Source organism: Salvelinus namaycush, chromosome 12, assembly GCF_016432855.1.
Source record: "Salvelinus namaycush isolate Seneca chromosome 12, SaNama_1.0, whole genome shotgun sequence".
NCBI classification, from domain to species: domain Eukaryota; kingdom Metazoa; phylum Chordata; class Actinopteri; order Salmoniformes; family Salmonidae; genus Salvelinus; species Salvelinus namaycush.
This window is the reverse complement of record NC_052318.1, coordinates 33452029-33512393: the sequence shown is the minus strand read 5'-3', so window position 1 is coordinate 33512393 and position 60365 is coordinate 33452029. Positions and strand designations below refer to the sequence as shown.

Here is a 60365-nt window from a genome sequence, read left to right as displayed (position 1 = left end):
TTTAACAAGTATCCTGGCTCGTCTGTACAACCATACCGGTATTCAATATAGAAATATATATATTTTTAAACAAAATGGCATAAATGAAAGTCAAATGTCAAGGCATATTTCAGTGGCAAAAATATGTTATATATTTTATCAGTAGTGCTGCCAGGAAATATCCTGGAAATGCCAAAACTGCAAGGGGTAAAGATCCCATTAAGTGAGGTAAGGTAAGTGCATGCATATTTGTTTCAGTTTATATGTATGCTATAGTATGTATGAGAGGGAGAGGAGCACCAGAAGTGCTTGCCCTGTCTCAATAATTCAATAGAAACAACAGAGTAGACGTGTCTTGTGAGATGCTGCCTCACACTTTTGATTAGCACATCAGCATGAGAGCTGGCTGTACCGTTGGATGCAGATACTGCTGCGTTTCAGCAAGGCCAGAAACAGGGTGGCGGCATTGCTTGCCAACATGTTTTTCAGCAGCCAGACAAATGGACAAAAGTAAGCCACAGGTGTGTCCTATCAGGGCCCTTGTTTGGTTACACAGCTCAAAGTAATCACTCGGTTGTGCCTGTTCTTCAGAAGAACACAGCTCTCATATCTGTTTTGGGGAGACAACAGAGAGCATAATAAAGAAGTCCTGAAGTAGTCCTCCATGTAAGCAATTGAATCCACCTAAGGGACTGTATACCAGCCTAAGGCATGGTAATAATGAAATGGCACTGTTATAACTATTCACAGATAGTTTAAGTCGGATCATAAGCTCTCATCCATTTATATGCAGATGATACAGTCTTATACTCAGCTGGCCCCTCCCCGGATGTTGTGTTAAATGCTCTACAATAAAGCTTTCTTACAAGCTTTCTCTGCCCTTAACTCCAAAACAAAGGTTATGTGGTTTGTAAGAAGAATGCCCCTCTCCCCACAGGTATGATTACTACCTCTGAGGATTTAGAGCTGTCCTTCTGTCCTTCTGTGTACTTCTCTCAGCACATATCAAAGCTGCAGGCTAAAGTTAAATCTAGACTTGGTTTCCTCTATCTTAATCGCTCCTCTTTCACTCCAGCTGCCAAACTAACCCTGATTCAGATGACCAACCTACCCATGTTAGATTACGGAGGCGTAATTTATAGATTGGCAGGTAAGGGTGCTCTCGAGCGGCTAGATGTTCCTTATAAGACACATTGAATCACATACAGTATGCAGCTCAAAAGTTGTCATGAGATTAAGTCCAAGGCAGAATGCTGCTTTATTAGCATTGTCAGTGTGTCCAAAAGAGGGCAGCTCAAGGCTATGTTTTCTGTTTTTGTTTTCCTTTGGAGATGTGCAGCAGAAACACTGTTGACATGAGCCTCATCACTCTAAGGCTATTTACTCTGAACGCTCCCCAGCTTCAGATGATAGGATGACCTTGCAGCCTCTAATATGTTGCTTCCTGGCAGAAGGAAGGCACAAATTGTCCTCCACGCCATTTCTCAGTATTTTTTAATAGAGGAGCAATTGTAAGGATGCATTCATTGTTTGGAACAACATAATTTCCCCCTATAATTCATGCAACATCCTCTAATGGAAGAGAATGTGCCACTTCATGGTACAGTTCCATTTGACAGCAAGATGCACTCACAATTTAGCTCTAATTGCAGATGAATACCTACAGTAATGCAGTACAACTACCACTGTGTATGCTATAATAATGAGACGATCTCAGTATATTATAGAAGTTGGAGAGCCATTTTATCCTGTACTAGCATGCTGGTAACTTCAGGGAGCTAAGGTGCTGCAGCACAAATTAATATTAACGGTAATTTGATTCCAACATCCTTGTGTCTTCAGCTGCAGAATATCCCACAGGCAAACTGTCAGTGCTTAGAGAGCGGCGCAAATTAGCCTGGCAATTTTAATTAGCGAGGTTCTGCTTTCTCAAAAAGCCCACCGTCTCCCTCTTCCTTTTGATGAGATATCGACTATGCCCATACTGTAGAAAAATTACAAAAAGGTAAAACTGTGAGTCACAAAAGGAGGAACTGTATGCATGGGAGAGGCAGTAGACTGTGTTGTTACCAGTTTCCGTGTGAATCTAAGAACATTTTGGTGGGGTAATTAGAGTGACCAAGCTTCAAAAGACTCCTGATAAGAGGAAGTACTGTAGCCTATAGCATGGAGAGGAGATAAACTAGGTCTGGTTGTACTGCTGCTCATACCAGCTCACAGGTTTATATGATCACGATTCAGTGTGAAGCCAGTGTTACATTGCTACGTTTTGAACAGGTTATACATGCATGACTATCTAAATAGCTATTTGTGAGGAAGAGGCATAGCTAAAAAACAGATCATAGTCAGTGAAACCAGAAATAACCAAATCATATATATATATATTTTTTCAATACATTTAAAAACGATACATTTGTGTATTGTATAATACTGTAGTGTAGCATGATTTTGTGCCAGATCAAAGTCAAATGTTCAATTCAGTGAACTGATTCAACCCCCTTTGGGGACTGCAGGTTCCTAGATTACCTTCAGGAACTTTAGGTTGGCCGCCCTATACGTTCTCTCAATCAGGGGCCCACAGGGCCAAATTATTATTGTCATGTCAGCCTGAGGTCCATGTGACTTGACTGACAACATGTCTGACAAAACAGAAAGACCATGAGGACCAACCTCATTACAGCTTCTCTACCTACAGTGCTGTATACGGCTACTGCAGACCTGGGTCATATATGCATTTCTTCCATTTCAATTAGCCTTGAATTCTCTACTTATCCATAATTACCACAATGTAATCTGTTTGATTGTTATGACCAAACTACACTGAACAAAAATATAAACACAACATGTAAAGTGTTGTTCCCATGTTTCATGATCTGAAATAAAAGATCCCATAAATGTTCCATATGCAAATATGCATGTTTACATCCCTGTTAGTCAGCATTTTTCCTTTGCCAAGATAATTCATCCAACTGACAGGTGTGGCATATCAAGAAGCTGATTAAACAGTATGATCATTACACAGGGGCACAATGTGCTGGGGACAATAAAAGGCCACTCTAAAATGTGCAGTTTTGCCATGTAACACAATGCCACAGATGTCTCAAGTTTTGAGGGAGCATGCAATTGGAATGCTGAACTGCAGGAATGTCCACCAGAGCTGTTACCAGATAATCTAATGTTAATTTCTCTACCATAAGCCACCTCCAACATCGTTGTAGAGAATTTGGCAGTATGTCCAACCGGCCTCACAACCGCAGACCACGTTGTATGGTGTCATATGGGCGAGCGATTTGCTGATGTCAAAGCTGTGAACAGAGTGCCCCATGGTGGCGATGAGGTTATGGTATGGGCAGGCATAAGTTACGAACAACAAACACAATTGCATTTTATCGATGGCAATTTGAATGCAGAGTTACTGTGACGATATCCTGAGGCCCATTGTCGTGCCATTCATCAGCCACTATCACCTCATGTTTCAGAATGATAATGCATGGCCCCATGATAATGCACGGTCGCAAGGATCTGTACACAATTCCTAGAAGCTGAAAATGTCCCAGTTCTTCAATGGCCTGCATACTTACCAGACATGTCATCATTGAGCATGTTTGGGATGCTCTGGATCAACGTGTACAACAGCGTGTTCCCGTTCCCGCCAATATCCAGCAACTTCGCACAGCCATTGAAAAGAAGTGGGACAACGTTCAACAGCCTGATCAACTCTATGCGAAGGAGAGGTCACCTACCTATGCGAAGGAGAGGTCACCGCGCCTCATGATGCAAATGGTGGTCACAGCAGATACTGACTGGTTTTCTGATCCACACCCCTACCTTTATTTTAAGGTATCTGTGACCAACAGATGCATGTCTGTATTCCCTGTCATGTGAAATCCATAGATTTAACATGACAGGGAATTTATTTATTTATTTCAATTGACTGATTTCCTGACATGAACTGTAACTCAGTAAAATCTTAGAAATTGTTGCATGTTGCATTTATATTTTTGTTCAGTATATTTGAAGATGTTGAGACTTGTTTGAAAATGTAGTACATGTAGCTATCTGTACTATGTTAGAGTTTCCTTCTTATCCATGCAAAAGTTAGATTTCATTTTAAGCCAGTTCAGTACACTGCTGCCATTCCCTAAGGTGGTGCCCCAGACTTACTGTATCTATAAATATGGTTACTGGGCTGCATTCCCCCAGTTGCACAGCTCTTTTATGCATACTGCTGTACCCCTTAACATGGCCTGCCACAGCACTAAGACATCCACCATGTCCAGATCCAGCATGGAGCGCTGCTGGTGGTGAGCACTGCACTGACTGACTGAATCACATCAGCTTTAGCCTCCGCCTCAGATAACAGGCACGGAGGGTTAGCTATGTCCCCAGGTCAGCCTGAACGTCCCTAAACATCCTTGGCCAAGACACTGACATTCTGAACTGTGTTTGCTAGAGATATTATTACAACAAAGGCTTGGAGTTTTTCTCATCAGTTTGTGTGGTAAGTATAACACAACCTAAACAGCCTATTCAAAATACACAGAACAGTGCTGCAAAGATGTGGATGTCTGATGGCAATACTCAATCTGAATGACATTATGTAAACTAGATGACATGCTGAAACAGGAAAGTTGGAAACACATAATCGTCTAGAATGTCATTGTATGCTGTAGCATTAAGATTTCCTTTTACTGGAACTAAGGGGCCCGAACCATGAAAAACAGCCACAGACTATTATTCCTCCTCCACCAAACTTTACAGTTGGCACTACGCATTCTGGCAGGTAGTGTTCCCCTGGCATCCGCCAAACCCAGATTCGTCTGTCGAACTGCCAGATGGTGAAGCGTGATTCATCACACCAGAGAATGCGTTTCCATTGCTCCAGAGTCCAATGGCGGCGAGCTTTACACCGCTCCAGACGCTTGGCATTGCACATGGTGAACTTAGGCCTATGTGCGGCTGCTCGGCCAGCAAAACCCATTTCATGACACTCCCGACGAACAGTTATTGTGCTGATATCGCTTCTAGAGGCAGTTTGGAACTCGGTAGTGAGTGTTGCAACCGAGAACATACCATTTTAAAGCGCTACACACTTCAGCACTCGGCGGTCCCGTTCTGTGAGATTGTGAGCAGTTTTTGCTCCTAGAAATTTTCACTTCACAATAACACCACTTACAGTTGACTGGAGCAGCTCTAGCAAGGCAGGCATTTGACAAACTGACTTGTTGGAAAGGTGGCATCCTATGACGGTGCGATGTTTAAAGTCACTGAGCTCTTCAGTAAGACCATTTTACAGCCAATGGTTGTCTATGGAGATTGAATGGCTGTGTGCTTGATTTTATACACCTGTCAACAGCAGGTGTGGCTAAAATAGTAAAATCCACAAATTTGAAAGGGCGTCCACATACTTTGTACATAGTGTATATGTGCCATATGGTCCAAAGACAACAGACAGTTTTAAGTTTAAGATGTTTTCCTTTTCCATTTCCACTAGATTTTATCATCTTCCTAATCACAAAACAGCACTGAGTACCATAGCAGACACTTTTCCCCCTGGGCCCTTGTCTGTCCCTCCTCTCCAACAGATCAGCAGCTGCTTACAGGGAGGCTGCCCAGCATCGTTAGGTAAGGAAGGTAGGTGACTGAGCCAAGGAGGTCAGCACCTTCCTGCTCGTCTGAATCTCGTATTTTACATATCATTAATTCTGAATTGCTAATAAAAACGTCTGTGAGCTTATTGACAGCTTTTTATCGCCTCAATTATTTCATGTCTTGTTTGGCTTGCAATAACCTATACAATTATTCATAAGTTAGCTACCACTATGTTGCCTTGCTACTGTGCCACAATACTCTTGCCAAGCTGCTGAAGCAACTGAAATTTACTGAAACGTTTCAGGTAGGTTATGCATGTTTGGTTATGAATAGAGGGATCATTTGTTGCCTTCTGCAGGTCTTTCATCAGATCCTTGTTATCACTGTGCTGACATGAAGATTGCACACTTGGCTATGTGTGGAGAAACAGAGATATAAGGCTTTAAGTGCTGGTGGGCGAGTCTCCTCTCTCTGCCTAAGTGCTACATGTTATTTCTGTTTCACAAGGAGGCATTTTATTAAGCCCAATAAAGTAATGGACTGCTATGGGAATTGTCACTTCCTCAGGGAAATGTGCAGTATGAACATGGTACAAGATGTAGTAGAAGCTGACATAAAATATTTATTTGGAAGTACTCACTGAATCAGTTTCTTTCAGTGCAAAAAACAGCACACTCCCCACAGCCAATAGTAATAGCGGTTTTCTGTCACTTTGTTTGTTACTGTGCATGTGTCAGTGTCTCAAGTGTAATAACAAATAAAGCCCACTGAAAGACTCACATGACATCATCTGCAATGTCAGCCATCGTTACTGGACAGCAATGCCCTCTGCTGTTTGAAAATGTTGCTGCAGGTGGAAATGGGAATGAAATAGAAGAGTTGAATCCAGAGTACTTGTGTTTATCTTTTTAACCTTTATTTAACCCTTATTTTACCAGTAAGTTGACTGAGAACTCATTCTCATTTACAGCAACAACATGGGGAATAGTTACGGGGGAGCGGAGGGGGGATGAATGAGCCAATTGGAAGCTGGGAACAAGCCATAAGACTCCTGAACATCTAATCAAATGGCTACCCAAACTATTTGCTTCCCCCCCCCCCCTTTTACACTGCTGCTACTCTCTGTTATCTCTGCATAGTCACTTTAATAACTCTATCTACACGTACATATTACCTAAATTACCTCGACTAACCGATGTCCCAGCACATTGACTCTATACCAGTACCCCCTGTATATAGCCTCGCTATTGTCATTTTACTTCTGCTCTTTAATTATTTGTTACTTTTATTTCTTATTGTTATTTTTTTTAACTGCATTGTTGGTTAAGGCTGGTAAGTAATAATTTCACTGTAAAGGTCTACACCTGTATTTGGCGCATGTGACAAATGTGACACCTAATTTGATTAGGTGGCCATGATGGTATGAGGGCCAGATCAGGAATTTAGCCAGGACACCAGGGTTAACACCCCTACTCTTACGATAAGTACCATGGGATGACAAAAAATGACCAGGGGAAAAAGTGACTCCTACTGGCCCTCTAACACCACTGGTCTCCCATCCAGGGACCGTCCAGGACCAACTCTGCTTAGCTTCAGAGGCAAGCCACCAGTGGGATTACATTTGTTATTATACTATAGATCAGTACATACATAGTTGTGTTAGTATTTGCCATGATCCAAAGTTGTTTATGGGCATTCCACTCAATCAGATGGATTGGTAGTCCTCTAGAGATACAGGCCTAATCAGAATAGACAGTCCTACATTGATTATGTCAGAAATGTTCATCATTATAGTACTAACATGCAGAGAAAAGAGAAGACTATTCATGTCAATCTGTGTACATATACATGACAACACCAATACATAAATTAAAGTAATTACAGTGTCAGTGAGACCCGTAGTTAAACATACACTGTGATAACAATAACCTGATAGAGAGGGAGGACACTGGAATGAAAAATGGAACCCCTAACTGCATAGGATACACGTTATGTCAGGGCTCCTCTTTGCACCAAACCAAACAATGCTTTAGAGCTGCTGGAGTCTGATGAGGACACTGATGAGGACACTGCTGGGCAGAAAATACATTAAATCAGTCTTGTTGCTGCTGTACAGCCTTCTGGGGAGAAAAAATAAATAAATCACCCTGCATTTCCTGCACACTGACAAACTCGCACTGCCTTTACGCTGGCCAAAATAACCTTGCATCTAGCACATCACCTACTTACTGATGGTAAATACTGTAGATAGCTTGGTTATCTTAGCACTTCAACAACAGGGTTTGTTTTGTGCCTCAGACAGATATGCTTGATCGAGCCTCAGACCCAATTAGTGCTGAATAAATGTCATGACACTAATGGTGTTCTGTAAAAGGAAAACAAGAAAAGATGATTGCTAGGGACACAAGCAGGAACTAGGGTTAAACAAATTACATTTATTCAATTTCTCATCATAATCATGAATGCCTACATAAACCTGTGTATTTTTATCTTCTGCATTTCAGGTTGTTTTTCTGGTTGGTCACTACTTTAGCCAGCTGCTGCAGCTTCATAATGGATATAGAATTGAACTTAGAAAGGGACATAGCTACTTTCATAACACTAAATGTAATCACTAAATTGAACATCTCTTCCATTTACAGTAATAACCAGACGATGGCAGCTGCTGATTGGCTGTGAATTTTGAGGTCACTTTAAGTAAGAGCCATCTGAACATCTCACAATCTGCTCCTGATTCTCTGGAATGAGTTCTTTATTGTCATGATGTGTGCTCCATTCCTAATGGAGCACACACACACACCTCATTTTCATGAAATGCTTTTTAGGTTCTAAGTGCTTTCAAAACAGCACTTCAAAAGACACAATTAAAGTTAAAAATATTACATTATGTCGTCACACAAAACAATACACAGCTTTGTCCAAGAAGATGCTGATTCATGTCTTTATAAACACAACCAATAGCAAGACTACAAAACCATCAGCAGAGGTCAATCTCCTTTCTCCAGTACTACAGTTGAGAGCACTTAGGGTCATAACTCAGCCTGTTATTTAGTCTTCTTCAGTGGAAGGCAGCACGCGGTTTTGATCGAGGCTATCCATTCATTTGATTTTCCTGTCATGCTCCTCCTTGCTGTGAGGCCCTGGGAGAAAACACATTGACTTATTGATTAGACTGAGAGCACAGGCCACATGCCCGCCTACCTTATATGAACTCATCAGTCCGTCAGCTTCTCCCCTGGCCGTAGCCTGCCAGCCAAAGGTGAGGAATGGTATCTCTCACTGGTATAAGCTAGAGGACATTACTTTACTATTCAGCGCTAATTAACAGTAAGAAAATTCATGAAATCTTACAAAAGCAAACAAATCAATCCAATGCATTTCATCTTGGCCAATCAAGACCTCAAGTCATGCACCTTCAAAGTGGGAACATTGCTGTTGTGTCAGTGTTATTTTATAAAGAGTCTGAGTTACATAAGTATGTAATGGAATGTCATAAACAAAGATTTGAAACTTGAAAAGTTCCATTTCAAAAGAGAAATGGATTGTTCAAAATTTGCAGTGAAAGCAAAAAAGTTCCCAGTACTTTTTGCAGAAGATCATTTTTGTGAGTTGTCTCTTTTGGCTCTGGACTGTCCCACCCCGTCCCTCGTCCTCTGAGCTGAGGACCACTGAGTCTAACAGGGAACACACAGAACAGTTCAATGGTTATTACTATGCGTCTATAGATATGTTATCTGTAGTCAAATTACAGTTTCATTCTGTTTTATAAATGTGTTATAAATAGTGCCTTCAAAGTATTCACACCCCTTGACTTTTTCCACATTTTGTTGTGTTAAAGCCTGAATTTAAAATGGATTGAGATGTTGTGTCACTGGCCAACACACAATACCCCATAATGTCAAAGTGGATATTTTTTTACAAATTAAAAAAATATATAAAATTGAAATGTCTTGTGTCAATAAGTATTCAACCCCTGTTATGGCAAGCCTAAAAAAGTTCAGGAGTAAAAATGTGCTTGACAAGTCACATAATAAGTTGCACGGACTCACACTCTGTGTGCAACAATAGTCTTTAACATGATTTTTGATAGACTACCTCATCTCTGTACCCCACACATACAATTATCTGGAAGTTCCCTCAGTTGAGCGGTGAATATCAAGCACAGATTCAACCACAAAGACCAGGGAGGTTTTCCAATACCTCGCAAAGAAAGGCCCCTATTGGTAGATACATAAAAAATCAGATATTAAATATCCCTTTGAGCATGGTGAAGTTATTAATTACACTTTGGATGGTGTATCAATACACCCAGTCGCTATAAAGATACAGGCGTACTTCCTAACTCAGTTGCCGGAGAGGAAGGAAACCACTCAGGGGTTTCACCATGATGCCAATGGTGACTTTAAAACAGTTGCAGAGTTTAATGACTGTGATAGGAGAAAACTGAGGATGGATCATCAACATTGTATTTACTCCACAATACTAACCTGAAATGACAGAGTGAAAAGAAAGAAGTCTGTACAGAATAAAATTATTCCAAAACATGCATCCTGTTTGCAATAAGGTACTAAAGTAAAACTGCAAAAAATGTGGCAAAGAAATAAAGTTTATGCCCTGAATACAAAGCGTTATGTTTGGAGCAAATCCAATACATCACTGAGTACCACTCTTCATATTTTCAAGTATGGTGGTGGCTGCATCATGTTATGGGTATGCTTCGGCAAGGACTAGGGAGTTTTTTAGGCTAAAAAGAAACAGAATAGAGCTAAGCACAGGCAAAATCCTAGACGAAAGCCTGGTTCAGTCTGCTTTCCAACAGACACTGGGAGACAAATTCATCTTTCAGAAAGACAATAACATAAAACACAAGGCCAAATATACACTGGAATTGCTTACCAAGACAAAAATGAATGTTCCCGAGTGGCCTAGTTACAGTTTTCACTTAAATCAGCTTGAAATATATGGCAAGAATTGAAAATGGCTGTCTAGCAACGATCGACAACCAACTTGACAGAGCTTGAAGAATTTTTTAAATAATAATCCAGGTGTGCAAAGCTCGTAGAGACTTACCCAGAAAGACTCACAGCTGTAATCGCTGCCAAATGTGATTCTAACATGTATTGACTCAGGGGTGTGAATACTTATGTAAATGAGATATTTCTGTATATTATTTTTAATAAATTTGCAAGAAATGCAAAAAACATTTTAACTTTGTCATTGTATGTAGATGGGTGATAAAACATATTTAATCCATTTTGAATTCAGGCTCTAACACAACAAAATGTGGAATAAGTTCAGGGGTATAAATACTTTGTGAAGGCACACTACTTGTATAACATAATAGAAGAGGGTATTCAAATGAAGAGGCAATGTGAGAATATGGTGTGTAGGTGGAAGTTACCTCCGGTCTGTAGCTTGTCTTTGGCATTCAGAGTGTTGTTCTTCCCTGAGCATCTCTGCTGCTGCTGCTCCTCCAAGGCCACAGAAGTCTGCAGGGCTGTGGTCCGAGCGGCCTTATACTCACTCATCAGACCCTTCTCACGCCTGGGGACAGTCGTCAGTTGTCCGTTTGACAAAACAATAGCAGAACATTTCTTAACATGGTAAACTTGCAATTAGTCTCACGGGGTCATCCTTCCAAATCTCGTCTCGTTGACTCTTTTGCATTTAAATGGCATTCAACCCTAGCATTTGATTGGCTCTGTGTAGAAAATGACGTTCCCCCTCAGGAGAGAAATGTGTTTGTTTTTCATTTTATCTTGTTCTGTCTATCCCTCTTTTCCTACAATGTCAGACAAAAGTTTTAATAGCCTATGCAGCGTTATTTTTTGTTGTGCAATATCATGGGTAAGCTCTAACAATCGTCTTTCAGCTTGAAAATGTGGATTTCCTCTGGTGTGGGCGTTTAATACTGATTGGTGGTGCGTAACAAATGTTTTAATGAGAAGCAGCACCCTCTGCTGTGCTAACATGGCATAGGTAATTGGCACCTCCCTGTGGCAATGGCAGATGCATCCTGTTTCAACAAAAATGGAGGAAAGACATCCTATGAAGGGATGCATTGAGACAATCTCACAGAGGCTGTTCCCTGTTCCTCCTCACCTCCCTGGCCACCCTCTCCAGGTCCAGTTCAGTTGTTCTGTCCTGCAGGCTGTGCTGGAACACACTAGACACCTCCTGCTCCAGAGACGAGATCTGAAACAAACGGACACACAATAGACTCATGGATGTTTCTAAAATATTCCTTATCACAATTCGCCTATGAATAGACTGAACATTATTTTATAGTGGATGGTCATTTGTCTGTTTGAAAAATATATAAACCTCTTAAAGGAACATACTGTACAATTGAGTGAAGTTTGTCCTTTTCTCCCCTCAGTTCAATGTCCTTTGAGCGAAGCTGGACCAACAACATGAAGACCTTCTCTCTCCAGCGGCGCAGAACCCGAGCGCCTTTAGGCCCAGCCTTCAAGAGAGGGTCTGACCTAGTCTGTGGACATGACTAAGCCTTTACTTAACCCTCAGAGCTCTTAGATAGTCATACACATGGGGGAATGGATATTAATAAAATATCTGACAAAAATAAGTGGATTTTACATCAGCTATGGCACTGTTAACAATTGATCACTTACCTTCTCAACCCACTCCTCCTCTTGTAGGGCCAATATGTCGTTCACAGAGTTGAGTCTGACCGTCATAAACTCTGTTGTCACCTGCAGAGCCTCCTTCTCCAGCTTCTATAGAGGAATTCAGATTAGAATACTGGAGACTACTTATTATATAGTAATATGCAAATATGCTCATACCATACATTCATATTAAATCAGCCAAGATACACCTTGTTCTACAGGCAACACTTTATTTGCTAGAGGAACAACCAATTTCTCTGCTCAGTTAAAGCACCAACTGTCCTTTTCCTTGTGTGTTTCCTTAGAGCAGGGGTTACCAAACTTTTTCACTCAAGCCCCCCTTCCAGCATTGGGGAACATCCCACACCCCCTGTGTGTGCCACGTCTATTTCTATGGGCACAAGCACTGTTCACAACAACAACTGTTCACACCCCTCTTGTTGGCAGAGAGAAAATGTTGCAGTTTTAAAGCTAATTCTCTTCCAATTCTACATACATTTTGCCATGTGTCAAATGTGTATTCATGTGATATTTGATTGACTCAAGCATTACTACAAATTCTATGGGCTAAAAGTAACAACATGTGGAAAAAGACAAGGGGTCTGAATACTTTCTTTAAAAAGGTCTAATTGGGATGTTAAATTGATATGCAGCATGTTTGTTTTAATTTCTTTCTGAACAATTGAGCAATCTGAAGAGGTCTTGTTACCTGCGTTTCATGTTTCCTGTTGGATTCATCCAGTTGCTTCTTTAGTTTCTGCATTTCCTACTTGACTTCCTCCCAAGCCTGCAGCCTAGCTGTCTTAGCTTCCCTGGTCAGCCTCTGGGCCTCCTGTCTGCTCCTCTCCACTTCACTCCTCAGCCTCTCCACCTCCCCAGACTCCCTCTCCAGCTGCATACCACAGACAGCAAGCATCATGTAATACAAAGTTAATGGAGTACATAAAGAGGTTTGAATGGAAACCTGGGAGCAGGGAATTGATATTTAAACAATAAATGGGGTGAGCCTCCTGGGTGGCGCAGTGGCCACCAGAGATTCTGGGTTCGAGCCCAGGCTCTATCGCAGCCGGCCGCGACCGGGAGGTCCATGGGGCGATGCACAATTGGCACAGCGTCGTCCGGGTTAGGCCGGCAGGGATATCCTTGTCTCATCGCGCACTAGCCACTCCTGTGGCGGGCCGGGCGCAGTGCACGCTGACACAGTCGCCAGGTGTACGGTGTTTCCTCCGACACATTGGTGTGGCTGGCTTCCGGGTTGGATGTGCGTTGTGTCAAGAAGCAGTGCGGCTTGGTTGGGTTGTGTTTTGGAGGACGCGTGGCTTTCGACCTTTGCCTCTCCCGAGTCCGTACGGGAGTTGCAGCGATGAGACAAGACTAACTACTACCAATTGGATACCACGAAATTGGGGAGAACAAAAAGGGCTAAATAAAAAAAATGGGGTGAGGCAGTGATTCACAAAGGCAGTCATTGGGGACTACAAGCATAACTGGCGAGGCTTCAACACCATTTTTTTGGACAGTCAATATACAGTTTTGCAATCATGCCATTGTTGCTGTTGGTAGATGCAAACCAACTGATATGTCCCCCAGTTACTATCACATATAAAACAGAGGTGAGCTGGGTTGAAAATAAACAAAAACAGAGTTCTTGTGAATAACTGTTACTTGGGTGCTGAGGCTCTCTTTTTCCTCTCTCTCTTTTGAACCAGCTCCCCAGTGACTTGGCTGAGCTCAGTCATACATAACTCCTCCCACATCGCCTTCATTTAATGACTCTGCCTGCAATACAAGATGTAAGGAGGGAGGAAATATCACTGGCAAAACTTTATTTCAATTAGGCCTACTTCAAATAGAAGCAGGATACACATTTGTCAGTAAAATATTCAATATTGAATGAGGCATGTAACATCTAGGCTACTTACACAGTGTACAAAATATTAAGAACACCTTCCTAATATTGAGTTGCACCCCCCTCACTCTTTTGCCATCAGAACAGCCTCAATTCATCAGGGCATGGACTCTACAAGGTGTCGAAAGCGTTCCACAGGGATGCTGGATGTCCTTTGGGTGGTGGACCATTCTTGATACACACGGAAACTTGTGTGAAAAACCCAGCAGCATTGCAGTTCTCGACACAAATCAGTGTGCCTGGCACCTACTACCATACCCTGTTCAAAGGCACTTAAATATTTTGTCTTGTCTTTTGTCTTGCCCATTCACCCTCTGAATCATAGCATGGCGCCGACAGAGATCGCTTCGAGTTCTGAGGAAACTATGCAGTATTTAGTTTTTTTAATGTATTATTTCTTACATTGTTACCCCAGGAAATCTTAAGTCTTATTACATACAGCCGGGAAGAACTATTGGATATAAGAGCAACGTCAACTTACCAACATTACGACCAGATAAACGACTTTCCCCGAAGTGGATCCTCTGTTCGGACCACCACCCAGGACAATTTAGCTAATTCCTGTAGGCGATCCAAAACAACGATGCCACAGAAGGGGCAGACGAAGCGGCTACCTGGCCAGGCTCCATAGACGTGCACGTCGCACATCACTCCCGAGTATACTACTAGCCAATGTCCAGTCTCTTGACAACAATGTAGACGAAATTCGATCAAGGGTTGCCTTCTAGTGAGACATCAGAGATTGTAACATTCTGTTTCACGGAAACATGGCTCTCTCGGGATATGTTGTCGGAATCAGTTTAGCCACCGGGCTTCTCCATGCATCGCGCCGACAGAGATAAACACCTCTCTGGGAAAAGGAAGGGCGAGGGTGTATGCTTTATGATTAACGACTCATGGTGTAATCATAACAACATATAGGAACTCAAGTCCTTCTGTTCACCCGATCTAGAATACCTTACAATCAAGTGCCGGCCATCTTACCTACCAAGAGAATTCTCGTCAGTTATAGTCACAGCTTTGTACATTCCCCCTCAAGCAGACACCAAGACAGCCATCAAGGAACTTCACTGGACTATATGCAAACTGGAAACCATACATCCTGAAGCTGCATTTGTTGTAGCTGGGGATTTTAACAAAGCAAATTTAATAACAAGTCTACCTAAATTCTTCCAGCATATTGATTGCGCTACGTGCATGAGCAATACCCTCGACCACTGCTACTCTAACTTTCGCGATGCATACAAAGCCCTCCCCCGCCCTCCCTTCGGGCAAATCCGACCACGACGCCATCTTGCTCCTCCCCTCTTTTTAGGCAGAAACTCAAACGGAATGTACCAGTGACGAGAACCATTCAACTCTGGTCCGACCAATCGGAAGCCATGCGTCAAGATTGTTGTTCTTTGAGGCTGACGGGAACATATTCCAGTCCGCATGATCAAAACATTGACCTATATGCTGACTCGGGGAGTGCGTTTATAAAGAAGCGCATTGGAGATGTTGTACCCACTGTGACTATTAAAACCGTGGATGGATGGCGGCATTCGCTTAAAACTGAAAGCGCAATCCACCACATTTAACCATGGAAAGAGGTCTGGGAATATGTCTGAATATAAACAGTGTAGCTATTCCCTCCGCAAGGCAATAAAACAAGCGAAATGCCAGTACAGGGACAAGGTGGAGTCGCAATTCAATGGCTCAGACACGAGATGTATGTGGCAGGGTCTACAGGAAATCACAGACTACAAAAAGAAATCCAGCCACGTCACGCTTCCAGACAAATTAAACACCTTCTTTGCCTGCTTTGAGGATAATACAGTGCCACCGTCGCAGCCCGCGAACATGGACTGCGCCCCCCCCTCCCCTCCCCTCCTTCTCTGTGGCTGACGTGAGTAAAACATTTAAACCTGTTAACCCTCGCAAGGCTGCTGGCCCAGACAGCATCCCTAGCCGCGTCCTCAAAGCATGCGCAGACCAGCTGGCTGGTGTGTTTACGGACATACTAAATCGCTCCCTATCCTAGTTTGTTGTCCCCACATGCTTCAAGACGGCTACCATTGTTCCTGTACCCAAGAAGGCAAAGATAACTGAACAAAATGACTATCACCCCATAGCACTCACTTCTGTCATCATGAAGAGCTTTGAGAGACTAGTCAAGGATCATATCACCTCCACCTTATCGGCCATCCTAGACCCACTTCAGTTTGCATACCGCCCCAACAGGTCCACAGATGATGCAATCGCCATCACACGGCACACTGCCCTATCCCATCTGGACAAAAGGAATACCTATGTAAGAATGCTGTTCATTGGCTACAGCTCAGCATTCAACACCATAGTACCCTCCAAGCTCATCATCAAGCCTGAGGCCCTGGGTCTCAACCCCGCCCTGTACAACTGGGTCCTGGACTTTCTGACAGCCCCCCCCCCCCCCAGGTGGTGAAGGTAGGAAACAACATCTCCACTTCACTGACCCTCAAGGGTGCGTGCTCAGCCCCCCCCTGTACTCCCTGTTCACCCATAACTGCGTGGCCATGCACACCTCCAACTCAATCATCAAGTTTGCAGATGACACAACAGTAGTGGGCTTGATTACCAACAACGATGAGACAGCCTACAGGGAGGAGGGGAGGGCACTCGTAGTGTGGTGTCAGGAGTTGACCTCCTTTTCCGCAGCAACCAGTGATCCGGGTCAACAACATCAACGTAACAGTTTAGCTTCTGTCCCTCTCCTCGCCCCTACCTGGGCTCGAACCAGGGACACTCTGCACACATCAACTTCCGCCTCCCACGAAACATCGTTACCCATCACTCCACAAAAGCCACGGCCCTTGCAGAGCAACAACTACTTCAAGGTCTCAGAGCGAGTGACGTCACCGATTGAAACGCTATTAGCGCGCACCCCGCTAACCAGCTAGCCATTTCACATCGGTTACATATGCAGCTCGGCCATCGCTCATCCATATACTTACATCTACATATTCTCATTCACCCCTTAAGAGTTGTGTGTATAAGGTAGTTGTTGTGGAATTGTTAGATTACATGTTAGATATTACTGCACTGTTGGAACTAGAAGCACAAGCACTTCGCTACACTCGCATTTACATCTGCTAACCATGTGTATGTGACAAATAAAATTTGATTTGAATGGCACACATACACAATCCATGTCTCAATTGTCTCAAGGCTTAAAAAACCTTCTATAACCTGTCTCCTCCACTTCATCTACACTGATTGACATAGATTTCTCAAGTGACATCAATAAGGGATCATAGCTTTCCCCTGGAATCACCTGGTCAGTCTATATGCCATGATGATAAATCACTGCTCACCTCTCTCTCCAGATCTGATGTAGGGGGTGGAAGAAGCAGGTTCGGTGTTATGTCAATAAATAGACATTGGTAAAAGTGAATTGTGTATAGGGCAGCACTGGACCGTGCCCTGGAATTAGCATAATCCTCTGAGGACTTCAGTCCTCTGGAGCTGTCTCCATGTAACATCAGAATCCTCTGGTTTTCTCTGCGCAGTTCCAGAATTTCCTGTTTGGTCTGAGTGTTGGTGGGCCATGGGTTGGCAGAGTCTGATTGTGGTGTTGTGGCAGGGTGGACCCATGTTATTGGTGTGGTCCCTCGCCCCTTTGCAGTCCCTGGTACTGTGATTGAGGCAGACTGGATGCTTGCTGTGAAATGGGATGGGGGCATCTGTGTCTTCTGACTTCCCTCTGAAAAACAATATGCAATACTTAATACATGAGGATGCTTAACTTGCAAAAATCCCATGACAATACATCTGCAAGATAGGTTCAAGATAATAAATGTTAACATAATAATTCCATACAGAATGATTATAAACACATTCATTGGACCATCGCCGGAGCTAAAATTACTGGGAGTGAATGGTAGCGTACAGAAAGTTTGCCATCAAGGTGGAAAATTAACACAATCGAAAATTAACACAATCGTGGTGAATTTCAGCTGTCTACTCAGAAAACACGAGTGTTTTACTGTCATTCTATTCATTTAAAAGTTTTTCAAATGATCTACAGCCACTTTATTACCTGATTTCCTCACCGCTAGTCACGCTTTCAATGCTAATCCTGTAGAATTAGCAACTGTGCTGGTTCAATGAGTGTTGATTTTTCAAACGCTCATAATAGAATTGTTTAGAAGGGTGTGATTGCGGCGCGTAGTCGGGGCGTTCCTGCATGTGCAATTCCTCCCCTTTATACTTCTATTAGTCCATTTTACAGCAAGAACTCCGGTACTAGCACTGCTTTCCCGAAGTTAACGTTACGGCCCTCTCATCTCATTCCATCTTTCCATCAGAGAATCGTAAAATGACCAAAGTTCTACAACGAGTTACAAAAGACGACTCTTTCTTTTACTCACAAACATTTTGAACAACACTTTCATGGCAATGCCACGCCTGGTTCCCAAATAAATTGATGACGTATCGCGCGCAGCGATAGTCGAATGGATTCGGTTAAGTCAGTTCCAGTGTTGCCAGTTTAGCTGCTATATTTTCAGAGCTCTCCAGCGACTTTTATTTGTAAAGGATTCTAGATACAAGTTCAGCTACTTTTCAGGCAACCTTTGGGGAGTTTTGACACTGAGGGTTTTGATGGCATTTAGCGACTTTTCCTTATCAATTCTGCCGCAAACGAGAGTTGCAGAAGCTGTATATGTAACATAAGTCGCAGCATTGCGCACACACAGGATGGGAAGTAGAAGAGAAGGATGCGAAAACGCTACGTTGGGGACCACAGTCGTGCTGCAGCAAGGCAAATTGGCGACGTCGTCGCGGCAACGGCGAAATTCAGCAGATCACACTGAAACATAGTTGGCAACACTGGTCAGTAAAGTCAGTTGTCATGATGAGCCCTTCCTTCCCAGCCATCTATAGATGTGACTAGAAACTTAAGAGAGAATTAGAAACTTGTCTGCCGAAGTTGGGACTTGGGAGTGTGTTCACAATCATTTCGTTTTTATCGGAGTAGCTCATTTTTTGTTTATTTTACAAACATTTTTTAGATGTTAATGCCGTAGTTGTAGCCTACCTTTTCGGTGAAAATCACTACAATAATTGTGCTTTAGATGTCACACTGGCCTGAAATTGGCTACACTATCTAGCTACTTCCCTCGCCTTACTGCAGCAAGTGGGTGCAAAGGACATGTGCACCATGTATCAAATCAAATTGTATTGGTCACATACAGACAGACGGTTAGCAGATGTTAATGCGAGTGTAGCGAAATGCTTGTGCTTCTAGTTCCGACTATGCAGTAATATCTAACAAGTAATCTAACAAATTCGCAACAACTACCTTATACACACAAATGTAGAGGGAATAATAAGAATATGCACATATAAATATATGGATGAGCGATGGCCGAACGGCATAGACAAGATGCAGTAGATGGTATAGAATACAGTATATACATATGAGATGAGTAATGTAGGATCTGTAGACATTATTAAAGTGGTGTTATTTAAAGTGACTAGTGATACCTTTTATTAAATCCATTTATTAAAGTGGCAAGAGATTTGAGTCTGTATGTTGGCAGCAGCCACTCCATGTTAGTGATGGCTGTTTAACAGTCTGATGGCCTTGAGATAGAAGCTGTTTTTCAGTCTCTTGGTCCCAGCTTTGACGCACCTGTACTGACCTCGCCTTCTGGATGATAGCGGGGTGAACAGGCAGTGGCTCGGGTGGTTGATGTCCTTGATGATCTTATTGGCCTTCCTGTGACATCGGGTTCTGTAGATGTAATGGAGGGCAGGTAGTTTGCCCCCGGTGATGCGTTGTGCAGACCGCACCACACTCTGGAGAGCCTTGCGGTTAAGGGCAGTGCAGTTGCCGTACCAGGCGGCGATACAGTCCGACAGGATGCTCTCGATTGTGCATCTGTAAAAGTTTGTGAGTGATTTAGATGACAAGACAAATTTCTTCAGCCTCCATGATGTGTACGCTGAGGAACTTAAAACTTTCCACCTTCTCCACTACTGTCCCATCGATGTGGATGAGGGGGGTGCTCCCTCTGCTGTTTCCTGAAGTCCATGATCATCTCTCTTGTTTTGTTGACGTTAAGTGAGAGGTTATTTTCCTGACACCACACTCCGAGGGCCCTCACTTCCTCCCTGTAGGCCGTCTCGTCGTTGTTGGTAATCAGGCCTACCACTGTAGTGTCATCTGTAAACTTGATGACTGAGTTGGAAGCGTGCATGGCCACGCAGTCATGGGTGACCAGGGAGTACAGGAGAGTGCTGTGAACGCACCCTTGTGGGGCCCCAGTGTTGAGGATCAGCGGGGTGAAGATGTTGTTTCCTACCTTCACCACCTGGGGGCGACACGTCAAAGTCAATGACGCAGTTGCACAGGGCGGGGTCGAGACCCAGGGTCTTGAGCTTAATGACGAGTTTGGAGGGTACTATAGTGTTAAATGCTGAGCTGTAGTCAATGAACAACATTCTTACATAGATATTCCTCTTGTCCAGATGGGATAGGGCAGTGTGATGGCGATTGCATCGTCAGTGGACCTATTGGGGCGGTAAGCATATTGGAGTTGGTCTAGGGTATCAGGTAGGGTGGAGGTGATATGATCCTTGACTCGTCTCTCAAAGCACTTCATGATGACAGAGGTGAGTGCTACGGGGCGATAGTCATTTAGATCAGTTACTTTAGCTTTCTTGGGCCAGTAGATCTAATAGTTGCAACCCAACACTTTACGTTGCGTTTTATATTTCGTTCAGTATACTTAGCATGTTAGCTAAACCTTATTCTAACCCTTTAACCTAACTCCTAAAATTAACCCTAACCCCTAGCCTAACAAACATTAGTCAGCTAGCTAACATTAGCCACCTAGCCACTTAGATAGAGTTCGTAACATAACATACGTCTGGCAAATCGTAACATATAGTACATTTGAAAAAAATCACAACCTGTTGTACATTTTTACAAATTCATAATGCATATTGTAATTCATATCATATGAAATGTGTGATGGACATCGACAAATTAATACATACCATACAAAACATATCACACTAAATAGTGTATCTCAGATTTACATACAGAATAATACGAACTGCTTTGAGACCAGGTTGCGTAGTTGAGTGGAGCCTGGCTCTAGAGCTTGTGAGAGGAGTCCGACAGTGCATTCTCAATGGTTATGGTAAAAACAAAAGGCAATGGATAAAAATAATTGATGCATATCGATGATAAAAAATACAGAGGCCACAGCAAAGAACAGATTGCTCTGCATTATACTGTCTGGAGAGACGGCATTTCTCTTTCATCTGGCTTTGCAAAACTGTCATCTATGTGAGCCTACATGTATAAAGGTGAAATTACTCTCCTAGGAAGAATTCTTGTGATTGTAAAACATCGTTTCCCACTCAAGTGGCTCAATTGGTATGTAAACTCACCACAAGAGGGAGGTGTCCAATTTAGCGTCAGTACCAGATATCACAAATAGGGAGTTCTGTGTTTGGGTGGGTGATGCTGAGCGCCTGTTACTGAGGCCTATTACTGAGGCCTATTCTTGCTTGGAACTTATTTTACAACTATTCACCATTTACTAGGCTACAATTAATTTGGCTATATTAGACCATTCACATGTGAAAGCCTTTAATTGGATTTCTATTAAAACAAACTTCCTTATTGAATACCTGCACCATTTTTCCATTAAAGCGTTGAGATGGTTTTAGCAGAATGTGCAGAATCTTTTCAAATGATTTCCATTGGATTATCAGGAAGAATGCAGATTATATGTCTATCCATAGAGATCCTATTCAATTATTAGTATTTTAATTCCTAATTCTATGGGCCTATCCGTAATGAGCATCGGTTATGCTTATCACACACATATAACATCATTTTAAATTAGATGAGACCTGAGTCTGCATCGCGGTCTTTCGTTACACAAAGTACCCAGGGAAAGCCATAGCTCTAGTCTATAGGCTACCTGATGCGTTATGTACTAAATAGCCTAATCATTATAATAAAATATGCATCATTTTGATTAGACCAAGTTACAAATACATTCCCTTTTCTTATTACGCTCACGCTTATCCCCATCGTTGCCTAGAAACGCGCAAGGCAGTGGGGGCTCCTGACCTTGCCGTCGTGAACGAGCTGCGCGCGCACAAAACGAGAGGGCTAAGATATTAATTTTAATCAAGAAGACTAAATAGAACATATGAATTGAAAGGAAAATATTTACATTCGATTGTATTTAAAAAATAATTGTGATTATCATTGCAGTGCCATGAAATCGAAGTGATATGGAGAAGAGCAAGCCGGGGATGAAGAGGAGTCTCCGGTAGAGCAGGTGAGTCGAAAATTCCCATTTCCATGAGATGGTTTGGCAAGATCTTGGTACACCACATAGCAGGATCGGGGCTATTTTTTTTCAGAATGTGATGTTTAATTGTAGTACGTTTAAACTGAATTGAAATATATTATGGGTGTTATTGAAATGTTTTGCGTATGATAATTAGGTTAAACAGTTGCAACGTTTTATTAGGCTAATCTACGGCATCCTTGGTGTTTATTTGGAAATTTGGAGGAGCATGGAAGTGGCTTCGTCTTTTGTCTTAACGTCTGGTTTTCAGTCTCTTATTCACTCTGACATTTTAACGCATCGTTGCCTACCTACATCACTGGTGAATCGATGCCACCAGCTCACCTTCAAAGAGGTGTACACGTTATCATTATCTTGACATTTAACTGTGCATGCTTTAGTTTTTACATTAAAACGAGTTAGACTAATCGAACGATTTGAAAGGATTACCACTGATTAATAATTTGCAAAAGGGCGCCGGATTTAGCAAGAGCACATCAGAGGAGCGAGAGACTGCTTTACGCCGAACTCTCGTTATCTTTTACCCATCACCATTCTGCCAATGGTCAGAGGCTGCTGCTACCTTGATACAATTGGGATTTATTCATACCAATTTAGGAGAGATGTCAAAGCATGTTGTGTGTCCAATTAGACCCCCGTATAGAGTTATAACAAGTTGTCATTTGGGTTGTAGTTGTAAAGGTGCTTATGACTGGCATAGCCTATAGAGCTACTGATAACATTAGTGGGCCTGTAGCCGCAATAACGGCCCGAAACCATGTTGTTTTTTAAAATGCTTACAAATTCATAAATATATTTGTTGTCCAGTTTTGGTCCTTAATTGCAACATTTGTAGCCTATATTCGTGACGTTAACACACCTGTTGTGAGTGTAGCTAACTTATGGTTAATTGTATGCATTGGGCATATTTTATTATTCGAATGCATAAGACAGATGGCCTGCCATGACCGTTCAAGTGCACTGGGAAATGACCATTGTCCAAGTTCACTCTGTATTTTGTGAATCAATAGCCTTTTTTATTGGGACTGAGAATTGCGCACAGCTCACGAAAATAGGACATGTTGCGGCCGTGCTAAATTAAAGACTTTGACATGTCAGTATTTTGAAGTGATGGTTTCAATCTAAGGATGATGAGAACTCGGGATAATGTCTTTATTTTCAATCTAGGCGCATCAGATAGCTCTTACAGCTCTTACAACAGACAGTGGAGTTGTAATCTATTCGTATTCCTGTCTCGTCGCAAAGCCTCTTCCATCTCCCCTGCTGGTCTAAACACAATCCTATGTGTTGAGGGAATACACGTCTTCAGCTTTGACTGGCTTCCTAATTAATGGCTGAAGAAATGCTTAACCTGCTCAAAGAACAAGTAGCCAAGGCTTACTTTGTCAACCTTTAGCCTTTTTTCTCTATCAATACATTGTGCAATAAATTGCAATCATTGCGCAAGTTGAAAAGAAAAAAGAGAAACATGACCCTATATGGGTGATAATGAGGCATAATAGACATGTTGACTACCCCCCACCCTCAGACACATGAACACACATGGGCATACATGTACTACCCTTTTCTATTCGTCTTTTCTAAAGCTGTTGCTGTTATGTTTTCACAACACAACTCTTACACTTTTAAGATATTTCAGTTTTTGATAGAATCAATATCTGTTAATTCCAGCAAAGAGTAGCTTTGACTTTCAGGCGACTCAATATGCAGCTCTATCAGTACACGCTAAGGAAATTGATTTTAGGGAAACAAGCTTGTTCTTGGAGTCATCCATATTGACCAGCAAGTACCCAGCCTGATGACCCAGGAGGCTCATTACTCTCTGTTTCTATTGCCTGGGGCTCTGCAACACTGTTGTTGCACTATTTTCATACGATTATATTAGCTGTTACTGAAGGGTTGTTGTTGCCATGCTGTTGTGGATCTTAACCAGGGTGACTTTGATGGGGGCCACAAAAAAAGCTGAACTCATCATGAGGGGCCGCAGTTGCTCCTGGGTCTGCCTACCCACATCCATCACATTGCGAGCAAAACATTTTAGCAGCCCCCCTCTTGACTGTGAACAGAAATTTGTTACATGTTAGAGTTGATTTTGTGCAATTCTACACACTTTGCCATGGGTCGTAGGTAAAATGTTTCCGTTTTAAAGAAAGTTTGCTGCAATCTACACATTTTCGGTGGAGAGAGAAATCTTTGCAGTTTTTAATGATATCTGATTGAGACTGACTAACAAAATCAATGGGTGCCCTCCTGGCCGGTAATTTGACCATGATTACTAAGTTTAGATTGCTAGGTTAGTCTAGCGGCCAGCTATCTAAAAAAATGTATTCACTCAATTATCCAATGTCAGCTATCAGTGACTAACATAAGATGAGAAAAACTGCTGATGCACAGCCAAATTTCAAAATTGCACCTTGTGTATTCTACTATTCTAACTCTTAACAGTAAATTGAGACCCCGACTGAGCTCCTAAAATTGATCCGAGGCCTTTCAAAAGGGGGGCTGCGTGCCGGCAGTTGCCGTGATGATATGGCACTGTACTTCCATCACAGCTTTCCATCTTTCCACTCAAAGGTTACATCAGTGTCGTTAATGATTTAATACTGAAGAACCCAGAACAAACATTCTTAATGTAGTGGCTTTTTTTTACATTTCTGTCTCAAAGATTCATTACTGTCCTTTTACATGAGACAAAGTGAACGTACAGTACACTAAAGCCCTCACTTCCAGATGCATTGCAGCATTCACAGCGTTCCGCCTACATTGATGCAGATGCTTTTTCAGATAGTTCAAATCCTCTCCCCATGGTGATATCAGCCCACACTAGAACCATGAAGAGGTGTTAACACCAAACATGCTGGAAATTATATTGTCTGTTTGTAGAGTAAACTTATCCCTGGTGAAATCGTTGTGAGATATAAAGACAATTGAGGGCAATGAGTATGTTCTTTGTGATATTAACATTTGCATATATTTACATTCACATTCTGCTGGATTACCGACTCACCACCGTAGTGTGTTCAAATGGTCCCTTGAGTTCTCCCAAGTGATTAGATTGCTTTGAAATTATTGTGTGGGTTTTCTACAGGGAGCCAATCTTCTGTGTAAGCATACGAATGATGACCTACTCTAGCACTATATATTTAATAGCCCCAGTTTTCAATTAATCTGGCAACATAGTCCCATCAAAATACTCCGCGGCATTGCAGTCAGCAACCCACACTTTTTTGTTGAAACGCTGATTTCGATGTTTGCTCACCTGACCATTTGTCTCTCTTGTTTGCAGCTCTGGGTTCTGAACATCAATGAGAGTTGAAGCTGGAGATGAGTGAATACCTGGCCTTTGTTTATTTGTTTTTAGTAACAATTGGAGCCCAGGGCAGGTTGAGCAATGCCTGGTTGAGTGGAATACAGTAGGTTATAAGGATTGAGAGGACACTCGAGTGTACATTGGCGTGGTGCAGAGGCACTCACTTGCCCAGACCATGTGGTTGGCAGAGTTCAGGCACCATCGGTTGCCTGCACACCTATCAAATCGGCGAGGAACCGCAACCATCGCCGCCCGCCGTGTTCTTTTCATGTGGATGTTATGTTCCTACTGGCAATTCACAGTGGCGACCAGCCAGAACTTCAACCCAACTGTTAACACCCAGTTTGGGAAGCTGAGGGGCCTCCGGGTTGCAGTGCCAGGTGAGGTCCTTAAACCCATTGACCAGTACCTTGGGGTGCCGTACGCTGCCCCTCCCATTGGGGAGAAGCGCTTCATGCCCCCAGAGCAGCCCTCCTCCTGGTCAGGGATCAAGAATGCTACCCACTTCACACCAGTGTGCCCTCAGAACATCCGCAACACAGTGCCTGAGATCATGATGCCCATATGGTTCACCTATAACCTGGACACAGTGGCCAATTACATTCAGGATCAGAACGAGGACTGTTTGTATTTAAACATCTATGTTCCAACAGAGGATGGTGAGTGGAATGGGTAAAATGGACCAAAGGGACAATCCATGTTTACTGTATTGGCCTTGCTGTCACCTTGCGATGATCATGTTTTGAGCATGCAGCAGTTGTCATTGTGCATCCCATTTGTGCCAGCCCAAGTTCTTTTCCCATCCAAAGTCATGTCATCAACTCTTCTTCACTGCTTACGTGTTGCCTCCCTTCCTTGTGTTCTGTAAGAGGAAAATGCATTCACACACTGATATAAAACGTATTAATGTGTCAGACAACTAATCATTTAAAGTCAGAATATAGCCTACAGCATTTCCGAACCTAACTACTGGGAATAGGTCAATAGGTGTGATAAATGAGATTCAGACACATGTTAGGCTGATTAAATATTTAGTCTTGTGAACTAGATGTCTGTTTACAATGTGAGCGCCTTAACAGTATAAGAATCTGAGGTGCAATACATTTCTATATTTGTATGCTATGGATCTGTTGATCAATATTAACTGGACAAAATCAGAGCTGCCTGATCTCCAGTAAACACTATTGTGATTGATTAACACATTTTCGTTCCTTCATTTTTTTGGACAGTATTAGGGCTCACACAATCTATAGACAGAGTGCATGTGAAATCATTATGCTTATTATTTTATGAATATATCTAACCCCCTATCTCACTACCTCCCTTTCGTTCCTAAGGTGATGAGAAGTGGACCTGGTTGGTTGGGTTCCTGCATGTTTCTTACATTTTTCAGAGGCTTCTGTTATTTTGTAGTCTTTCATTCATTTTTCAGTCAAAAGAATATCCAAGGAATGTGCCAGAAAACCCAACAAGAAAGTATGTAGAGAAGAAGGTATGTAAGCTAACAAAGGAATTTAAAGGAGCAGAGTGACTTGGGAGTTGGCTCAAAGCCAAAATCACAGCCTCATCGTCTTTGAAAGTTAAACCCAGTAGAGACTAATAAATGTCGGTCAGAGGTGTGTGTGCATGTGTTTAGAGATTAAGTGTTTTCCTGAGAGTAAGATTATTCCACACAATAACATCCACCCATGACATGTTTATTTGAATAGAATAAAAAAATATATTTAATTAGAAAACAAATCAACATATTGACTTCAAAAAGTTGTTGTTGGTACAATATGTAAACAGCCTAGTTTTTTTTCTTAACAAGACAAGGAAAATGAGACTAGATCATATTTCCTCTCTCTGCTTAAAGAACAGACATGCTTCGTTCTTTTTACAGTAATGCAATTTTGGACTGATTTTCTGAGACACTGATTGGATATCACTATCTTCCTTGGCGGCCAATCGTGTTATTTTTGAATTCTCTTGTTCTTTCTTGTTTTTTTCCTCCCTCGTGAATCCTAGGGAGCCAAATCAAGAGTCAAGGAGCGGATTTCTCTCACAGTGACAGTGAAGGTATTTTTTTGTGCTCAAAGTTTAATACACAACTTTTAGATTTTTGACATTTCCACAGACCTTCATCTTCGATTTCTTGACAAACCTTTTACACCTCAGAAGTAGTTCAACCTTAGTTTATCAGTTTGCATGCAAAGTCAATATCAAGTCACTTGATTCTCTCAGCGCCTTCGCTATTTCACTCTTAATTGATTTGATCTGGACATCCATATCATATCTACAGTATTTTTGGTGTCATGGATTTTTTGGAGGACACTTGATACGGATTTCGCCCTCTAACAGCCCCCTGAAGGTAAATGCTGGTCAATTTGTCATTGATCCCAAATGTACTGTACTCCATTTGTACAATGGATTATTGTATGGGTTATTTTTTGTCTCTTTGTCTCAGAGAAGTCAACCCTGTTCCTGGAGAGCCACAGGGTATGCACGATTTGGCTTTAACCGCCTGGAAGACCAGGGCCCAGATTCACAAAATGCTTATTTTATTTTTTAACAATTGTAATTATTATTATTTCTCCCCAATTGGTAGTTAGTCTTGTCTCATCGCTGCAACTCCCATATGGACTCAGGAGAGGCGAAGGTCAAGAGCCGTGCGTCCTCTGAATCACAACCCAGCCAAGCAAGTCGCACCAATGTGTCAGAGGAAACACCGTACACCTGGTGACTGTGTCAGCGTGCATTGCGGCCGGCCCGCCACAGGAGTCGCTAGTGCGCAATGGGACAGGAACATCCCTATCAGCCAAGCCCTCCCCTAACCCGGACGACTCTGGACCAATTGTGCGCCGCCCCATGGGTCTCCCGGTCGCGGCCGGCTGCAACAGAGCCTGGACTCGAACCAGGATCTCTAGTGGCACAGCTAGCACTGGGATGCAGTGCCTTAGACCACTGCTCCACAAAATACTTCTTACGCAAAAACTTAAGAAGCTTCGTAAGAAAATAAGAAGTTCATAAGATAGTTCATAAGTGCAATTCCTCAACAATATCTTAAGATGTTTGTTGTTAGGCAACCATTATAGGTAGCTATCTAGCTAGCAATGGCAATTATGTTAGCATATTTCTTAATGAGATTACTGTTCTAAAACATGTTCTTAGGTTTAAAATAATCAATACTGAAACTTTCAGATGAAGTTTGAGTGAATTAAACATGTTAATTAGCTTTTATGAGCTTTTTTTCTCACTGTCCTGAGTTTAAGACAAGGGTTTAGCTATCTTGGAAAAAGAACATTTCCAATAACTGGATTTTCAAGAATCAAATTTCTTCGTAACTTTTTGCTTAAGGAGAAACATAAGAAATAGCGCAATACATTTTCCAATAACCTTTTTGAGGAATAGCAACTTTGCTTAACTTTCTTATCAAGTCTTTAGTTAAGGGGAAAAATGGCAGTTAAATAAATAAATATATTGTTAAGAAGGTTTTGTGAATCTGGGCCCAGGTGTGTTGAATTTAGTCGATCACTGCACAGATCAATTAGCTCAGTTGGTCAGTTAAGTGATTGACTAAATTCATCACACCTGATCTTTCAGTTCGGTTAAAGCTCCTGGCTCTCCAGGAACAGGGTTGCAATTCCCATGGCCTATACCAATCAACAAAGAGCTTATTTTTTTCAGCACTATAAATTGAACGTGAGTGCAATAAATGTACACATACAGTACCTCTTCATGTTTGAAAAAGTGACAATTTTGCTGTGTCTTCTAGGGATCACAGACCGTGATGTCTATAACCAACTGCATCTTATCTCAAAGTCTCCTCCACTATACTCTGTGGGTCTCATGGGAAGACCGTACGAGGGACTCATGAGGATGAAGCTATTACTATTCACTACATACTGTGCTATTCAGGAGATTGACTGTGGTGTAGGAGATTTGTGTCGTTTGTTGTTTTATGGCAACTCACGCCTCTCACATTGACATGGAACTTACAATTCAGGTCATATGCCTTGTTCTGACAAACTAGATCTAATTGTTGTTGTTTTCGATGCAAAATAAGTCGGGTACTGCAATTGAACCACTAATATGACACATGCAATGCCTGAAGCAGCATGCTCTGTTGAACACACAGTGAGCAAATATAGTATGAACCAGATACACTTTAGGGATACTACATGTGTAAAAAGTATTGCTAATAATAGAATAGTAGTAAATGGCTCTAATATGAACACAAATTTGTGGGGGCAAAAGAGTGAGCTTGACATAATATAGCGATTTTTCTTTTTTTTCTACTGCACGTTCCCTGTTAGGCCTGTATGATGAGTATCCTTGCTTTGCATTCTTGTCTCCATTGGTTCGTCACAACCACGACCTTAATCACCCAAGCACATCTGCTAAAATCGATGCCATTACCTTGAGCTTACCTTCAGCTTTAGTGGTGTAAATGTTGCTGAGTCTAGTTTCTGGGAGGGGTTACAGTATTCTGATGTTGCATTGCATTACCTTGTCCTTTAAAGCTTTACTGTACAAAGCGTAAATGGCTGATTCTCTCTGCAGACATTCGGGACACTGAGGCTAGGCCCGTGATGGTCTACATCCATGGAGGATCATACATGGAGGGGACAGGGAACATGATTGATGGGAGTGTGCTGGCCAGCTATGGGAATGTCATCGTCATCACTCTCAACTACAGGGTCGGAGTACTAGGTGATGCGATTCTCTTACTGTCTCTGAATGGTGTTTGTGGACATTCATTTCAGCCTTGAACAGTACATACAGTACTGGCATAGGATTGATAAATGTTCTTCTCATAACGTTGATCTCCCCACAGAGATCCTATTTAAGTTAGAGTTCTAATATGTTATTCTATGGATCTCCCTCCCACGAGAGTTTGAATTTGTTACATTTCTATGACTTGCTATATGACAAACTTTCTCCTGATGTATAATCCCAGGTTATGAAGGCAAGGCATTTTTTAGTATGTTGATATTGTATTGATGGGAGTAAGATTAGAACTGCAACAACGTAATGTCCTCCGTCAGAGGGCCAATGGTTGTGAATATCCATCACCTTCTACTTGTCGTATACAAGCTACAATATTCCAAAACACTGCTTCAATTAGTTGTTTTTTTAGGTGAATTTATCTAACCTGCGGAGAGATTGAGCGCTTTTGGCAGCCTATATGATTTTAAATAAGAAGGGATGCAGGAGTCACAGCCAAGGTCGAGAGTCTTTCTTGTAGGAGTGACACTTCATCTATCTCTGTGCGAGGGGCGGAAAGGGCCTGCCCCCCTCTCCGTGATTGATACTGGTGCTCTCTTGGCTCTGCCCCAAGGTAGACTGCCTCTATACACACAGCATAGTGGAGAAAAGGACAGGTTGCAACTCAAGGAGCCGTGCAGCGAGAGTGTCCTTATGAGAAGGGTCAATGGTGTCAGGATCAGAAGAGGTTTGTGGAGGCAGAGGAGAAGAATGATGGTATGCTAAACCACAGATAAGTGTTAAAGAAATCACATAAAATAACACTGATATCCTCTTCTGTACATTCCAGGGTTCCTCAGTACAGGTGACCAGGCAGCTAAAGGGAACTATGGACTCCTGGACCAGATCCAAGCCCTGCGTTGGATCAGCAAGAACATCGGCTATTTTGGAGGAGACTCTGGTCGCATCACTGTCTTTGGATCTGGAATTGGAGCCTCCTGCGTCAGCCTGCTCACACTGTCCCACCATTCTGAGGGTAAGCCTAAGACTCAACCTGGAGAGACAGGGCAGGAGGGATGGGATAGTCACCAGTGAATCGCATGACCAATGCAGACGCCTTCATATATATATACTGAACAAAAAATATAAACGCAGCATGTAACAATTTCAAAGATTTCACTCAGTTACAGTTTCAATAAGGAAATCGGTCAATTAAAATAAATAAATTAGGCCTTAATCTATGGATTTCACATTACTGGGAATACAGATATGCATCTGTTGATCACAGATACACTACTTTACCAAAAGTATGTGGACACCTGCTTGTCGAACATCCTAGCTATAACAGCCTCCACTCTTCTGGGAAGGCTTTCCACTAGATGTTGGAACATTGCTGCAGGGACTTGCTTCCATTCAGCCACGAGCAGTAGTAAGGTCGGGCACTGATTTTGGGCGATTAGGCCTGGCTCGCAGTCAGTGTTCCAATTCATCCCAAAGGTGTTCGATGGGGTTGAGGCTCTGTGCAAGCCAGTCAAGTTCTTCCACACCGATTTCGACAAACTATTTCTGTATGGACCTCGCTTTGTGCACCTGGGCATTCTTATGCTGAAACAGGAAAGGGCCTTCCCCAAACTGTTGCCACAAAGTTGGAAGCACAGAATTGTCTAGAATGTCATTGTATGGTGTAGACTCCATTGGAGTCCAATGGCGGCGAGCTTTACACCACTCCAGCTGACGCTTGGCATTGCGCATGGTGATCTTAGACTTGTGTGTGGCTGCTTGGCCATGGAAAACCGTTTCATGAAGCTCCGGACGAAAAGTTATTGTGCTAACTTTGCTTCCAGAGGCAGTTTGGAACTCAGTAGTGGGTGTTGCAACCGAGGACAGACCATTTTTACACGCTTCAGCACTCGGCGGTCCCGTTCTGTGAGCTTGTGTGGCCTACCACTTTGCGGCTGAGCCGTTCTTGCTCCTAGACGTTTCCACTTGACAATAACAGCACATACAGTTGACTAGGGCAGCTCTAGCAGAGCTGAAATTTGACGATCTGACTTGTTGGAAAGGTGGCATCTTATGACGGTGCCACATTAAAAGTCACTGAGGCCTTCAGTAAGGCCATTCTACTGTCAATGTTTGTCTATAGAGATTGCATGGCTTTTTGCTCTATTTTATACACTTTTGCTCTATTTTAACCACAACGGGTGTGGCTGAAATAGCCGAGTCCACTAATTTGAAGGGGTGTCCACATACTTTTGTATATAGTTTACCTTAAAAAAAAATAGGGGCGTGGGTCAGAAAACCAGTCAGTATCTGGCGTGACCACCATTTGCCTCATGCAGTGTGACACATCTCCTTCGCATAGAGTTGATCAGGCCTTTATTGTGGCCTGTGGAATGTTGTCCCACTCGTACTTCAATAGCTGTGCGAAGTTGCTGGATATTGGTGGGAACTGGAACACGCTATCGTACACGTCGATCCAGAGCATCCCAAACATGCTCAATTTGTGACATGTCTGGTGAGTATGCAGGAGGGAAGAACTGGGACATTTTCAGTTTCTAGGAATTGTGTACAGATCCTTGCAACATGGGGCTGTGCATTATCATGCTGAAACATGAGGTGATGGCTGCAGATGAACTAGCACGACAATGGGCCTCAGGATCTGGTCACGGTATCTCTGTGCATTTAAATTGCCATCGATAAAATGCAATTGTGTTCGTTGTCCGTAGCTTATTTCTGCCCATACCTTAACCCCACCGCCACAATGGGGCACTCTGTTCACACTGTTGACATCAGCAAACCGCTTGCAAACAGAACGGCATTCACTCTGTCTGCCATCTGCCCAGTACAGTTGGAACTAGGATTCATCCCTGAAGAGCCCACTTCTCCAGCATGCCAGTGGACATGAAAGGGGAGCATTTTCCCACGGAAGTTGGTTATGAAGCCGAACTGCAGTCATGTCAAGACCACGATGAGGACGACGAGCACGCAGATGAGCCTTCCTGAGACGGTTTCTGACAGTTTGTGCAGAAATTCTTCGGTATTGCAAACCCACAGTTTCACCAGCTGTCCGAGTTTCTGGTCTCAGACGATCCGGCAGGTGAAGAAGACGGATGTGGAGGTCCTGGGCTGGCGTGGTTACACGTGGTCTGTGGTTATGAGGCCAGTTGGACGTACTGCCAAATTCCCTAAAATGACATGGTAGAGAAATATACATTACATTATCTGGAAACGGCTCTGGTGGGCATTCCTGCAGTAAGCATGCCAGTTGCATGCGCCCTCAACTTTAGACACTTGTGATTAAACTGCACATTTGAATGGCCTTTTATTGGCCCCAGCACAAGCTGTTTAATCAGCTTCTTGATCTGCCACACCTGTCAGGTGGGTGGATTATCTTGGCAAAGGAGAAATGCTCAATCACAGGGATGTAAACAAATGATTGCATGACATTTTTCAGGGATAATTTATTTCAGCTCATGAAACATGGGACCAACACTTTACAAGTTGCGTTTTATATTTTTGTTCAATGTAGTTCCATCACATAATAAACACACACACGGCCCAGTGATTCATCAGCCTGTAGTTATCACAGACACATACTAGATACTACTTTATATGACACTTGATCTCGTAATATAGCTTCACGTGGAGCATTAACATGAATGTGTTTTGCTCTCTCGTTTTGCTTCAGGGAAGTGGCATTATTCACTCTGTTATACAGATCTACTGTATTATCAGCTTTTCTCTTCACCTTGTTGCTTTTATGCTAAAATTAAATATGATATTTCTGTATTATTTAGTGCTTTAGATCTAACTGTATACAACCCCTATCCTCAACTAAATCTGTATGAATTGAGGTTTTATCACAATCTATCATCTACTATATCAAGTGCAACTCCAAATGGGTCCAATTGAGTCCTTCAGAGGAAGTGAAGTGTTTGGATATGTGGCTAGGGTGGTGGGGGTAGTTGTGGAGTTAAGTGATGGCTATTGTTCCCCTCTCGTCAATCTAATCAGACTAAAAGCTTTCCCTCTTATAGCATGAACCTGTTTAACAGAAACACCTATAAATTCAAGGTAATGCATGGATGGAGTCTATCTAGCGCACTACACTATCTATCAATTTAACTTTATTTATTTACATCTATACATCAAGAGATGTGTACACAGCACATACTGTGCATTATCTATTAATCAATACCATGGTCTTTAAACCTCACTTTGTTTTACACTCACTAATTTACCCCCGGCGTTTTAGAGAGATTTGCTGATATCTTTTCTTACCCTCACCGGAGTATACGGAAGGAGGGTTGTGAATGAATTAATGACACTCAATCTAAAACAAAAACAGTGGCATCTGTGCCTTTACATCACTCACTCTCTCACACACACACACACACACACACACACACACACACCACCTCCTCTCCTCTAATCAATCAGCCCTTTATTACATCAGGCCACAGCTCTAACGGCAGCACAGCCAGCTTAGGTCCCTCACTGAGATTTGTGTGAGCCAGCGTCATACTGTGGTATACAGACAGACTACCCACTCAGTCTTTATATCATGCATTTTTTCAAGCATTAATCAAGACCGATGATGACCGTTGCCGATATAAAATAATACAAATCACTTGGAGAATGTACAATTTTTAGACATACAAAAAAGCATCAATTGAAATGTTTTTCCACTGCCTGGCTTTGTAAAATGAGCTGGTTTCACAACAGGCCATATTTGGTTTGGTGGGTTCATAACAAAGTCAAAAACAGGAGGGTCAGTGAAGTGAATCATACAGTACAATCACAGTGAATTCTTTAAGGGACTGAAGAGCAGTGGGGTTTGTCCTTTGTTTTCCAGACATATCTGCTTGGGTTAGTGGATGTGCTGTATGGCCTGGTAGCCTGATGCTACACATCAACTCAATGCTCAGGGGTTTGCACTGCTACTATTATACCACTACTATTGCACATCCATTCTGACCTTGCAAACAGTGTCTTCAGAGAAAGTTAAAAAAACACTCTTCAATTTGAAGACACACCTTGCAGTCATGTGATTAACCAAATTCGAATAATCACAAAAATATTCATACAGAGTTTCACGCCTCCTTATTCCAGGATTGATTAGGCCACTTTGCCTTAGAGTTTACCCCAACCCTGGTGGTCAGGCAGCGCGTAGCCCCACACCGCCTGGCGTATCCCCACCAAAACCACCCCAATGACCGTCAGAGGGGTATGGTCATAGATTATCCATTATATTGACAAGATGGTCAAGTGACCGCTCTAACAATGGAAATACATGTCCTCAAAGATGGAAGGCGGGCGAGATCAGGTGGGACCATTCTAGTCAATGAGAGGGCAGATGCACATGTGAACAACAGGCACAACTCGGCTATAAAGATGAGGGGTGTTGAATATTCAGTGAAGGGTGTCGTCATCAACCGCCTGAATTTCATGGTATTTCAAATTCATCGACTTCATGAATATGCATAGCTCGTCTTGAATTCCAACAGGGACAACTCCGATATAAAGTGTTTTTTCTCAAAGTTGCTGGGATGTTAGACTTCTATCAGTACACTCATAACAACCTAAGCATATTCTGAGCGGAAATGGAGGAAAACTAAACTTCAGGAGGACCTATCATCCTTCAACTCCCTCCTCTCTACCTTCTCTTCCTCTATCTACTGCTAAAGCCGTTTTCTATAACTACATTTCAAGCTTCTTCCTCCAACCCTGGGAAACTCTTCTTCACTTTGTTCTCCCTCCTTAATCAACCACCTTTTCTTCCTCCCTCTCTTCGGACAACTTTGTCAACCACTTTGAAAAAAAAGTTGACAACATCCTCTCCTCATTCACTGTTCCCACTCATACAGAACTACCCTACACCTTGACCTCTCCCCTGTCTCTCCAGATGAAATTCTGCGACTAGTGATGTCCGGCTGCCCAACAACCTACCACCTTGACCCCACCCCCTCCTCTCTTCTCCAGACCATCTTTGGAGACCTTCTCCATTCCTCACTTCCCTCATCTCATCCCTGACCACTGGCTGCACCCTCTCTGACTTAAAGATGGCCAGAGTCGCTCCCCTCCTCAAGAAACCAACACTCGACCCCTCTGATGTCAACTACAGACCACCATCCCTTTTTTTTTTTTTTTTTTTAAACACTTGAGCGTGCTGTCTCTGACCAATTCTCTCATTGTCTCTCTCATTATCTCTCTCAGAACTATCTTCTTGACCCTAACCAGTCAAGCTTCAAGGCGGCTCACTCAGCTGAAACCGCTCTCCTCTGTGTAAAAGAGGCTCTGCCAAAGCTGACTCTCTCTCCTCTGTTCTCATCCTCCTAGATCTATCCACTACCTTCAACACCGTGAACCATCAGATCCTCCTCTCCAGCCTCTCAGGGTTGGACATCTCAGGCTCTGCACACTCCTGAATTACGTCCTACTTCTTTATTTTTATTTTTATTTCACCTTTATTTAACCAGGTAGGCTAGTTGAGAACAAGTTCTCATTTACAACTGCGACCTGGACACGTTACACATGGAATAAACAAGTGTACAGTCAATAACACAATAGAGAAAAAGAATGTCTATATACAGTGTGTGCAAATGGCATGAGGAGGTAAGGCAATAAATAGGCCATAGTGGCGAAGTAATTACAATTTAGCAAATTAACACTCCAAACGAGCTTCAATGCCATACAACACTCCTTCCGTGGCCTCCAACTGCTCTTAAACGCTCGTAAAACTAAATGCATGTGCAGATGATGATGTGCAAGTATAAATACTGGTGTGCAAAGGAGCAGAAAAGTAAATTAAAAATAATATGTGGATGAGGTAGGTCAATTGGATGGGCTATTTACAGATGGCCTATGTACAGCTGCAGCGATCGGTTAGCTGCTCAGATAGCTGATGTTTAAAGTTATTTTTCCCTTTTCTTTTTGCAATTCGTTCCAGTCATTGGCAGCAGAGAACTGGAAGGAAAGGTAGCCAAAGTATGTGTTGGCTTTGGGGATGACCAGTGAGATATACCTGCTGGAGCGCGTGCTACGGGTGGGTGTTGTTATCGTGACCAGTGAGCTGAGATAAGGAGTGAAGGAGGCTTTGTTGTGACATGGGAAGCCGATTCTAGATTTAATTTTGTATTGGAGATGTTTAATATGAGTCTGGAAGGAGAGTTTACAGTCTAGCCAGACACCTAGGTATTTGTATTTGTCCACATATTCTAAGTCGGAACCGTCCAGAGTAGTGATGCTAGTCGGGCGGGTGCGGGCAGCAAACGGTTGAAAAGCATGCATTTAGTTTTACTAGCGTTTAAGAGCAGTTGGAGGCCACGGAAGGAGTGTTGTATGGCATTGAAGCTCGTTTTGAGGGTTGTTAACACAGTGTCCAAAGAAGGGCCAGATGTATACAGAATGGTATCGTCTGCGTAGAGGTGGATCAGGGAATCATCCGCAGCAAGAGCGACATCGTTGATATATACAGAGAAAAGAGTTGGCCCAAGAATTGAACCCTGTGGTACCCCCATAGAGACTGCCAGGGGTCTGGACAACAGGCCCTCCAATTTGACACACTGAACTCTGTCTGAGAAGTAGTTGGTGAACCAGGCGAGGCAGTCATTTGAGAAACCAAGGCTGTTGAGTCTGCCGATAAGAATACGGTGATTGACAGAGTCGAAAGCCTTGGCCAGGTCGATGAAGACGGCTACACAGTACTGTCTTTTATTGATGGCAGTTATGATATTGTTTAGTACCTTGAGCGTGGCTGAGGTGCACCCGTGACCAGCTCGGAAACCGGATTGCACAGCGGAGAAGGTACGTGGGATTCGAGATGGTCAGTGATCTGTTTATTGACTTGGCTTTTGAAGACTTTAAAAAGGCAGGGCAGGATGGATAGAGGTCTGTAACAGTTTGGGTCTAGAGTGTAACCCTCTTTGAATAGGGGGATGACCGTGGCAGCTTTCCAATCTTTAGGGATCTCGGACGATATGAAAGAGAGGTTGAACAGACTGGTAATAGGTGTTGCAACAATGGTGGCGGATCATTTTAGGAAGAGAGGGTCCAGATTGTCTAGCCCAGCTGATTTGTACGGGTCCAGGTTTTGCAGGTCTTTCAGACATCTGCTATTTGGGTGAAGGAGAAGCTGGGGAGGCTTGGGCAAGTAGCTGCGGGGTGGTGCGGAGCTGTTGGCCGGGGTTGGGGTAGCCAGGAGGAAAGCATGGCCAGCCATAGAGAAAATAAATTCTCGATTATCGTGGATTTATTGGTGGTGGCAGTGTTACCTAGCCTCAATGCAGCTGGGAGGAGGTGCTCTTATTCTCCATGGACTTTACAGTGTCCCAAAGCTTTTTGGAGTTAGAGCTACAGGATGCTAATTTCTGCTTGAAAAAGCTAGCCTTTGCTTTCCTGACTGACTGCATGTATTGGTTCCTGACTTCCCTGAAAAGTTGCATATTGTGGGGACTGTTCGATGCTAGTGCAGTCCACCACAGGATGTTTTTGTGCTGGTCGAAGGCAGTCAGGTCTGGAGTGTACCAAGGGCTATATCTGTTCTTAGTTCTACATTTTTTTGAAAGGGGCATGCTTATTTAAGATGGTGAGGAAATTAGTTTTAAAGAACGACCAGGCATCCTCAATTGACGGGATGAGGTCAATATCCTTCCCGGATACCCAGGCCAGGTCGATTTAGAAACGCCTGCTTGCCGAAGTGTTTTAGGGAGCGTTTGACGGTGATGAGGGGTGGTCGTTTGACCGCGGACCCATAGCGGATGCAGGCAATGAGGCAGTGATCGCTGAGATCCTGATTGAAAACAGCAGAGGTGTATTTGGAGGGAAAGTTGGTCAGGATAATATCTATGAGGGTGCCCATGTTTACAGATTTAGGGTTGTACCTGGTGGGTTCCTTGATAATTTGTGTGAGATTGAGGGCATCTAGCTTAGATTGTAGGACTGCCGGGGTGTTAAGCATATCCCAGTTTAGGTCACCTAACAGAACGAACTCTGAAGATAGATGGGAGGCAATCAATTCACATATGGTGTTCAGGGCACTGCTGGGAGCTGAGGGGGGTCTATAACAGGTGGCAACAGTGAGAGACTTATTTCTGGAGAGGTACATTTTTTTAATTAGAAGCTCGAACTGTTTGGGCATAGACCTGGAAGGTATGACAGAACTTTGCAGGCTATCTCTTCAGTAGATTGCAATTCCTCCCCCTTTGGCAGTTCTATCTTGATGGACAATGTTGTAGTTGGGGATGGAAATCTCAGAATTTTTTGGTGGCCTTCCTAAGCCAGGATTCAGACACGGCAAGGACATCAGGGTTGGCGGAGTGTGCTAAAGCAGTGAGTAAAACAAACTTAGGGAGGAGGCATCTGATGTTAACATGCATGAAACCAAGGCTTTTTCGGTTACAGAAGTCAACAAATGAGAGCACCTGGGGACACGCAGGGCCTGGGTTAACCTCCACATCACCTGAGGAACAGAGGAGGAGTAGGATGAGGGTACGGCTAAAAGCTATCAAAACTGGTCGTCTAGTGCGTTGGGGACAGAAAATAAGGAGCATATTTCTGGGCGTGGTAGGATAGGTTCAGGGTGTAATGTACAGACGGGTATGGTAGGGTGCGGGTACAGTGGCAGTAACCCAGGCAGTGAGTGACGATAAGAGAGCTTGCATCTCTGGACGCAGTTATGCTGGGTGAGGTCAACGCATAGGTGGGACAAAGGAGGTATCTGAGGCATGTTGAGTGGGACTAGGGGCTCCGAAAGTAAACTAAAACAATGATAACTATCCTAAACAACAGTATACAAGGCATATTGACATTTGAGAGAGACATAAAGCGAGGCATAAAGCAATCACAGGTGTTGATTAGGAGAGCTAGCTAAGACAACAACGGGTAAGACAACAACAGCTAATCAGCTAAGACAACAACAACAGGTAAAATGGCGATGAATGGGCAGAGAGGGTAAGTTAACTACACACATGGCCTGAGTTCGAGGCTGGGGCCAACATATAAACAAAATGAAGTACCGTGATTAATGAACAGTCCAGCAGGCATCAGTTATGTTGCCAAGTGATCATAGGGTCCAGTGAACAGCAATAGATGAAACAGGGAAACTGCTGGGTAGTCGTTGCTACGCTAGCAAGCGAGAGACACGGCGTTCAAAGTTAGCAGGCCGGGGCTAGTAGAAGCGTCTGCTCCGACGTCCGGCAAAGGCCGGTTGAGGGCACAACGGATAGAGTTACATCGGCAGACCAGTCCTTGTGGAACGGCGGGCTCCGTGTTGACAAAGGGTCCAGGCCAGTTGGCAAAAGCGGTATTGTAGCTGTAGTAATTTTGTTTGCTAGCCGGGAGATGCGCCAGGCTCGCGGCTAACTGGTGCTATCTTCGGGACAGGGGCGTTAGCCACTATAGCACTCAGAAGCAGCTAGCTAGCAGTGATGATCCGATGTAAAGGTCCAGAGCTTACGCCAAGAACCCGGTGGAGTAGTGGTGGATTCTAGTCGTGTTGGGGTAGAGTCCGGGAGGCATCAGCTGTGTAGCCGAGTGATCACTGAGCAGGCCGGGAGGTGGGCCTGGCTCAGAGCTATCTTCGGGGCTGGGCTACTCGGTGGCAGCTAGCTAGCTGTGATGATCAGGAGTAATGGTTCAGGGCTTATGCCAGGAATCCGGTATTGTAGTGGAGAAAAACAGTCCGATACTGGCAGACTGGCAAGTATTATCCAGGCTAAAAGTGTCTGGAGTCTGTGCAGAAGGTAAAGGCCGCTAGCAGTGGCTGACAATGACTAAATAGCTAGTAGCTAATTAGCTGGTTAGCTTCTGGTGGCAAGCTTCTGATGGAGGTTCTGGCTATAAGGTCTAAAAATAGCGGATCCGTATCACATTGGGTGAGGCGGGTTGCCGGGAGGTATATTTAATTTAAAAATAGAAAAGAGATTGAAAATAAATTTAAATATACACAAAAAAAATATGAAAAATGTACACGGGAGAAACGACAAACCACATCTGCACTGCTACGCCATCTTGGAATCATACAGTATAATCACAGTGAATCCTTTAAGGGACTGAAGAGCAGTGGCAGGTCGCTCCTACCAGGTAGCGTGGAGAGGATCTGTGTCTTCACCACGTGTTCTCACTACTGTTGTTCCCAGCTCCAAGACCTCTCCATCACGGTTGACAACTCCATGGTGTTCAACCTTATGTTCTCCCATGTCACCCCTCTCCTCTGCACACGCCACTGGCTTCCAGTCGAAGCTTGCGTCATCTTCAAGACCCTGGTGCTTGCATACGGAGCAGCAAGAGGAACTGCCCCTTCTTACCTACAGGCTATGCTCAAACCCTACATCCCAACCTGAGCACTCCGTTCCGCCACCTCTGGTCTCTTGGCTCCCCAATGGTGGAACAAGCTTCCCCCTAAAGTCAGGACAGCGGAGTCATCTGAAACCCTACCTCTTTAAAGAGTATCTTAAATAACTCTCACGGCGCCCTCTCACGTTATGAAAACTTTATATTTGGTTCTATAGGATGTTATCCATGGGTCATTCAATGGCCACAAGGAGACGTTTCATGATGGTCAGGGGATGTGTGGTTCCCTGTAAATTACCCGGATGTCACTGAGGACCATGTCAGGACCTTTTATAGGATGTTCTCAGAACTTTAATGTACTAGTCATAGGATGTTGCGTGACTGTCCCAAGGGAGCATCCCTGCAAACAAACATTTGTTGTTAGGACGTCCCCAGAACGTCACGAAATGTTCGCCTAAAGTGGTCAGGATGTTGTGGTCCTCTGACAGTTTTGTTGTCCCATGTTCGCTTTTAGAACATTCTTGGGACTTTGTGTCATGGTCCCCTGGAGGTTTTGTCTAGCTCCCGGATTTTCCCAGGGCTGTCCCCAAAGACGTTTTTAGGATGTTCTTGGGACGTTGTGTCATGGTCCCTGGAGGGTTTTGTCACTTGATGGTCGCAGGTGTGCCAAACCATTATAAGTAAAGTCCTTAAATAATAAGGGGTTTTAAGGTAAGTGGTAGGCTGTTCAGCTAAAATAGTGTACAAATCTTAAATCTATGACAATAGGACTACATTTGACATAATAACTTAGTACTGACTTTTCGAATTGACCCCACCTGGGATTTGGGGTATGCTGATCTTTCTGCTGCACAACAAAGTCTGTAGAATTTCAGAAGTCCCCTACACATTCATACCTATAAATGCAGAGATGTATTATCAAAAGAGTGCCATCTGCACTGCTATTTTAGTTATCAATTAATATGACTATTCTCTCATTGACTTATTTCAGCTATTTATTTGAGTTTGGGTTTTGAAAATAGTTATCTAATGTTTGTGTGGCATATTATTCTGTTTGAATGTTACTCCTGAATCACTATGATAAATATAATTGTTTTTCATGAGAGTATTTTTAACAGAGTTTACATTTACTATGAAGTCCAAAGTGTAATAATACAGGTGAAATCAGTCATTGACACAGACATGGTGGCGTAGCAGGAAGATGGAAATTCCCGTTTGTGAGTTGAAATCCCAGGTGAAGACAATTACTGTATGAATAAACATACACAATGTAATCATGTGTGTCAAGTATGTAAGTGATAACACTTTACAATAAGGTTCCATTTGTAAAAGGTTTATAAAGGGGTTCTAATTATCTTATTAACGGTTACTTAACCATTAATGGTTTCTAATACATTTACAAATGATTATCACATTGGTCAAAATAGTGCAATAACTGGTCAGTGTTTGCCAAATAGTGAGCCAATATTTACCTCCATTTCTAAATGCTCTTACAAATGCTTTTAGGTGAACCCTTATGTATCATAATGCAATCTTGTTTTAAATAGTTGCACAGTTGAACAATAGTTATTTTCTCACTTTTGGGTGAGATGCATTGTTGCTCTGTCCAAGGAACTGAAGAGGATGGTTTTCTTGACTGACCTTTAATACCCTGATGCCCCGGACCCTTTACATCCAGGACATTATTCAATCATTATTACCCTTTACCAGATTACCAGATTACATCAACACACACTTACCACTTCTCTGTGATAGTCCAAATATGGTGAACACTCTGGTGTGAAATGGTAACCGTAATACCTTTGGTTGAAACAGTGGAGGTATCCTCTCACAACATGAGATACCATTAATCACCACATTCATACCCACCATTCATTGACTGAACATGTTTAACAAAGTGTTGAATCTTCTCTCATGTATGTAGTGATTAGTACCCAATACTGCCTATAAATATGTCGAAGCTCAAATCCTCTATCAATGATTTACCCACATATAAATGTATAACTGAGTTATCAACCTTTATAACTGCTAAAAATATACATGTCACAAGCTACTCATTGTTTTCTAGCTCCTCTGCCCTGCAACTCTTCCCCTGGTCCTTAGTGTACAAGAGAAAGTAGTGCACTATGTTTTCTGTTAATATACCTGGTCAAATAATCGTTCATAAACAACTAAAAAACAACTATAAAATCTGTGATTTCCCCCCCCCCCCCAAATTATGTTTTATATTTTCTCAAATTATGTTCTCAGTTTGATTTTTCCTGGTTTTAGAATTGTTGTTTTTCACTCTCAATTACAATTGTTCATAGAGAAACAATTGAATTGGATGTTCTGAGTCCATATCAATGTTTAAATCACATCAAAATGCTTCTTCTTTTTTTGGTCTTGAAGAAAATAAAAATAAAAATTGTGTGTGTATTCTGGCCCTTTACGTCCACATCTAGCGAGTGAGGAATGTGCCATGTAATGTGGTGGTCTAGCGATGGTTCTGGAGCCTATTGCTGCTGCTCATTTTATGGCAAAGTTCGCAACTAAGAAATAATATACTGAACAAAAATATAAAAACGCAACGTGCAACAATTTCAAAGATATTACTGAGTTACAGTTCAAATAAGGAAATCAGTCTATTGAAATAAATTCATTAGGCCCTAATCTACAGATTTCACATAACTGGGAATAAAGATATGCATCTGTTGGACACAGATACAATACCTTAAAAGGTAGTGGCGTGGATTAGAAAACCAGTCAGTATCTGGTGTGACCACCATTAGCATCATGCAGTGCGACACATCTCCTTTGCATAGAGTTGATCAGGCTGTTGACTGTGGAATATTGTCCCACTCCTCTTCAATGGCTGTGCGAAGTTTCTGGATATTGGCTGGAACTGGAACACGCTGTTGTACACGTCAGTCCAGAGCATCCCAAACGTGCTCAATGGTGACATGTCTGGTGAGTATGCAGGCCATGGAAGAACTGGGACATTCTCAGCTTCCAGGAATTGTGTACAGATCCTTGCGACATGGGGCCGTGCATTATCATGCTGAAACACGAGGTGATGGTGGTGGGTGAATGGCACGACAATGGGCATCAGGATCTCGTGACAGTATCTCTGCGTTCAAATTGCCATCGATAAAATGCAACTGTGTTCGTTGTCCGTAGCGTATGCCTGCCCATACCATATCTCCACCGGCACCATGGGGTACTCTGTTCACAACGTTGACATCAACAAACCGCTCGCCCAAATGATGCCATACACGTGGTCTGCGGTTGTGAGGCCGGTTAGACATATTGCCAAATTCTCTAAAATGACGCTGGAGGCGGCTTATGGTAGAGAAATTAACATTCAATCCTCTGGCGGACATACCTGTAGTCAGCTGACAATTGCACGCTCCCTCAAAAATTGAGACATCTGTGGCATTGTGTTGTGACAACTTCACATTTTAGAGTGGCCTTTTATTGTCCCTAGCACAAGGTGCACCTGTGTAATGATCATGCTGTTTAATCACCCTCTTGATATGCCACTCGTGTCAGATAGGTGGATTATCTTGGCAAATTATACATCACTCACAGGGACGTAAACAAATTTGATCCCAAAATTTGAGAGAAATAAGCTTTTTGTGCATATGTAACATTTCAGGGATCTTTTATTGCATGAAACTTTGGTCCAACACTTCACGTTGCGTTAATATTTTTTTTCAGTATACATACAAATTACAGTGCATTCGGAAAGTATTCAGACCACTTGAAATTTTCCACATTTTGTTATAACCTTATTCTAAAATAGATTTTTTTTTAAATTGTTCATTAATCTACACACAATACCCCATAACGACAAAGCAAAAACTGATTTTTAGAAAGGTATGCAAATTGCAACAAAAAAAAAACAAATCAATCCCAGAACAACAGCAAAGGACCTTGTGAAGATGCTGGAGGAAACGGGTACAAAAGTATCTATATCCACAGTAAAACAAGTCCTATATCGACATAATCTGAAATGCTACTTAGCAAGGAAGAAGCCACTGCTACAAAAACGCCATAAAAAAGCCAGACTATGGTTTGCAACTGCACATGGGGACAAAGATCGTACTTTTTGGAGAAATGTCCTCTGGTCTGATGAAACAAAAATGGAACTGTTTGGCCATCATGACGTTTGGAGGAAAAAGAGGGATGCTTGCAAGCCGAAGAACACCATCGCAACTGTGAAGCACGGGGGTGGCAGCATGTTGTGGGGGTGCTTTGCTGCAGCAGGGACTGGTGCACATCACAAAATAGATGGCATCATGAGGGAGGAAAATTATGTGGATATATTGAAGCAACATCTCAAGACATCAGTCAGGAAGTTAAAGCTTGGTCGCAAATGGGTCTTCCAAATGGACAATGACCCCAAGCATACTTCCAAAGGTTTGGCAAAATGGCTTAAGGACAACAAAATCAAGGTATTGGAGTGGCCATCTCAAAGCCCTGACCTGAATACTATAGAAAATTTGTGGGCAGAACTGAAAAAGTGAGCAAAAAGCCTACAAACCTGACTGTTACACCAGCTCTGTCAGGAGGAATGGGCCAAAATTCACCCAACTTATCGTGGGAAGCTTGTGGAAGGCTACCCAAAACATTTGACCCAAGTTAAACAATTTAAAGGCAATGCTACCAAATACTAATTGAGTGTATGTAAACTTCTGACCCACTGGGAATGTGATGAAAGAAATAAAAGCTGAAATGTTTTTCTCTTCTATTATTCTGACATTTCACTTTCTTAAAATAAAGTGGTGATCCTAAGGCAGGGAATTTTTACTAGGATTAAATGTCAGGAATTGTGAAAAATTCCTTTTAAATGTATTTGGCTGAGGCGTATATAAACTTCCGAATTCAACTGTACCTTATTTTAAAGTGACAGACCTATGAATATTTATAATGGAGTTAAACATTTATATCTGCAAAAATTATACCTTATTTTAAAGTGGCAATCCACTGACCATTGACAAATGTGTTACCAACCTTTATAACTGCTGAAAAGATACCTTTTGAAGGTGAAATATGCAAAAATGCGACTCGTTAGCATAATAATAAAGTTGTCATTGTGTAGAAAATCATTGTAAATCAAATTTTATTGGTCACATGCAGATGTTAATGCGAATGTAGCTAAATGCTTGCCCTTCTAGTTCTGACTATGCAGTAATATCTAACAAGTAATCGAACAAATTCACAACTACCTTATACACACAAATGTATAGAATATGTACATATAAATATATGGATGAGCGATGGTGTGCGGCATAGGCAAGATGCAGTAGATGGTATAAAATACAGTATGTAACATATGAGATGAGTAATGTAGGATATGTAAACGTTATTTAAGGTGACGAGTGATACCTTTTTAAGTCCATTTATTTAATTGGCCAGAGATTTGAGTCTGTATGGTTGGCAGCAGCGATGGCTGTTTAAAAGTCTGATGGCCTTGAGATAGAAGCTGTTTTTCAGTCTCTTGGTCCCAGCTTTGATGCACTTGTACTGACCTCGCCTTCTGGATGATAGCGGGGTGAACAGGCAGTGGCTCGGGTGGTTGATGTCCTTGAGGATCTTTTTGGCCTTCCTGTGACATCGGGTGCTGTAGGTGTCATGGAGGGCAGGTAGTTTGTCCCCGGTGATGTGTTGTGCAGACCGCACTACCCTCTGGAAAGCCTTGCGGTTGAGGGCGGTGCAATTGCCGTACCAGGCGGTGATACAGCCCGACAGGATGCTCTCGATTGTGCATCTGTAAAAGTTTGTGTGATTTAGATGACAAGCCCTCAGCCTCCTGAGGTTGAATAGGCGCTGTTGCGCCTTCACCACGCTGTCTGTGTGGGTGGACCATTTCAGTTTGTCTGTGATGTGTACGCCGAGGAACTAAACTTTACACCTTCTCCACTACTGTCCCGTTGATGTGGATGGGGGGGTTCCCCCTCTGCTGTTTCCTGTAGGCCACGATCATCTCCTTTGTTTTGTTGACGTTGAGTGAGAGGTTATTTTCCTGACACCACACTCCGAGGGCCCTCACCTCCTCCCTGTAGACTGTCTCGTCGTTGTTGGTAATCAGGCCTACCACTGTAGTGTCGTCTGCAACCTTGATGATTGAGTTGGAAGCGTGCATGGCCACGCAGTCATGGGTGAACAGGGAGTACAGGAGAAGGCTGTGAACGCACCCTTGTGGGGCCCCAGTGTTGAGGATCAGCGGGTTGTTTCCTACCTTCACCACCTGGGGGCGGCCCGTCAAAGTCCATGACCCAGTTGCACAGGGTGGGGTCGAGACCCAGGGTCTCAAGCTAAATTACGAGTTTGGAGGGTACTATGGTGTTGAATGCTGAGCTGTAGTCAATGAACAGCATTCTTACATAGGTATTACGCTTGACCAGATGGGATAGGGCAATGTGCAGTGTGATGGCGATTGCATCGTCAGTGGACCTATTGGGGCAGTAAGCAAATTGGAGTTGGTCTAGGGTATCAGGTAGGGTGGAGGTGATATGATCCTTGACTCGTCTCTCAAAGCACTTCATGATGACAGAAGTGAGTGCAATGGGGCGACAGTCATCTAGTTCAGTTACCTTAGCTTTCTTGGAAACAGGAATAATGGTGGCCATCTTGAAGCATGTGGGGACAACAGACTGGGATAGGGATTGGTTGAATGTGTCTGTAAACACACCAGCCAGCTGGTCTGCGCATGCTCTGAGAACCTGGCTAGGGATGCCGTCTGGGCCGGCAGCCTTGCGAGGGTTAACACGCTTAAATGTTTTACCCACGTTGGCCACGGAGAAGGAGAGCCCACAGGCTTTGGTAGCGGGCCGTGGCACTGTATTGTCCTCAAAGCGAGGAAAGAAGTTGTTTAATTTGTCTGGGAGCAAGAAGTCGATGTCCACGACATGGCTGGTTTTCTTTTTGTAATCCGTGATTGACTGTAGACCCTGCCACATACGTCTCATGTTTGAGCCGTTGAATTGCGACTCTACTTTATCTCCATACTGATGCTTTGCTTGTTTGATTGCCTTGCGGAGGGAATAGCTGCACTGTTTGTATTCGGTCATGTTTCTGGTCGCCTTGCCATGATTAAAAGCGGTGGTTCATGCTTTCAGTTTTGCGAGAATGCTGCCATTAATTTACGGTTTCTGGTTAGGGAAGGTTTTAATAGTCACAGCGGGTACGACATCTCCAATGAACTTGCTAATAAACTCGCTCCCAGAGTCAGCGTATACATCAATGTTGTTGTCTGAGGCTATCCGGAACATATCCCAGTCCACGTGATCGAAGCAATCTTGAAGCGTGTAATCCGATTGGTCATTCAGCGTTGTATTGACCTGAGCATGGGCGTTTCCTGTTTTAGTTTCTGTCTATAGGCTGGGAGCAACAAAATGGATTCATGGTCAGATTTGCCGAAGACAGGGCGCGGGAGGGCTTTGTATGCATCGCGGAAGTTAGAGTAGCAATGATCCAGAATTCTGCCTGTCGTGTCGCGCATTCGATATGCTGATAGAATTTAGGGAGTGTTGATTTTAGATTAGCTTTGTTAAAATCCCTAGCTACAATAAAAGCTGCCTCAGGATGTATGGTTTCCAGTTTACATAGAGTCCAGTGAAGTTCTTTCGGGGCCGACGAGTTATCTGCTTGGGGGGATATACACTGTGACTAATCGAAGAGATTTCTCTTGGAAGATAAGGCGGTTGGGATTTCATTGTAAGGAATTCTAGGTCAGGTGAACAAAATTACTTGAGTTCCTGTATGTTGTTGTGATTACACCATGAGTCGTTAATCATAAGGCATACACCCCCTGCCCTTCTTCTTACCAGAGAGCTGTTTGTTTCTGTCGGCGTGATGCCATCTTAACCACTGTGAAATATGTTTTCCTTAACCAAAAATATTGTATTTTCAGCTGTTTGACGCTCGTGTACAAAACCGAAAGTAAAATATGCACAAACAAACCTCAACAGGAAGCATAGAACATATCTACCACTTTTTAGACTTGCTTTCAATGAGAATGACAGATCTATAACCTTTTAAAGTAAGTGAAAACCTACTGACCTGGGTGGGTGTCTCTAACATTGCCAAAAGACAAAGCTGTGAATGTGTCAGTGGTTTACCAATCAGGGCCTTGGCAACAGTAACAAGGGGTGATGTGTAATGAAACTTGATTGTGCGTGTCCTGGGTAGACGTTCCCGGGACCATGACACAAAGACCTTACCACTTTTAGACTACCATTTTGTGACGTTCCAGGGACATCCTAACGACTCATTTTTGTTTTCAGGGTTATATCTATTAAAAATGATGCATATCAGTTGAGTTTTTAGAAGTAGTTTGCAACAACAAAAATCCATGAAAATCGCTCTCTCTCGCTCTCTTATATTTATGTAGAGAGACTCATTGATTCACTGACTGACTGGGATTGTGGGTGTGTATTGGTGGTCAAAATGTAGATTGAAAGTCTTGATATTACTGCCAAAGTCAGGTTTAGTGCTAGGATTCAGGAATGTGGTTTGATGTTGTAGGGGATTTTATCTGTTCGAAGGGAAGAGAGACTGCAGAATCTTCAAACAACTTTTAAGATTTGCAAAAATGGAGCAGTTAACTATGCACTTCAGTGTTGAAGAGGCCCAATGAACAGAGTTGGCTCTCAGCTTTTATATAGTCCAACCTCTATGTGGCAGTTAGCAGATGTGTGTCAGCAGGGGTGGGGAACATAGTGAATAAAAGGCGTTTAGCTTGTCTGTGTAGATTAAGATAGCTGACATTGCCACCATTGCCTGTTCCTTCCTGCAACTTTCCACACATGGGAGTTCCTGCAGATAGTACAAACGGGATGTCACATACTGCAGTCCCATCCGGCTCTTATCTGTACGCCCAGACTTATAACTACGTCACACAAGACAACAAGCCTGCATCACCCCCAAAAAACACTAGCATATAACAATGGACAATTCTCTAAGTAAAAATCAATCAATCAAATGTAATTATAAAGCCCTTTTTACATCAGCCGATGTCACAAAGTGCTATACAGAAACCCAGCCTAAAACCCCAAACAGCAAGCAATGCAGCTGTAGAAGCACTGTGGCTAGGAAAAACTCCTTGGAAAGGCAGGAACCTAGGAAGAGCGAGTGAATTAGAGGGAGCATACTTAAATTCACACAGGACACCGGATAAGACAGGAGGAAATACTCCAGATATGACAGACTGAACCTAGCCCCCCAACACATAAACTATTGCAGCATAAATACTGGAGGCTGAGACAGGAGGGGTCGGGAGACACTGTGGCCCCGTCCGACTATACCCCTGGACAACCAGGCAGGATATAACCCCACCCATTTTGCCAAAGCACAGCCCCCACACCACTAAAGGGATATTTTCAAACATCAACTTACTACCCTGAGGCAAGGCCGAGTATAGCCCACAAAGATCTCCCCCACGGCACCAACCCGGACCGGAAGAACACGTCAGTGACTCAACCCACTCAAGTGACGCACCCCTCCTAGGGACGGCATGGAAGAGCACCAGTAAGCCAGTGACTCAGCCCCCGTAATAGGGTTAGAGGTAGAGAATCCCAGTGGAGAGGGGAACCGGCCAGGCAGAGACAGCAAGGGCAGTTCGTCGCTCCAGTGCCTTTCCGTTCACCTTCACACCCCTGGGCCAGACTACACTCAATCATAGGACCTACTGAAGAGATGAGTCTTCAATAAAGACTTAAAGGTCGAGATCGAGTCTGCGTCTCTCACATGGATAGGCAGACCATTACATACAAATGGAGCTCTATAGTTGAAAGGCCTGCCTCCAGCTGTTTGCTTAGAAATTCTAGGGACAGTAAGGAGGCCTGCGTCTTGTGACCGTAGCGTACGTGTAGGTATGTATGGCAGGACCAAATCGAAAAGATTGGTAGAAGCAAGTCCATGTAATGCTTTGTATGTTAGCAGTACAACCTTGAAATCAGCCCTAGGCTAGCACTGGAGCAATATGATCAAATTTTGGGGTTCTAGTCAAGATTCTAGCAGCTGTGTTTAGTACTAACTGAAGTTTATTGAGTGCTTTATCCGGGTAGCCTTGCAGTAGTCTAATCTGGAAGTGACAAAAGCATGGATTCATTTGTCAGCATAATGTTTGGACATAAAGTTTCAGATTTTTGCAATGTTATATTGATTTTTTTTTTTTTTAAAGCTGTCCTTGAAACAGTCTTGGTATGTTAGTCAAAAGAGAGACCATTAAAAGGTAATTTACCACCTTCACGAGTGCAGTCTCCGTGCCATGATGGGGTCTAAAACCAGACTGAAGTGTTTCGTATACATTGTCTTCAGGAAGGCAGCTTTTTATTTCTTTTTGAGAGGAATGGGAGATTCGATATAGGCCAATTTTTAGTTTTTATATTTTCTGGGTCAGGGTTTAGCTTTTTCAAGAGAGCCTTTAATACTACCACTTTTAGTGAGTTTGGTACACATCCAGTGGATAGGGAGCCGTTTATTTTGTTCAACATAGGAAGGCCAAGCACAGGAAGCAGCTCTTTCAGTAGTTTAGTTGGAATAGGGTCCAGTATGCAGCTTGAAGGTTTAGAGGCCATGACTATTTTCATCAATGTGTCAAGAGATATAGTATTTAAAAATGTGTGTTGTGTGTTGTGCAGACACAGGACAACTGAGCTTTGGAGAAATTACGCAGATTTAATGAGGAGTCTGTCATTTGCTTTCTAATGATCATGATCTTTTCGTCAAAGATGTTCATGAATTTATCACTGCTGAAGTGAAAGCCATCCTCTCTTGGAAAATGCTGCTTTTTAGTTAGCTTTGCAACAGTATCAAAAATACATTTTCGAGCAGCAGTGAGGGCTCTTCGATACTGCACGGTACTGTCTTTCCAAGCTAATCGGAAGACTTCCAGTTTGGTGTAGTGCCATTTCCATTCCAATTTTCTGGCTTGCTTCAGGGCGGGTATTTTCTGTATACCAGGGAGCTAGTTTCTTATGAAAAATGTTTTTTTTGTTTTTAAGGGTGCGACTGCATCTAGGGTATTACGCAAGGTTACATTTAGTTCCTCAGGTGGTTGATGTGCTCTGACATCCTTGGGTAGGTGGAGGGAGTCTGGAAGGGTATCTAGGAATCTTTGGGTTGTCTGAGCATTTATAGCACAGCTTTTGATGCTCCTTGGTTGGGGTCTGAGCAGATTATTTGTTGCATTTGCAAACGTAATAAAATGGTGGTCCGATAGTCCAGGATTGAGGAAAAACATTAAGATCCACAATATTTATTCCACGGGACAAAACTAGGTCCAGAGTATGGCAGTGAGTAGGTCCGGAGACCTACTGAGTCGATGATGGCTCAGAAAGCCTTTTGGAGTGGGTCTGTGGACTTTTCCATGTGAATATTAAAGTCACCAAAAATGTTAATATTATCTGCTATGACTACAAAGTCCGAAAGAAACTCAGTGAGGAACGCTGTATACGGCCCAGGAGGCCTGTAAACAGTAGCTATAAAAAGTGATTGAGTAGGCTGCATAGATTTCATGACTAGAAGCTCAAAAGACAAACGCAGTAATAAAAATTTTAAAATGTATTTTGCTATCGTAAATGTTAGCAACACCTCTGCCTTTGCGGGATGCGCGGGGGATATGGTAACTAGTGTAACCAGGAGGAGAGGCCTGGTTTAAAAACAGCATAGTATGTCTAATTTTCCACGACAGTGTGCAGTCAGCTATTACTGAAGCATGACACTAGATATGCACAAAAAAAGTGAATATTACTTATTTTATTTATTTGGACTTTTACCCCTTTTACTTTTTTTCTCCCCAATTTCGTGGTATCCAATTGGTAGTTAGTCTTGTCTCATCGCTGCAACTCCCGTACGGACTCGGGAGAGGAGAAGGTTGAGAGATAAGCGTCCTCCGAAACACAACCCAGCCAAGCCGCACTGCTTCATGACACAATGCCTGCTTAACCCGGAGGCCAGCTACACAAATGTGTCTGAGGAAACACCTGGCGATCGTGTCAGCGTGCATTGTGCCCGGCCCAACACAGGAGTCGCTAGAGCGCGATGGGACAAGAACATCCCTGCCGGCCAAACACTCCCTTAACCCAGACGACGCTGGGCCAATTGTGCGCAGCCCCGTGGGTCTCCCGGTCGCGGCCGGCTGCGACAGAGCCTGGACTCGAACCAGGATTTCTAGCATTTCGCTACACTCACATTAACATTTTTACCCACTCCATAATGTAATAATCAACACATCAGTAAAAACATTTTTACGTTATGCATTCAGAATGTTTATTACGTTATTGGCAGTTCATTACATTATCAGTTGCTATCCTCCCTGATGTAGTATTGATTTTTGAACATAGAGAGGGAGAGATTTTCAACAAGGCTACTGTGTGGAGTCATTGAATTTTCCTCTTTCCCAAAAGCAGTGCTCTCACAGATGAGTTTCCTCAAATGTGTATGCAAATATGATCCCTTTGTGTTGAGTGAGTTTAATTAATTCAAATCCCTTTTTAGCGCAGCCAATGTTACATATCCACCACTTAATAAGCATTATTTTTAATTGTGAATTATACACTATCAATTAGAATAAATACGATTTTCAGAGTTCCATCCCCTCCATTTATATTATTTAAGGACTTATCTGACATTTTAAGGAAAATTACAATTAACTGAGATGCACAGATTGAACAGACCTAAATTACATTTTTATGATTTTAAAAAGGGATGTTGATGAGGTTTGTCTCTCACCATCGCAGATAAAACTGTGCAGTAAGCACAAAAAACTCTGGTAAAAACTGACATCAGAACCTAGAGAGATCCTATGAAGCTAACAATATGTTAAACTGCAGGCCTACAAATGTTCTGTATCAGATGGTTGTTGACCAGACAGCACTCATCTGATCTGTGTTTGTCTGTCTGTGCCATGATCTCCCCAGGCCTGTTTCACAGAGCCATCATCCAAAGTGGCTCAGCCCTGTCCAGCTGGGCCGTCAACTACCAGCCTGTCAAGTACACCCGCATGCTTGCTGAGAGGGTGGGCTGCAACGTGCTGGACACCCTGGACATGGTGTCCTGCCTGCAGAAGAAGAGTGCCAGAGAGCTGGTGGAGCAGGACATCCAGCCAGCCCGCTACCACGTAGCCTTCGGCCCCGTCATTGATGGTGACGTCATCCCCGACGACCCCGAGATCCTGATGGAGCAGGGCGAGTTCCTCAACTATGACATCATGCTGGGCGTCAACCAGGGGGAGGGGCTGCGTTTCGTGGAGAATGTGGTGGACCTGGAGGATGGCGTGTCCGGCAGCGACTTTGATTTTGCCGTGTCGGACTTCGTGGACAGCCTGTATGGCTACCCGGAGGGGAAGGACACTCTGAGGGAGACCATCAAGTTCATGTACACGGACTGGGCTGACAGGGACAACCCAGACACCAGGAGGAAGACGTTAGTCGCTCTGTTCACTGACCACCAGTGGGTGGAGCCCTCGGTGGTGACGGCTGACCTGCACGCCCGCTACGGCTCGCCCACATACTTCTACGCATTCTACCACCACTGCCAGAGCCTGATGAAGCCTGTGTGGTCGGACTCGGCCCACGGGGACGAGGTGCCCTATGTGTTTGGCATCCCCATGGTGGGAGCCACTGACCTGTTCCCCTGCAACTTCTCCAGGAACGACATCATGCTCAGCGCTGTGGTGATGACTTACTGGACCAACTTCGCCAAGAGTGGGTGAGTACAGCACCCCGAGACCTGGTCAGACTCACAGGTCAGTACAGCACCCCGAGACCTGGTAAGACTCACAGGTCAGTACAGCACCCTGAGACCTGGTCAGGGTCAGACAGGTCAGTACAGCACCCTGAGGCCTGGTCAGGGTCAGACAGGTCAGTACAGCACCCGGAGACCTGGTCAGACAGGTCAGTACAGCACCTCGAGACCTGGTCAGGGTCAGACAGGTCAGTACAGCACCCCGAGGCCTGGTCAGGGTCAGACAGGTCAGTACAGCACCGGAGACCTGGTCAGACAGGTCAGTACAGCACCCCGAGACCTGGTCAGGGTCAGACAGGTCAGTACAGCACCCCGAGGCCTGGTCAGGGTCAGACGGGTCAGTACAGCACCCCGAGACCTGGTCAGGGTCAGACGGGTCAGTACAGCACCCCGAGACCTGGTCAGACAGAATCCATTCTGAGTCTTCATTGTGGTATGCTTGTATAGTAAAATTATGGGGTCATTCTTTCATATTTCCCATCTGTGTCCCTGTATTTGCCTAAGAAATGCTATAAATGATAGATGGAAAGAGTTTTCCTAATCATATTCTATACTGTATTGAAGCCTGTGCAGAAGAACCAATATTTATAGACATATAGACACACTTCACTTATATCTTAAAATGGAGCCTTGCTGCATTACACCTCTGCTTAAGTCACAGCAGAAAACGGGAATTAGCACCTCTATAAAAATGTTACAGTAAACACTGATGTAGACACAGATGCTCAGTAGAAAGTGGGTTTTAGATGGGCTGAAATGAAAGATGTAGGGCAGGGATGGGCAACTGGCGGAGTCTCAACTTACTGTTGAGAGTTAGAACAGCAGAATACACAAGGTACAATTTCGAATTTTGGTTGTGCATCAATCACTGACAGTGCCTCAATTAGCCTGAGTCAGGATTTTTTTTTAAATTGATTGGTAAATTAGTCTAGCCAGTTTTCTAAACTTGTAGTAATCATGGTCGAATTACTGACCGGGGGCCCCCCATTGATATTGTTAGTCACTCTCACTCAGATCTCATATTCAAAACTGCAAACATTTCTCTTCACCCTATAGCAAAATGTATATAGTTGCAGGAAATTAACTGTAAAACTGCAATTTTTCCCCTCTGCCCCATGACAAATTGTGTAGAATTGCAGGAAATGTACTCTACAACTTAGTTTTTTTCTCTCCACTGTCAACACAGGGGATGCTAAAATGATTTGCTCGCAAGGTGTTTTACACGCAATTTCACTTCCGCGCCTCAAAAGGCTAGGACCGGCTCTGACTGCATGTGTGGGTATGCAGAGCCACTGCGGCCCCACAAGAAGAGTTCAGATTTTTTTGTGGCCCCCACCCCTATCAAATTTGCCCATCCCTGATGTAGGGAATGCTTAGCACTTGAAAAAAGACTGTGACATTATGTACATCAACCAGTCTTGTCAGCTTACAACTGGCCTTGACCAGCAAAACTTGCCTGTTGACATCTAGCCTCGCAAAGCTGCCGATCTCGCAAGCTTACATTAAACGCTGAATGGATATCCGTGCAGCGTTTAATGTAAGCTTGCGGGATCACCGGCTTTGCGAGGCTAGTTGACATGTCCCGTAATGAAGCAATTGAAAGAATAACTTCTCTATGTATGTTATCAATGATGCCTTGTCTTTGACCCCTGTCTTCATTGCATGTCTGCAGTGACCCCAACAAGCCAGTGCCCCAGGACACTAAGTTCATCCATACCAAGGCCAACCGCTTTGAGGAGGTGGCCTGGTCCAAGTACAACCCCCATGACCAGCTGTACCTGCACATCGGCCTGAAGCCTCGCGTCCGCGACCACTACCGCGCCACCAAGGTAGCCTTCTGGAAGCACCTGGTGCCCCACCTGTATAACCTCCATGACATGTTCCATTACACCTCCACCACCACCAAGGTCCCTCCCCAGGACTCCACCAACTCCAACGGCAAGAGAACCGGCACCACCAAGCGTCCACCTGTCTCCACGGCCCACAGCAGTGATGGGGAGGAGACGGGTCCTCTGATCGTGGCTAACCCCAGAGATTACTCCACTGAGCTGAGTGTCACCATCGCTGTGGGTGCCTCGCTGCTGTTCCTCAATGTGCTGGCCTTTGCCGCGCTCTATTACCGTAAGGACAAGCGCAGCCGGCAGGATGGCCACGGTGGCCCCCACCAGGCCAGCCCCCAGCGGCAGAGCAATGGCAACGACGTGAGCCACACCACCACCGACGAGAGCCTGTCCCATCAGATGACCCAGTGCAGCCAGATGAACCAGTGTGACACCCTGCATGACCTTCACGACCTCCCTGACCTACACGACCCCCTGCACCTCTCCCCCAACATGGACTACACCCTGACCCTGCGCCGCTCACCAGACGACATCCCCCTGATGACGCCAAACAACATCACAATGATCCCCAACTCCCTGATGGGCCTGCCCAACATGCACCCCTACAGCACCTTCCCAGCCGGGTACAACTCCACCGTCCTGCCCCACTCCCACTCCACCACCCGGGTCTAGACCTAGCCTGGGACAGAAGATATACAGACCACAGTCGACAGTGATTGTAGAGGTGAGCTGAGCTGAGGGGCGAGCTGTGCTGTGCTGTACATTAATTAATACAAAGCAGTAGTTGGGTTGGGATGCGTGGGTAAGATAAGTTTGAGTTTATGTTCATACTGCAAGAGCCATGCAAAGCTTTTCCTGGTCAAAGGGTGCAGAATCGCCGCCAATATACTACTGCCTCCTCTCCTCATAGAGGGAGGTCTATAAGCAGTGTCATTTTTTTAATCATCAATTTCAAGACTTTTGTGAGCTGGTTAAAATGAGAAGTGCTTTTTATTTCCCATTGTCTTTTGATGGTAACATTTTTGGGAACATTCTCTTGTACGACCTCAGCATAATGTTTGTACAGTTGGATTTGTACGGGAAGCTTTTTTCTTCCTATGATATCTGTTTTGATCTTCAACAATTCTGTGTGGAACAAGTGTCATCTGGACTCATCACTGACTGAAATAACATTTGTAAAAAGCAGAAAATCAGTGTTATTAAGCAATTTTATACATATTCCTCATGTTAAACTCAACTTAAAAGGGTCTTTTTTACTGACTAAAGAATTGCAGAAATACTATGTTACTGTGATCATTTGAACCTTTACTACAACATTGATTACAATTTGTAGTAAAAGTATCACATTTATCCAACAATATTTCTATTTGAATATGAACAATATATCACCCCTATATACAGTATGTGTGTGCGTGTGCCCGAGTGTGTTTACACTCTGAAGTGTAATGTAAAGCTGTAAATTGTTAAGAAATTTGTTTGACATTTTGTTTGAAGTATTGGCTTTCATCATATTTAGTGTTGTACTCCGATCTATGCTTGTCTGTCTAAGTACCTTTGTTCATTTTCAGTTAACTGTGTCTAATTTTGCTGAACACGTTGTGGGAATACAACTTTTGCTTTGTTATAAAAAGATAATAGCTTAAGATGGCACATACTCTAACCAACTGATATGATTCCATTGGCTTGGCTTGTTTGTACACAATAAACTTAGACCAGCACTTTTTAAAATTGTTTGTTTGTTTATATGAATTATATAGGTATTGACATAGTTTATACAAACAATTGCAGACTAAGCAAGCTGAATTTCCCCCATGCGCTTCATCTAATTACACAAAACACAGATTTTGGAGCATAAAATGTTTTCAAGCATTACTATAAGAGGCTCTTTTGAATGTAATGGGCACACTTCAGTGTTTTTCTGGGAGAATACACATCCCTCTGAGAATTATTAGCACCTGGCTTTCCTTGATACAATCATAGATCAATATCAATGGGCTTATTTTTAAAGATTTGTTTGGAACGGAGTGGTCGTCTTGTCAAAATACATCATCATCTTTATAATGAGTCAGATGTGGCTAGATGGCCAATCTTATTAAATTGTATTACATACAGTATCAACAGGATTTTTCAACCGCAAACAAAGAAAAACATTCATCTTAGATTTTGGGCATCGGCAGGGCAATACTCCATTTTGACTGGGCCCAGTGGAGATCAGATGTTATTATGCTACATTTGTAACTGTGTGATGGTCATGGGCTGTAAAGGAGGAAATCCAAGGAAGATAAGAGGGTACAGGCACACTCCAAAAAGACAGTGTGTTGTTTGCTCCTGCTGCACACTGGGAACATTGTAAGGAGTGTGCTTTGACATCAACTGGGTCAGTGATGAAGGGAGAGCAGCAGCTGGACCCAGCCCTCAATGTCCCCTTGTTAGTCTACTTCCTCAATGTCAGTCCAGTGGCATGTCCACGGCCTGCTTTTTGTTTTGCTCCTTTGTCTGTATATTCTTCATATCTCTATGTTTTCTGAAGAGTCAAACACACCCACCAGCCAGCATCTGCTTTAACTGACCATATGGCGTCCTTTACGTGCCTCAGACAGGCAGCACAGATACTATGCAGACCATGAATAGCCTGGCCAATGAGAAAGAATGAACTGGCCATGCAGCGGCCCACAAACTGAATACGTTTCCAACAGGCATCCAGCACACATGATGATCACGCTTAGTGGGGTCTGAAATTATTGACACCCCTGATAAAGATGAGCAATAATGACTGTATAAAATAATTCAAATACTGAGCTATATTGTAAGCTCAAAAACATTGGGAAATTATATATTATACTAATACAATTGCTCAGAGAGTCTTTGTGTTTTGTGTGAACTTGGTATGCATGAGAGTGATTGAAATGCAAGTGTAAACTCATTAGGGCCTTTGACCCCTGCACTGTCCCTAATGTTGAACCCAGGGCTGTATTAGTGATGGTCGGTGGCTGAAAAGGGACTTTGTGTCTTTAAGATCTGTCTCTGTGAGCT

General features: G+C 43.3%; 1 protein-coding gene across 3 annotated transcripts; it reads left to right on the top strand.

Annotated features, from left to right (window-relative positions):
* The first annotated feature begins 25954 nt into the window (after positions 1-25954).
* On the top strand, positions 25955-58738 carry LOC120056543 (neuroligin-3-like). Of its 3 annotated transcripts, XM_039004726.1 has the most exons (7): positions 26219-26438; positions 27787-27837; positions 28249-28257; positions 30322-30471; positions 31316-31501; positions 54666-55455; positions 57164-58738. In XM_039004726.1, exons 1-7 carry the CDS (start codon positions 26234-26236, stop codon positions 58002-58004), a joined length of 2232 nt encoding a protein of 743 aa, XP_038860654.1. In that variant the 5' UTR covers positions 26219-26233; the 3' UTR covers positions 58005-58738. The 3 variants fall into 3 exon arrangements, with proteins under 3 accessions (XP_038860652.1, XP_038860653.1, XP_038860654.1); XM_039004724.1 differs by lacking the exon at positions 28249-28257 and having other exon boundaries at positions 25955-26438; XM_039004725.1 differs by lacking the exons at positions 27787-27837; positions 28249-28257 and having other exon boundaries at positions 25955-26438.
* The last annotated feature ends 1627 nt before the right edge of the window (positions 58739-60365 follow it).

Bases quoted from the DNA above. Each gene is read 5' to 3' on its own strand.
- LOC120056543 (XM_039004724.1), top strand. From the start codon at position 25,955: ATGTGGTTGGCAGAGTTCAGGCACCATCGGTTGCCTGCACACCTATCA. The intron at 31,502-54,665 runs GTAAGCCTAAGA...TGATCTCCCCAG, and splicing joins ACTGTCCCACCATTCTGAGG to GCCTGTTTCACAGAGCCATC. The intron at 55,456-57,163 runs GTGAGTACAGCA...GCATGTCTGCAG, and splicing joins ACCAACTTCGCCAAGAGTGG to TGACCCCAACAAGCCAGTGC.